The sequence below is a fragment of the Phyllobates terribilis genome, unplaced genomic scaffold, assembly GCF_046119375.1.
Source record: "Phyllobates terribilis strain yellow unplaced genomic scaffold, ASM4611937v1 Scaffold_12__6_contigs__length_324123572, whole genome shotgun sequence".
Lineage (NCBI taxonomy): Eukaryota > Metazoa > Chordata > Amphibia > Anura > Dendrobatidae > Phyllobates > Phyllobates terribilis.
In genome coordinates, this window is record NW_027362772.1 from 175899833 (window position 1) to 175971921 (window position 72089).

At 44.8% G+C, this 72089-nt stretch overlaps 1 protein-coding gene across 1 annotated transcript; it reads left to right on the top strand.

The window, feature by feature from the left end:
- The first annotated feature begins 4259 nt into the window (after window positions 1–4259).
- LOC141173183 (prostamide/prostaglandin F synthase-like) lies at window positions 4260–26489 on the top strand. The gene is made up of 7 exons (XM_073657811.1): window positions 4260–4381; window positions 9601–9805; window positions 18675–18726; window positions 20120–20183; window positions 24838–24913; window positions 25219–25337; window positions 26360–26489. The coding sequence occupies exons 1-7, from the start codon at window positions 4319–4321 to the stop codon at window positions 26384–26386; spliced, it is 606 nt and encodes a 201-aa protein (XP_073513912.1). The 5' UTR covers window positions 4260–4318; the 3' UTR covers window positions 26387–26489.
- Window positions 26490–72089: the final 45600 nt, after the last annotated feature.

Here is a 72089-nt window from a genome sequence, read left to right on the forward strand (position 1 = left end):
ATCTCTAATGATTTTTAGTCTGTCGGCGGTGAGGTGCCGAATACCTTGTGAAATGCAGTGTCCTAGAAATACTACCGTAGTCATACAAAGTTGTACTTTTTTCTTGTTAACTTTACAGCCCATGTCTGCTAGAAATATTAACAACCTTATTGTGTTGCTGGTTGCGGACTCTTGAGCAGGGGCACATAACAATAGGTCATCAACATATTGAAGAATTACAACCTCATCCGTAGGTTTGAAATTTTGAAGAACTGATCTCATAGCTTCTGAGTACAAGGTAGGTGAATGTATCATACCCTGTGGTAATCTTGTCCATGCTAATTGTCTATTCTTAAATGTAAATGCAAACAGTTTGTAACAGTCTGGGTGTAATGGTACTGAAAAAAATGCATTTGATAAGTCTATGACAGAAAATACTCGTGCTGTTGCTGGGATCTGTGATAGCAACGTGTGTGGATTTGGCACAACAGGAGTAATAGGTTCCAAAATTTTATTTATCTCTCTCAAATCATGTACCATCCGGTATCTAGCAGCTGACCCCTCAGTAGATTTCTTTTTTACGGGGTACAACGGTGTATTGGCTGGTGACTTTACTTCTATCAGTACTCCAGTTTTTAGATAATCTTTTATCTGTTCTCCTATGGCGTGTTCTTGTTGGGCACTAATAGGATACTGTCTCAATTGGGGTAGTGTCACACCTGGAACAGGAGTGACTTTTACTGGAGCTATTGGCATTAGTCCTACATCGGTGTCATGTTGTGCCCATAATTTTTCTGGTACCTCAGAAAGATCTAAAATAATTTGGGTAGGGGCAGGATCTTTCTCATCCTCTAAGGCTTGGACTTTTACAATGTTTTCTAGAGACTCTTGGTCATCAGGCACCAAAATTTGGACTCTACCATCCTCCAAAAATTGGATATTCATTTCTGTCTGCTTTAATAGGTCTGTACCTAGAAGACAAGTAGGTGCCCATTTGACAAAAAGAAATTTAGATAAAAATATTTTAGATCCTATCTTTGTTTCAAGGGGAATACTATATGGGAGTGGCCTGATTCCTCCATCATACCCTTCGGTATAGGTTACATCATCTGATAAACAATCAGCATTTGGTAAGGCGTCTTCATTGAGGACGGAGGAAGTTGCTCCGGTATCTATTAGAAAAGGGCATTGTTTTCCTGCTACTTTTACCTGAATTATTGGGCGCCTTCCAGTCAAAGTGGTTTGCATCACGTCTAGTCACTCGCTTGCTGCAGGAGCAGAAGCCTGTACTGTCTTTTCTTGTGATTCTCTTGGGACATAGGTACCATCTTCTATATCCCTGGCTTTTTTCCTGCATTCTCTAATCCAATGTCCTGGTTTCTTACAGTAGTGACATGGATTAGTTTTCTTATCCAAGTTCCCTTTGTCATAGGTCTGATTTGATCTGTTGTTTTTATTGACCAGACTATTATTTGCTGCTACTCTGATGGGTTTGGATGCTGCCTCACGCATATCCATTTCTATCCCTAATAGTTTTTGTCTGACTATCTGGGGATCATCTAGGGTTCTCCAATCAGGAGTTGCAGCCTTGAACTTTTCCCTAAGTTTTGGGTTAAGATTCTCTATAAAAGTTTTTGTCATCAGTCGAATGACTCCTTCATTGGTAAGGTCCATTCCCTCGTCTCTGTAACTGTTTTCTACCGCTAAGTAGTATTCATCTACAGGCTGTCCTGACTTCTGGGAGACAGTTCCTGAAGTCCCTCTCATTCGTTGTTTAGTTCTCATAAACTCCATAAGTCTGATCATAAAATTCTGTCCTGACAGTGCGGTATTTGGATCCTCACCATCTACTGGTTGAGGTCTATGAGGTTCTATAACTGTCATCAATTCCTGATACAACCCTGGTGTCATTTTCATTCTACATAATTCTGTCCCATCTGACCATGTTCCATTATGGGTGTGTATTATCTGCTGTATGTACGTAGCAAATCTTAGTGGGCATTGTATTGGATCTGGTGCATTCTGAAGTAGGGACATTCCCTCAGCGGGGGTCCATGGAAAATATTGTCTAGTCTGATGGTATCTAGTTACTCTACGCGGTGGATTGCCACCATCTTCTTCTCTGTATGGTCGACTGAGGATACGCACTGGTGCCAACATATCATGTGGTCGTGGTGCTCCACATCCTGCACATGTGTCTCTCCAGTCTGGATTCTGGAGTCCACAGTTTGTACATGTCCATCCACCCAGACCCCGAAAATCAGGATACAGTGTGGGTTCTGACCTGGGCTGATATGGTGGTGCCAATGGGTTCATTTGTTTACTGTTTTCTGTTTGAACAATGGGACCCTGTCTGACTGGAGTTCTCCATAATCCATTGTCTTTATTAAAAGTCCAATGGTCTGTCTCTGCTGTTTTTGATAGTTCGACCATGGCCTCTACTTGTTCCTGCCATCCTTTGTCTCTTATCACTCCTGCTTTTCTAACCCGAATGTCCTCCCATAGTTTCCTGTTAAACCTGTCATGCCTTGCTACCTGAAAAGTTTTGCAAACTTTCCCTAAATTCTTAGTTGCTTCTACACCACACCTTTCTTTCACGATTGTATAGACATCTTGTTCATCATTTGTGGTCTTAGTCTGTTTGTTGCCCATTTTTCCTGACTATTCTTACCTTAGGAGGCTTTTTGGGTTAGATAAAATATATTCTATATTCTACCTTTCCTCGTTATCTATTCTGTCCTAAGGAGCCAGTATCTGAAACGGTTTCTCTGGACCGTTTTGTCTGAAGTGTAGAGTAATTCTAACACACATATATATGGCAACAAGGGCAAGACCAACAATACATAAAATGAACCATACAGTCTCCATTATATATCGTGTCCCTGGAGTATTATCATTACTTCCATGGGCTCATTCTGTCAATCTCTTATCCGTCAAAAAGGAGGACAAAGGTTCGGGAGTTAAGCGTGAGCGAAGGTTTCCCCGAAAGGACACAACCTTATGACTCAGTTAGGCAATCTCCGTAATACTTATGTCATCTACCTTAGTGCGGCTTATGAGGCTATTCCCGACATCCACATCTCTTTCATACCATCCGTTCCATAACCTTCTCTGACCTCTCCTTCGGCAGATCCTACAGTATATACATGAATGACCCGAGCTATAGGTATCCTTCTCTACTAGTTCCTCAATCCCAACACAAGATATGCATGAAATTTACGGACTATCGCAGAGCAGATGTAAGAGAACTAACAGTGTCTCTTACCTGGCCAGGTTTGTCATCTGCTGTTCCGATGTCCCAATCTCAGCGGTTACTCGTGCCGGTCGATGAACTTGAAGGAATACGCAGACCTCGGGTCCCTGTTTCGGGCGCCAGGAATTGTTAGGATCATTCAGCCATGGAGGGTCCTTGTTGGAGTCGGGGTATCCCCGTAACAAGAAATACACAGACACGTAGTGTATAATCAAGTACTGGGAAGCCCCTGAGCGCGTCTCTCTCTATGGGTGCTGTCCCTTTATTTATACTAATAATCATATTTTTTTGTCAGACATGAGCAGTAAAATGCCTTTGTTTCACAAGCAGTGAAGTGATGATTCATAACAGTGGAATGTTGATAAGAAAGTTTCATAAACAGAAAAGTGATAATTAGTACAAGGTTGCTGAGACAGCTAAAACAAGTTACAATCTAGTTTCTGGGCGTCAGTCCAAATGTCCAGATAAGGGAAGAATAACTTCATCTGTGTCTTACATCGTAGTCTTGGGTGAAGTATAACTCCTATCATCCTCTCAACAGGTATACACACAACATTCACATATACACACATACTATAAAGCATTTACACACTATAAAGTATATACACATAGACACTTTATATAGCATACACAAGTATTCACACAACACTCACTATAAAGCATATACACACATACTATAAAGTATATACACATAGACACAACACTCATACACACAGACACTTTATAAGACATACACAAGTATACACACAACACTCACATACACACATAGAAACGACATACACAAGTATACACACAACACTCACATGTCACACACACAGTATACAAGGACTGTTCCACCACCCGCTGTAGCAGCAGTTCTGCCGGAGCCGTTATCTTGTCACGTGTCATCTTTTCAGAGCGATGTTATGAAAGATACATTGTATCGACTTATACAGCTAAGCCCCGCCCACATACCATATAAGGCTCTACAGCTCGTCCTTTCAACCCCATCCCGGCGAGGTCCTGAGCTGTGATTGGCTGAGGGGATACCGCTGCAGGACCAGTAGTAATACTACCAGGAAGCAACTCTCCAAAACACCGTACGATATGGGGGATGTGGACCTGGTGAAGCTGGGAGCTCTCCCAGTGAAGAATGCTCTGACCGGGGAGGTGAGCTGGGGTCTGGTCATAGTGATCTGGGGTCTTAATACCATTGTTTCCTTATCCTCGCTGTCTAGATCACACCCAGATCCGCAGTCTCAGCTGTGGTAATGAATTAGGGGATTTCATCACTCTCTGCAGTGCCTGGTTATATAGCAATGCTGCTGAGTGATCATTATACATGCTCTGCAGTCATTATGCACATGTCTGCACATTATATACCCTATAGACTAACTATGGGGCTCACCTGATCACCCACATACCAGAAAGTGGGTACAGTCACCCAGAAGTGAGGTACAACTGTGGGGCTGCTTTCAGATTGCTGTGGTCTCCACAATGAGGTGATGGGGCTCCATGCAGCAGTCTGCGGGGGAGTCTATTCTTACCCACCTTCAACTAAGGCCTCATTCAGACCTCCGCTTTTCACATACCTGTTCAATCCGTATTTCACGTTAACCCATTATAGTCTATGGGGCTATTCACACATCTGTAGTTTTTTTTTTCTTTTTGTGGACGGAGTGTCCATGATGAAAAGAATAAGGGACATGTTTGTTTTGGATTCAAATCAATAAATCTGTGAACATAAGGCTACGTTCCCACAATGGGTTTTTGGTGAGGTTTTTTTTTTTTTACGCTGTGTATTTTAACCCCTTTACAGCCTGGGGCGTAATAGTACGCACCACACTATCACCTCCTGTTCAGCGCTGGCTCCGGCGCTGAGCCCACACTGAACCGGGCACATGTCAGCTGATTTATACAGCTAACATGTGCCCGCAACAGCCGCGGGTGGAATCCCGATCCACTCGCGGCTGTCAACATGTTAAATGCCGCTGTCAATCTCTGACAGCGGCATTTAAGGCTGCGTGCCCACTTTGCGTTTTTCAAGCATTTTTACCGCTGAATTTCCGCAGCGAAAACGCTTAAACGCTTGGTAATACGTGCCCAATGGTCCCCAATGATGATCCACATGTGCTGTGCACATGCTGCAGAAATTTCCGCTGCTGATTATCATTGCGGAAAAAATACACAGCATGTCCATTAATTTTGTGGACACGCAGCGTAATTGCCGCCATTGACTTGCATTGAATCGCTTAATATCCGCATGACTACATATGCACATGCGGATATTAAGCTATTCAATGTGCGGATGGTACCCGGGTCTGGAGAAGAGGAGACTCCCCTTCAGACCCGGGTACCATAGTACCTGTTAAAAAAAGAATTTAAAATAAAAAATAAACATACTTACCTTATGATAGCTCCCGGTCTTTTCTCCGCTGCGTCCAGTCTCTTGTACGGCTCTCGGTGGTGGGAAAGGACCCACCATGACATAAGCGGTCACGTGACCTGTCACATGACTAAATGACACCATGAAATGTCCTTTCACACCACTTCCAGACATACAAGAGATTGGACGCAGCGGAGAAAAGACCGAGGGCCATCAGAAGGTAAGTATAATGTTTTTTCTTTTAATCTTTTTTTAACTATTACTTGGTCACACTATATAAATCCATGCCGGTTGCTAAAATCGCTTGGAAAAGCGCTTGATAACCCGCATGAAGAAATGCATGCAAAAACGCTTGACAAACGCTTCTACCTGGAGGGAAAAACACATGTAAAATCCGCATGCATTTTTCCTGCCAGGTAGATGCGGAAAAAATCTGCAGCATTTCTGCATCATGGGCACTTAGCCTAAGGCTATGTGCCCACGATGCAGAAATGAAGCAGAAAATTTCTGCAGCATTTCTGCATCTCCCTGGCAGAAAAAACGCATGCAGATTGTGCAAACGGCATGGCTTTATATAGTGTGACCGTAAAAATAAAAAAATAAAAGCTATACTTACCTCCGATGCCGCCGCGTGTGCTGTCGCGCTCCTTCCTGGTTCCTTCCTGGCTTGCCGGCATCTCGGGAGACAACCTGCGGTCACATGACCGCGACGTCATCTCAGGTCCTGGAAGGAGAAGCGCTGCAGGGGCCGCCGGACAGGTGAATATAAACATTATTTATTATTTTATTCTTTTTTCACAGGTACAATGGTACCCAGGTCTGGATGAGAGTCTCCTCTCCTCCAGAACTGGGTACCATCCGCACATTGAACCGCATATAATCCGCTTGTACAAATGTACAGACACGGATTCTATGCGTCTCAATGCAAGTCAATGGCGGCGCTTCCGCTGCGCTTCCGCAAAATTAATGAACATGCTGCGGATTTATTTGCGCTGCAGAAGCGCTGCGGAAAAATCCGCAGCATTTGCATTGACATTGCGGAATGCCATTGGGAACCATGGGGTGCGGATTACCATGCGTTTTTGATGCGTTTCCGCTGCGGAAATTCCGCAGCATAAACGCATGAAAAACACATCGTGTGCACGCAGCCTAACAGCGCCGCCCCGGAACTGCGTCACTTACCCCACCCATCGGTGACCCCGTCACGTGATCGCGGTTCACTGATGGGTGGGCATGACAACCCTGGGTCTGCAGCAGACCCCAGTGGTTGTCATGTACTGATCGCTATGAGCGCCATCTGGTGGTTGGCGCTCATAGCACAGGAGCATTTCTGCTACATAGAGGTGATCTGCTCATCACCTCTATGTAGCAGAGGCGTACGGACAATTGCTGCTTCTAGTCTCCTATGAGACTATAGAAGCAAGCAAAAAGTGTAAAAATGTTTTTAGAAATATTAAAACAATATAAAAGTTTAAATCACCCCCCTTTTGCCCCATTCAAAATAAAATACTAAAAAAAAACCCACATACACATATTTGGTATCGCAGAGTTCAGAATCGCCCGATCTATCAATATAAAAAAAAGAATTAATCCGATCTGTAAACAGTGTAACGAGAAAAAAATTCCAAACGCCAGAAATACGTTTTTTTTTAAAACATCGGATCTACCCCAAAATGTCAATAAAGCGAACTCTAAAGCGAAATCTCGATCTGCCCATGTGCCGCCTCGGCGCCATTTTATTGAAGTCCTGCACATAAGACACCAGCTCTCACTGTGCACGTGTCGCCCACACAATGATGGCGGCGCAGAATTTCAAAACTGAGTCAGGTCACTGAATAATCAGTGACCTGTACAAGAAGCAGAGGAGGCTTGGGGTGTGGGGGGAGAAGATCCTGCCCCCACGTTACGCCCTGAAGCACACAAGACGTCATTTTCTGAAAACTTCACAAGGTGAGTATTCAGCAGCCACTGAGTGGATCCCTTCATATCAGGTATCAGATTAATCAGCTTCGCTGTGCCATTATAACCCTGCCTTAATTTAAAGGGCTAAATACTGCTGACAGGTTCTCTTTAACGAGTAGGAGCAGTTTGAATTTGAGATGGTCACTTGGATCAAAAATGTATGAAAATGTAATTCTGCACATTGAAGAGAATCTTATTTTTCCTCTTATTTAAAGGAGTACTCAGAATTTTTTAATTTCTTCCATTGGTAGCTGTTAGGTGTGTATGTCCAATGAGCGCAGTAATATATTCTCAGGTTACCGTTTTCAGCAGCGCACTGATATGACCACATTTGTGTCCTTCTGAACCTCACTTTCTGCTGTATGGAATGGAGGTCACTTTTTGAATTTTCTCAATGTGTAAGGGCTAATGCAGACAACCGTATGATCTGTCCATATAAAATCCAACAAACATTGTATTACACCCAGACCAATGTTAGTCTATCGAGCTGTTCAATAATTATTTATGCATGCTCTAGTTTGATCTGATATTCACATCGCACTCAGTCATGCAATTCAGTGAGTGCGTGGGAAACATTGGACTGCACTCGGATGACATCTGAGTGCAGTCTGATTTCCGATCACTGACCGAATGGAGAACATTCAGACATTTTTTTTTTCTTCATCTTCTCCACTTGTGCTCCGATTCTCTCATCTGAGAGAATCTGAGCACACTGATCGGAGTGTGATTTGCATAATCGGCCCGATGAGAGAATCTACGGCAGTCTGCACCTGCTCTTAGCCTATGAGACACTTAACGAGACCTCATACTGAGTCTCATAGACGTAAATAGAGAAAGCATCCACCGCTCCACACAGAAGATGCAGTATGATCTGATGATTTACAGATGCGGTCACGTGGTACCGGCATGGACCAGAGTGCTGCTGAAAACAGCCAAAGATGGCGACCAGTGAGAATTATTTAAAAAAAAAAAAAAAAGCCTTACTTCTAGATTTTTAATTTTATATTTTTGAGCATGATATGCTGCTCGGTGGAGAATTATTGACTGACAGGTACTAGAACATAAATAGAATAGGGCATCACCAAGTGCAAGCGTAGGGAGCTCCACGGTGCATTGCACTGATAGTGGCCCACATTCAGAGCAACGCCAAATTTAAAGGGTGGTCCTAGAAGACCTTGGTTTGTGCAGTATTTATCTGCCTTAGCCACCCTATACAGCAGGAGGCTTACAGGTTTCCCTCCGCTTTTTGCTTTCATGTCTTGGAAGATTTTAATGACTGAAGAAGAGACTGGCTTAGAGTTTAAGTAAATGGTAATGTGTCCTGGCACCAAAGTCAGACTGGATGGCATAACAGATACGTAGAAGGGCCAACTGCCCCTAGGGATTTGTGTAACAGCTTTATTTTTAATAGGAACTCGTGTACTAACAGGTCTCCCTAAGGATAGGTTTATGCGATAGTATAAAAAATAGGTCCAAACTTTCATCCAGAAAAGTATGGTGAATTTTTTTTTTCTCTCACTTGTCAGCCTTATACAATCCGATAGATTATATATATATATATATATTTTTTTTGACTGATAACAGTTGTGTGTACGAGCCCTGAGTAGATCAAGACTGCTTGTCTAATACCCAAAGCCCTACCTAGCAGCTCGGGGGGCCTGTAGGGTAGCACTGCCCAGATATGTACCCTGCCTGAAGATTTCTGTGGCGTAGATCCCGTTCTGTGCTGCTTGTAAGTTCTGTGATCCGGAGCATGGACACCGTATCTGCCATTCGGAGGAAGAAAGGTGGTAATCCTAAAAGTTTCTTTTATTAGCTATGCATACAAACTGGTGACAGGTCACCATGCGGACATCTACCCGTTTTGTGTGCTGAGACAGTCCTTGGTCATGATGGGAGGTCATGTATGTCCAGTGTATATGTTACATGTGTATCTCAGATGCAGTGGACATAGGGGAGTCTAACCATGATGAATATACAGATGTCTGGACGCTGCTGATAGTCAGCTGTGGGGATTACATTTGGCATTTTGCACCTTCAGACAGTTGAGTTGCAGTCGCTGTGGAGAGACCACACCAGCGTCCTGTTCTTCCTGAGAAGATTCGGCTGCCAGGTTTGCCGCTGGATGGCAAAAGAAGTTTCCAAGCTGCAAAATTCGTTCGGTGACAACCAAATCCGTCTGATCGGGATTGGACCGGAGAGTTTGGGGCTGGAAGAATTTGTAGATGGTAAATTTTTCACAGGGGGTAAGTGTACATATAGGCAAGTTTGGCTTTTTACAGGCAACATGTTGGTCAAGACCCCAAGACATGGCAAGGAAGCTGATGTACTGATTTGCATTCACTGACATGGAAAATTATTGGCTGCCTGGTGATAAAGTAAGACTCCTGTAAAAATGAATACACCGTGTTGTGTCTGTCTGGCCAGACTGGACAGAGCATGATATGAAATAACCAATTGTGACTGACACCCTCCCTGTGCCATATTTCGCCCCTCAAGGTATATATTATATATTGGCTGGAGTTTTCCTTTACATTCTTCCACTATTAGTATCAATGGCATCAATCAAGCTTCTGTAATGTCAAAAAACATCTCTATGATCTTGTCTTATTAAGCTTTACATTTTAAATACAGTTATATGAAAATGTTTGGGCACCCCTATTAATCTTAAGCTTAATGTTTTATAAAAAGTGGTGTTTTTGCACCAGCTATTTCAGTTTGATATATGTAATAACTGTTGGACACAGTAATGTTTCTGCCTTGAAATGAGGTTTATTGTACTAACAGAAAATGTGCAATCTGCATTCAAACAAAATTTGACAGGTGCATAAGTATGGGCACCCTTATCATTTTCTTGTTTTAAATACTCCTACCTACTTTTTACTGACGTACTAAAGCACTTTTTTTGGTTTTGTAACCTCATTGAGATTTGAACTTTATAGCCCGATGTATGCAATCATGAGAAAAGCTACTTAAAGTGACCACTTGCAAGTTGTTCTCCTGTCTCAGAGATTTAACCTGTCAGTTTCCACTGTGAGGAACATAGTAAGGAAATGGAAGAACACAGGGACAGTTCTTGTTAAGGCCAGAAGTGGCAGGCCAAGAAAAACATCAGCAAAGCAGAGAAGAAGAATGGTGAGATCAGTCAAGGACAATCCTCAGACCACCTCCAGAGAGCTGCAGCATCAACTTGCTGCAGATGGTGTCACTGTGCATCGGTCAACTATACAACGCACTTTGCACAAGGAGAAGCTGTATGGGAGAGTGATGCGAAAGAAGCCGTTTCTGCAAGCACGCCACAAACAGAGTCGGCTGAGGTATGCAAAAGCACATTTGGAGAAGCCAATTTCTTTTTGGAGGAAGGTCCTGTGCACTCATGAAACCAAGATTGAGTTGTTTGGTCATACAAAAAGGCGTTATGCATGGCGGCAAAAAAACACAGCATTCCAAGAAAAACACTTGCTACCCACAGTAAAATTTGGTGGAGGTTCCATCATGCTTTGGGGCTGTGTGGCCAATGCCGGCAACGGGAATCTTGTTAAAGTTGAGGGACTCATGGATTCCACTCAGTATCAGCAGATTCTTAACAATAATGTTCAAGAACCAGTGATAAAGTTGAAGTTACTTAGGGGATGGATCTTTCAGCAAGACAATGATCCAAAACACCGCTCCAAATCTACTCAGGCATTCATGCAGAGGAACAATTACAATGTTCTGGAGTGGCCATCCCAGTCCCCAGACCTGAATATCATTGAACATCTGTGGGATCATTTGAAGAGGGCTGTCCATGCTCGGTGACCATCAAACTTAACTGAACTGGAATTGTTTTGTAAAGAGGAATGGTCAAAAATACCTTCATCCAGGATCCAGGAACTTATAAAAAGCTACAGGAAGCGATTAGAGGCTGTTATTTTTGCAAAAGGAGGATCTACTAAATATTAATGTCACTTTTCTGGTGAGGTGCCCATACTTATGCACCTGTCAAATTTTGTTTAAATGCAGATTGCACATTTTCTGTTAGTACAATAAACCTCATTTCAAGGCAGAAACATTACTGTGTCCAACAGTTATTACATAGTTCAAACTGAAATAGCTGTTGCAAAAACACCACTTTTTATAAAACATTAAGCTTAAGACTGATAGGGGTGCCCAACCTTTTTCATATAACTGTAGCTGCTCTTGTCTAAGAATAGGTGCTGGATTATCAGATGTTGGAGCAAAGATCTGGTTAGGAGTCACTACTGCAGATCATTTTCACAATCTTCTCATTTACAAGCCCATAACAACTTGTTTGGCAGTTAATAAAATATGTTTTTCCCCTTCTCCCATGACAGCACCACCTGAGAGAGGGTATCCGCCCACCAAGGACAGGAACCTACTGAATAAAAAGGCGGTACCTCTCCTCCGCTTCAGTTTTGGTTCCTGTCCCTTATGGGAGCCTCACCAGGTGGTACCTCACGCACCTGGATTATGGACGGTGCGGCCTGGAGGCCGTGGAAGCAGCAGATGGTCCCTGTTCCCAGCCCATCTGGCTGCTGCCCGGGTCTGCATGTGGGGAGGAGGTGCTGCTTTTTGGATTCCTCCCCGCGTGCGCCGGTGACTGCGGCCGGGTCTGCGCCTCGCAAAGCGAGCTGAGCGCGCCAGCCGGCAGGTCTTCCAGGTCTGCGCACGTGGGGGTCGCGTCGCATCCTGTGATGGAGCGCGCCGGAAGTCCGAGCTGCGCATGTGCGGGTGGGAAGCTGTCATCCCGCTGCAAGCGCGCTGGGTGCCGCTGGGCTGCGCACGCGCAGAAAGGAGCGGATCTGCAGTGTAGCGCGCCAGCTGGCTAAATTTAAAAAAAAAAAAGGGAAATTGAATTGAGCACGCTGCCGGAAGGGGAGGAGCCTAAAGGAGGTGGAGCCCTACTGCTTTTAAGGATGGGGAGCAATCAGAGATGGCGGTGTCTGCATCCCCGCCATGATGAATGAGGAGCCGCAGTCACCTGGGCAGCAGCTGTCTCCGCCACAGGAGGTACAGCAGCAGCCACATCCATCAAAGCAGCGCAAGCAGCTTAAGCAAGTGGACTGGTGGACATGTCCGGTCAACCTATCTTTGGGGGTTCCTTGGACCTTCCAGGTGTCGGATACAATTACAACAGACACAAGTGCAGAAGGTTGGGGAGCTCACCTAAGGGATCGTTCTGTACAAGGCCTCTGGTCGGACAGCGAGACAAGTCTCTCTTCCAACATGAAAGAGCTGTTGGCAGCCAGAAACGCTCTAAAAGAATTCAGTTCTGTTCTTCATGGTCCTCACATCAGGATAATGTCAGACAACAAATCAACAGTCGCCTACATCAATCATCAGGGGGGTACCAGGTCTCTCCCTCTGATGTTAGTAGCAGATCAGATCTTCAGGTTTGCCGAGAGTCGGCTGGTTACGCTCTCGGCACTGCATATAAAAGGGGAAGAGAACATAAAGGCCGATTTCTTGAGTCGTCACATCTTGAAACAAGGACAGTGGGAGTTGAATCCAGCCGTTTTTCAGCAGATTGTGGGTTGGTGGGGACAGCCCCAGATAGATCTATTTGCAAACAGACACAATCGGAAGACCGAAACCTTTTGCTCCCTGAATCCAAAAGAGGGGGCGTTTGCGGTGGACGCGCTGCAGATTCCGTGGGATTTTACTCTAGCTTATGCCTTTCCCCCTTTAGTACTGATCCCTACTATCCTGAGGAAGATCCGAGAGGAACGGGCGAGTGTTATATTGATCGCCCCGTTCTGGCCCAAGAGACCATGGTTCACTTGGATGAAGAGAATGTCCCAAGCAGATCCATGGGTTCTTCCGGACATCCCGGATCTCCTCAGGCAGGGCCCAGTCTGTCATCCCCAAAGAGCGGGCCTGCATTTGACGACCTGGATTTTGAGAGGTCGCTATTGACGCAAAGGGGGTTTTCTCCGGATCTTGTTACTACCCTTCTGGCAAGTAGAAAGCCGATAACAACTAGAATCTATGGTAGAACCTGGGCTAAGTTCTTGTCTACCTCAGGTCAGTCCGCCAAAGGGAGGATTCCTATTGAGGCCATACTAGAATTCCTCCAGAAGGGGTTAAACATGGGACTAGCCACCAGTACTCTTAAGGTACAGGTATCAGCTCTGGGGGCACTGTATAATTATGACTTGGCAGCAAATAGATGGATCATTAGATTTATTAAAGCTTGTCATAGATCCAGACCTATTCCTATTCCAAGAATGCATCCTTGAGACCTTAATTTAGTTCTGGAAGCATTAACCAAACCTCCCTTCGAGCCCTTAGAGAAGGTTTCAGAAAAAATCTTAACTTTAAAGACTGCTCTACTGGTAGCCCTGACATCAGCTCGTAGAGTGAGTGACTTACACGCACTATCCGTTAACTATCCATTCACTCAAGTATGTACGGATAGAGTAATCTTAAAACCAGACCCGGCCTATCTTCCAAAGGTAGCCTCCAAGTTCCATAGGGCACAGGTAATCACTCTCCCTTCCTTTTATCCTAATCCTAGGGATTCTGAGGAACATAAGCTTCACACCTTAGATGTTAGGAGGGTGTTAGTCCAGTATTTGGAAGTGACAAAAGCCTGGAGAAATAGTGACGCCTTATTTATATCCTTTCAGGGGGCTAGGAAAGGACTTAAGGTTACAAGAGGGACCATAGCTAGATGGGTCAGGGATACTATTACCTTAGCCTACTCTTGTAGCAATCTGCCGGTTCCAGAGAACCTGAAGGCCCATTCCACCAGAGCGGTCCCTGCTTCCTGGGCTGAGAAGGCGGATGTGCCCATCGACATCATATGTAAGGTGGCAACTTGGTCATCCCCCGCTACATTTTACAGACATTACCGTCTTGACCTTTCCTCTTCTACTGATCTGTCCTTTGGTAGAAGGGTGTTGCAAGCGGTGATCCCTCCATCTGGTATTTGATCTCTATAAATCTCTCAGGTGGTGCTGTCATCGGAGAAGGGGAAAAGATCCTAGTTACTTACCGGTAACGGGATTTTACAGAGCCCATGACAGCACCCTATTAATTCCCTCCCCTTTATCACTATGGTGTGCACTTTTTAAGGTGTTTAGTACAAATATTGAGGTGGTGGTTATGTATTAACCTGTCTTCGGAGGCCCTCTCATGCTCTGAAACAAAACTGATGCGGAGGAGAGGTACCGCTTTTTTATTCAGTAGGTTCCTGTCCTTGGTGGGCGGATACCCTCTCTCAGGTGGTGCTGTCATGGGCTCTGTAAAATCCCGTTACCGGTAAGTAACTAGGATCTTTACTGTTTACGCTGGTCTGTATCCCCCTTACTTAAAGGGGTTGTCCAGGACTAAGTTTTTAGGCTCACAGTAAAAAAAAAACAGTGACCACTACAGTGGCATATAAAAGTTTGGGCTCCCCTGGTCAAAATTACTGTTATTGTGAACAGTTAACAGTTGAGCAAGTTGAAGATGAAATTATTTATAAAAGGCCTAAAGTTCTTTCAATAAGGTTAACGCCCCCTGGAAGAAGCGTGGCGAAACGGCGCCGTCGGGGTGCAGCACCGCTTAGCGTGGGACACTGGTTTCGTTTACTTCGGCTGTAAGTAGTTCCATCTAATGGCTTATCCTTATTTATATTTGTCTCGGTGGTAATGGTCTGGTTTAACACTATCTATTATGCCCAATGGGGAATATCTGGGGACCTGGACTTACTAATGGGCACGGTCTGATAGGGATCTAGTCAAGACATGATTGCTGCGAGCATGGTCACTTTATGAGGTACCGCTCAGGCACCTATTCAAGGCTACTGACACAGTCACTTTACTGCATTGACACTTTATTGCATTGACACTTTGAGATAGCTTTGAATAACATATTGAATCTTTGATTGGAGGAAGCCTAGCCCTAGTATCACCTGTTCCATTTTGATACAATTGTATTGGATAATCTGTCATACAGCCCGTTGTGTTGTAACCCACTTGCATAAGCCCAGGTGCTGATTTATTAATCAATTTTCCTGTTTAATTTTATTCATTTTGTGTACATTTTAATTATTATTGAATAAAAATGTAGATATTTTATCGCTTATCTTGTGTCTGGACTCCTATGTACTCCTTGGTATTGCCTCTAAGGAGATTTGTGTAGTATATAGATAATTTGGGAGTGACTATGCTAATACAGTGACTTATGATTGTGGTTCTAAAGTTAAGAAGACAGATTTCCTTTCTATTTTAGGCAAAAAAAATAAAAGTTAAAAAAATATATTATATGTGTGTGTGTGTGTGTATATACATACATACAGAGGATACGGAAAGTATTCAGACCCCTTTAAATTTTTCACTTTGTTTCATTGCAGCCATTTGGTAAATCTAAAAAGTTCATTTTTTTTCTCATTAAAGTACACTCTGCACCCCATCTTGACTGAAAAAAAAGCAGAAATGCAGAAATTTTTGCAAATTTACTAAAAAAGAAAAACTGAAATATCACATGGTCATAAGTATTCAGACCCTTTGCTCAGACACTCATATTTAAGTCACATGCTGTCTATTTCCTTGTAATCCTCCTTGAGATGGTTCTACTCCTTCATTGGAGTCCAGATGTGTTTAATTAAACTGATAGGACTTGATTTGGAAAGGCACACACCTGTCTATATAAGACCTCACAGCTCACAGTGCATGTCAGACCAAATGAGAATCATAAGCTCAAAGGAACCGCCCAAGGAGCTCAGAGACAGAATTGTGGCAAGGCACAGATCTGGCCAAGGTTACAAAAGAATTACTGCATTACTCAAGGTTCCTAAGAGCACAGTGGCCTCCATAATCCTTAAATGGAAGAAGTTTGGGACTACAGAAGTCTTCCTAGACCCGGCTGTCCAGCCAAACTGAGCAATCGTGGGAGAAGAGCTATGGTGAGAGAGGTAAAGAAGAACCCCCAATATCACTGTGGCTGAGCTCCGAAGATGCAGAAGGGAGATGGGAGAAATTTCCACATAGTCAACTATTACTGCAGCCCTCCACCAGTCGGGCCTTTATGGCAGAGTGGACCGACGGAAGCCTCTCCTCAGAGAAAGACATATGAAAGCCTGCATAGTTTGCTCAAAAACACACGAAGGACTCCCAGACTATGAGAAATAAGATTCTCTGGTCTAATGAGACGAAGATAGAACTTTTAGTGATAATTTTAAGCGGTATGTGTGGAGAAAACCAGGCACTGCTCATCACCTGCCCAATACAATCCCAACAGTGAAACATGGTGGTGGCAGCATCATGCTATGAGGGTGTTTTTCAGCTGCAGGGACAGGATGACTGGTTGCAATTGAAGGAAACATGAATGCGGCCAAGTATAGAGATATCCTGGATTCAAACCTCTTCCAGAGTGCTCTGGACCTCAGACTTGGCCGAAGGTTCACCTTCCAACAAGACAATGATCCTAAGCACACAGCTAAATAACAAAGGAGTGGCTTCAGAACAACTCTGTGACCATTCTTGACTAGCCCAGCCAGAACTCTGACCTAAACCCAATTGAGCATCTCTGGAGAGACCTGAAAATGGCTGTCCACCAACGTTCATCATCCAACCTGACAGAACTGGAGAGGATCTTCAAGGAAGAATGGCAGAGGATCCCCAAATCCAGGTGTGAAAAACTTGTTGCATCATTCCCAAGAAGACTCATGGCTGTACTAGCTCAAAGGGTGCTTCTACTCAATACTGAGCAAAGGGTCTGAATACTTATGACCATGTGATATTTCAGTTTTTCTTTTTCAATAAATTTGCAAAAATTTCTACATTTCTGTTTTTTTCAGTCAAGATGGGGTGCAGAGGGTACTTTAATGAGAAAAAAATGAACTTTTTAGAATTTACCAAATGGCTGCAATGAAACAAAGAGTGAAAAATGTAAAGGGGTTTGAATGCTTTCCGTACCCAGTGTGTGTGTGTGTGTGTGTGTGTGTGTGTGTGTGTGTGTGTATATATATGTACTAGATGGTGGCCCGATTCGAACACATCGGGTATTCTAGAATATGTATGCGGCCGACCGGGCGCAATCAGCAGAGCGTTGTTTAAATTTGGCACCAAAATCGCTGATTGGTCGCAATCAGCGAGATTGGTGCCAAATTTAAACAACGCTCTGCTGATTGGCCGCGGCCGCCCGCGACCAATCAGCAGAGCGTTGTTTAAATTTGGTGCCAATCAGCGAACCGTATTACTGAGGACTGGGCAGTGGAGCCGTCCCTCCCTTCACACATGCCGTCGGGAGATCAGCGGCCCAAGCCGCTGATCTCCTGACGGTAGCCGCATGGAGGTTAGTGGCGCCGCCCGTCGGGGTACTTGTGCTGCCAGCAGCGGGGAGATGAGCGGCTAACGGCCGCCATCTTTTTCTGAAATCCTGCATCGCTGATTGGCCGCGGCCGGACCAATCAGCTACGCGGGATTTCCTGGACAGACAGACAGAGACAGACTGGATAAGACGATTATATTTATTAGATATCTCTTGCTTAACTGTACACAATAACAGTAATTTTGACCAGGGGTGCCCAAACTTTTACACGCCACTGTGCCTGCCGGCGAATCAGCTGCTCCACATCAACAGAGCAGCTTTTCTTCCAGGCTACTTTTTCGAAGGGGTGTGATTGCTGAAAAAAAAAATAGTCCTAGATAACCCCTTAAGTGCTGTAAGAATGCACACAGTAGTTTTGCCCACAGAACATAAGATACTGCATTGTTTTAAGGGGAATCTGCATAAACAGCACCTATGTCTTGCAGACTGTACGTGAAATAAAATGATCAGAAAATAAGATTTCCCACAATCCTGTGATGTTATTGTTATCCCCCTTAATAAAGGAAGGAATGGTTAATAACATATTTTATTGAGAAGTAGCTAATTATGCAATGTCATAACATGATGCATCCAAGGAGGAGCTTCAGCCTGTGGTGGGCATATGATATAAGTCGTCCTTGAATTACTCCAGGTTTTGCGCAATAGGTTTATGGCTTTTTGCACAACCCTGATTGCCATTCCCTTATCTTGTTAATGAACATCACGCCTTGTAAACTCAACAGCACTCGGCTGCCTTTTATTCTCTGTAGTTTTCCGGCTTTTGATGTTGTGTAACTACAAATCTCTGCTTTATTTCAGAATTATATCTGGATGAATCCAAGCAGAGCTACAAGGAGCTGGGATTCAAGAGGTCGGTGTCTGAAAAGTCCATAAAGTTGGGCTACGACCGATGGTTATATTAGACAACCTTGTGTCCTAGCCTAAGCAGAGGTGGGCTAATTCGTAGTTTTCGTTTAAAGGAAACTTGTCCCCAAGTTTTCCAAATATAAAGTACAGGAAAAGGGGAAATCCAGCATTCGAATCTTCGTATAAAAGTACTATTTTATTTAAAAGCACGCAGATGTGTATGGTCATATCCAATAAATTAGTCCCAAAAAAACATGAATAAGGGGGGAATTATTCACTGGTAAAAGCGATTCAAACTGAAGTTCCTAATCATTGCAGTGATGACAGCCCTTGTGACAGGTACCCTTTTAAAGCCATGTGTTTCTGTTTTATGCTATTAAAAAAAACAACAAAAAAAACGTACATACATATAAATAAATCTTTTTTTAGGGTATGTGCACATGATTCAGAAATGCTCAGGATTTTTTCCTGAGCGTTTCTGCATCTCTCTGGCAGGAAAAAACGCATGCGGATTGTACATGCGGTTTCCTGCCAGGGACATGCGGAAATGAAGCGGTCTTCACTTTCATTTCCGCATGCGGGTTGACAAGCGCTTCCCAAGCGATTTTAGCATCACTTGGAAAGTGCTTGTCAACTTCACACTATATAAATCCATGCAACCGGCATGGATTTATATAGTGTGTGATGTCAAAAAATAAAAAATAAATCTATACGTTACCCTCTGATGGCCCCCGGTGTCCTGCTTCATCGGTCCCGGCTGCCGGCAGTGAAGACTGTAGGACCTTCCGACGTCAGCGTCACGTGACCCGTCACATGACTCTGACGTCAGCGAAGGTCCTTCTTCATTCAACCGCGAAGTGCCCGGGAAGCCGGCAGGACGCAGCGCGGGCCGTCAGAAGGTGAGAATATATATATTTTTTATTTTATTCTTTTTTTTTAATGGTACCTGGGTCTGGATGAGAGTCCTCTCATCCACACCCGGGTACCATCCGCACATTAGACCGCATGAAAAGCGCATCAACATATACAGTGATGCGGATTCCATGCGGTCTAATGCAAGTCAATGGCGGCAAAAGAGCAGCGTTTCCGCAAAATTAATTGACATGCTGCGGATTTTTGACCGCAGCGTTTACGCTACGGAAAAATCCGCATCATGGGCACAGCACATGCGGATTTCCATTGGGGAACATTGCTGCCCTTCTACCATGCGTTTTTCATGCGTTTCCGCGGCGTTTACGCAACTGCAAAAACGCCGCAGAAACGCATGAAAAACGCATCGTGTGAACTCAGCCTTAAAATACCCGTGGCCACATAAACTTCTGCTAGGAGCACTATATTAGGGAATCTTTTTCTATGCAATATACTGAGGGTTCACTTATGTTTATTTCTCATTGTAGGTATAATGCTCTTTCTATAGTTCCTGCAGCTCTTGGGAAAAAGGTTCGAGATATTGTCACCAAGGTGAGAATATACTTATGCAGAAAATATATACAGTATAGACCAAAAGTTTGGAAACACCTTCTCATTTAAAGATTTTTCTGTATTTTCTTGACTATGGAAATTGTACATTCACACTGAAGGCATCAAAACGATGAATTAACACATGTGGAATTATATACTTAACAAAAAAGTGTGAAGCAACTGAAAATATGTCTTATATTCTAGGTTCTTCAAAGTAGACACCTTTTGCTTTGACTGCTTTGCACACTCTTGGCATTCTCTTGATGAGTTCAAGAGGTAGTCACCGGAAATGGTCTTCCAACAATCTTGAAGGAGTTCCCGGAGATGCTTAGCACTTGTTGGCCCTTTTGCCTTCACTCTGCGGTCCAGCTCACCCCAAACCATCTCGATTGGGTTCAGGTCTGGTGACTGTGGAGGCCAGGTCATCTGGTATAGCACCCCATCACTCTCCTTCTTGGACAAGTAGCCCTTACACAGCCTGGAGGTGTGTTTGGGGTCATTGTCCTGTTGAAAAATAAATGATGGTCCAACTAAACGCAAACCGGATGGAATAGCATGCCGCTGCAAGACGCTGTGGTAGCCATGCTGGTTCAGTATGCCTTCAATTTTGAATAAATTCCCAACAGTGTCACCAGCAAAGCACCCCCACACCATCACACCTCCTCCATGCTTCACGGTGGGAACCAGGCATGTAGTGTCTATCCATTCACCTTTTCTGCGTTGCACAAAGACACGGTGGTTTGAACCAAAGATCTCAAATTTGGAATCATCAGACCAAAGCACAGATTTCCACTGGTCTAATGTCCATTCCTTGTGTTCTTTATCCCAAACAAGTCTCTTCTGCTTGTTGCCTGTCCTTAGCAGTGGTTTCCTAGCAGCTATTTTACCGTGAAGGCCTGCTGCACAAAGTCTCCTCTTAACAGTTGTTGAAGAGATGTGTCTGCTGCTAGAACTCTGTGTGGCATTGACCTGGTCTCTAATCTGAGCTGCTGTTAACCTGAGATTTCTGATGCTGGTGACTCGGATAAACTTATCCTCAGAAGCAGAGGTGACTCTTGGTCTTCCTTTCCTGGGGCGGTCCTCGTGTGAGCCAGTTTCTTTGTAGCGCTTGATGGTTTTTGCAACTGCCCTTGGGGACACTTTCAAAGTTTTCCCAATTTTTCGCACTGACTGACCTTCATTTCTTAAAGTAATGATGGCCACTCGTTTTTCTTTACTTAGCTGCTTTTTTCTTGCCATAATACAAATTCTAACAGTCAATTCAGTAGGACTATCGGTTGTGTATCCACCTGACTTCTGCACAACACAACTGATGGTCCCAACCCCATTTATAAGGCAAGAAATCCCACTTATTAAACCTGACAGGGCACACCTGTGAAGTGAAAACCATTTCCGGTGACTACCTCTTGAAGCTCATCAAGAGAATGCCAAGAGTGTGCAAAGCAGTCATCAAAGCAAAAGGTGGCTACTTTGAAGAACCTAGAATATAAGACATATTTTCAGTTGTTTCACACTTTCTTGTTAAGTATATAATTCCTCATGTGTTAATTCATTGTATTGATGCCTTCAGTGTGAATGTACAATTTTCATAGTCATGAAAATACAGAAAAATCTTTAAATGAGAAGGTGTGTCCAAACTTTTGGTCTGTACTGTATTTGTCAAGCATTTTTGCATGCATTTCTGCATGCGGGTTATCAAGAGCTTTTCCAAGCGATTTTAGCATCACTTGGAAAGTGCTTGACAACTTGTTCACACTATATAAATCCATGCAACCGGCATGGATTTATAGTAGTGTGACCAAGTTAGTTAAAAAAAAAGAATAAAAATGGTAAAAAATTTTATACTTGCCTTTCGATGTCCTCCCAGTGTTTTCTCCCCTCTGTCCAGTGTCTTGGGTGGCTCGCGGTGTTGTGAAGGACCTGCGGTGGCGTCATTGAGTCATGTGTCAGGTCACATGACTCAATGGCATCATGGCAGGTCCTTCACAACACCGCGACCCATACAGCAGACCAGACAGAGGGGAGAAAACACCGGGAGGACATCAGAAGGTAAGTATAATCTTTATTTTTTATTTTAAATTCTTTTTTTAACAGGTTCTATGGTACCTGGGTCTGGATGAGAGTCTCCTCTCCTCCAGACCTGGGTACCATCCGCACATTGAAACGCATAATATCCGTGTGTGCAAATGTACTAACACGGATATTATACGTTTCAATGCAAGTCAATGGCAGCAATTACGCTGCTTGTCCGCAAAATTAATGGACATGCTGCGTATTTTTCCGCAATGATAATCCGCAGCGGAAATTTCCGCAGCATGTGCCCAGCACATGCGGATTATCATTGGGGACCATGGAGCACGTATTACCAAGTGTTTTTTAAGCGTTTTCACTGCGGAAATTCTGCAGCAAAAACACTTGAAAAACACATAGTGGGCACGCAGCCATAAGGTGTCCATATCCCCAAGCGCTCACATTATTAAATAGGATAAGCAATTCTGCACAAGAATTTGCTCAGGATACAGGGTGTTAGCAAAGGATTAGAAACAGATTAGATGATGTGTACACAGCGCACACTTAACAAGTAAAGCTAAACATGATTAGAGTGCAAATAGTGTACCAAGGTAGAGTGGATAATGTAACAATAATACAGGCTAATTACCATATCATTACAGTCACAGGTCAAAATGAACAGCTTCACATCCTAGGCCAACCTTGATCTTTATTTAAAAAAAATAAAAAAAGGTCCAATTGAGGAAGTTTTTCCTTCTCAAATATAACCATGAACCTTGTCATATGGAAACTGACTTGGGGCTCTTTCACACATCAGTATTTCCGGTACGTGTGCTGAGTTTCCACACGTACCGGAGACACTGGCACATGTAGACCCATTCAAATCTGTGGGTCTGTGCACATGTCAGTGTGTTTCCACAAACCATGTGTCTGTGTGCTCCACAAGCTCACATGTCCGTTTTTTGAACGACAGCACGGATAACACGGATCCATTCAAGTCAATGGGTCCGTGTAAACACGTGCCTAACACGGATGCCATCATTGTGACACGTACCGGCGCTTGGGAATCAGTGTACAGTTAGCCCTGTTCCCAAGTGCCGGGTGCTGAATTCTGTACTCTTCATGGTTTCCTGCCGGCGCTGCGGTCAGCACCAGCAGGGACAATGAGAGTAGTAGGGTCTGCTCCCGCAGTGTCCACCTGTAAAAATAAAATTAAAAATCCTTATACTCACCTGTCCTAAGTGTTCCCGTGTATGCTGTAATCCATGCAACTCATCAGTAGAGGAGACGGGCAGAATGTGCGGGTCCTGGAGCTGTGCTTAGTGAGAGACGGACATTGCTCCTGAGCTCAGCAGAGCTCTGGGGCCCGCTCACGACAGCGGCTCATTCTCCTCGGCCTCAGCGGTCGTATGGATTACAGCCAGGGACACTTAGGACAAGTGAGTATAAGGATTTTGTATTTTATTCTTATTTTTACAGGTGGACACTTCGGGAGCAGAATACTACTCTCCATTGTGTCCCTGCTGGTGCCGATCACAGTGCCTGCGGGGGACAATAATGAGGGCAGTGTTCAGCACCCTGCATTTGGGAATAGCACTAACTGTACACTGATTCCCAAGCGCCGGTACGTGTGCTCTTGATGCGGCACACGGTTGCCACACGTGTGACACACACGGACATGGATATCTCCACTACCGGAAATATACGGACAGACATGTGAAACTAGCCTTAAAGTAGTTGTCCTACAAACAAAGCAAATTTTAAGTAATAGATCTTAGAATAAAATATTTGGAATATGTTATGTAAGAGCTGTAGAAAGCATATGGCCTAATTTAAATATGTAATAACAAAGGTTAAAAGCCTTGAATAATACAGATCATAAAGTCTAATGCAAACAAGTGCCCCCCCCACTCCCAAACACAGTAAGATACCTCCACAGTGAATTCCTCCATATTATGGTGACCCCATCACAGTATGATTGCTCACACAGAGTAATGGGCCCCGCATAGCGCTCTGTACGGAGTAATGGGCCCTGCATAGCTGGCCCCACATGATCCTCTGTAGAGTAAAATAGGCCCCACATTAAACAAAAAAAAATACTCCCTTCTCCTCATTCCACTTCCCCCTGCTCCAGTCTCTGCAGTGCATCTTCTGATCCTTTGCACTGCTTGGAACAGTGGGTGCGTTGTAATGACATCATCGCGCCCGCTGCGCTGAAACGTCAGATGTAGAGGGAGAATGATGGGAGAGGGAGCGTCAGCAGAAACTCCTTCCATCATTGCTTTCAATTTTGTCGGCATCTAGGATGCTGATACAGTTGAAAGTGCGATGCCGGGCGGGTGGCCTGCCTGGCGTTGTGGGCTAAATATAGTTGCCCTGCTGACCAGAGTTTGAGATATGTGCCATAGAGTATAAATCCCTGTACATTGTGAGCCCTGGTGGGCAGGGTCCTCGCTCCTCCTGTACCAGCCTCCGGCTTGTATTGTTCAAAATTTACTGTAATTGTTTGTGCTACTGTATGTATATCCCTTTCACATGTAAAGCTCCATGGAATGAATGGCGCTATAATAATAATGAGTTTTTCTTGACAGATGATAGTGTTTACCTAAGTTAGACTTTATTTCAATTACCTTACATTTTACAGGCAAATGCAGATGGGGTGCAAGGAAGCTTCAGTGGAGATCTCCTGCAGAGTGGGGGGATGTTGATTGTCACTAAAGGTAAAAGGATTTTATATGAATTGTTCACAAATTAGAATTGTAAGACTTTATCTAAAACAACCACAAAATGGCAGGATGGAGCTTATCAGGCGAAGATAGTGAGGAAGAAGGGTAAAACCTGTCATAAACCCATAGAGCTGGGGGTCCACAGCGTGTGGCTCCCCAACTCTTATGAAACTACAGCTCAGTATGTTTTAATAGGAGATATCCATCACTGCTATTTTTTTTTATTATTTAGCTGAAATTAAACTGTTTAACTTGCTCTATCCCCCTTTTTTGTTTTTTTGTTTGTTTTTTTTTACAAGGAGGAGAAAAAGTTTTGCTTCATTTTGTACAAGATTCCCCTGGGAACCACATTTCTCTAGAAACCTTAGTGAAAACTCTGGGAATTTCTGCAAATGTGACTGAAGGACAGCGCCCTCAGGTAACTCATATGGAGCAGGACCTGTTAGTGGACTGCTCTATTCTACCTTTTTCTACTTCCCTTACTTTAAAGTGAATTTTCGCCTTTTACTTCCATATAATTTCTAGCTTCAAGATTAATTTAATCTACAAGACTATCCCTACAGCACGGGGTGCTCTGAAACAGAGCTCCAAATCTTCAACAATAGGTTGATTTGAAGTTGATGTATTAAGACTGACTTTGTGCATTAAAGTTTTTAATGAAGGGCTCGCTGGTGTACGTTGTGCCAATTCATTAAAGGGGTTATCCAGGACTATTTTTAAAAATTTTTTTAGTACAGGCCTAAGAACTAACAGGTAAGTAGTTGCGCCGATCTCTGCCGACACAGACCGCTTCTGCAGGAAATTCTACTGCTTCCGCTCTGCTCTGTTGACAGGGCGTGACTGCCAATTTCATGCTGACTGACAGCCGGCTCCCCGCTGCCTAACTGCAGGGAGCTAGGTGTCAGTCATTATGACATTGGCAGTCACACTCCATCAACTCTTAAGTGGAGCAGCTGAATCACTGGCATGAGCGGTTAGTGGCCGCTCTGAGCCGGCGCCGTGTACGAGTAGAAGAGGCAGGTAGTTTCCTCTGGTAGTAATTACCTGCCTGTTAGTTTTGAAACTCATATTAAAAAATAAAATAGTCTGGTATAACCCCTTAAAAGGTGCACGCCACTTAATGAATTTGGAGCATCTCCTCTGTGGCCTGCACCTCGCCAGGAAAGCTTCATCCAGTCTCGGTCTGGATTGGCATTTCTGGCTTAAAAATGTCAGCACTTTTTGTGAATTTGATGGGTGGGCATAGCCATGCCCAGTGCCACACCAGCTGCGGCCATTTTGGCAGAGCTACTTTAATGTGACTTCTCCTGCGTGGACTTCAAGTCATTAATTCTGTCTTAGATTCTGTATAAAATATTCATTTTGATGCGGTCTCTAGAAGAAGTGAATTATAGTGCGTGTGTAGCCATATTGACATCACCTTCTTGTTTCTCCCCACAGTGTAATGATGATGTGTGCACATACTGAATGAAGAATCCTTTCCCGTTTCTTATGGGAGTTGCATCGTGTCTCTACTTATCATATTTCTTGCACTGACTGGAATCTTCATTGCTTGAAATCCCACTTCTGACTAGAGGGGTCTCACACTATTCTAATGGGCCATAACATGAAGGGAGGGTCCCCTTTGTCACTAAAAAACGTTTTCATTGTAAACTCTAATGAAACAAACTGTAACTCCCTAATTGTATTTGTTTTTATTCATTGCTGTTTTACAAGATCTCTGCTTGCTGTTAGCAAATGGAAATCTTATTCCTTAAAGGGGAACTATCATGTTTTCTCCAGAGCAGCTCACAGCTCTGCAGTTTCTGTGCTTTCTTGTTGCTTGGGGGAGGGGTGGGTGCTCCATGTTGAGTGACAGTTCTAGCCAGGGTCTTCGTCCTGCTACAACACATTAATGCTCTGTCAGTGTTTGTTCTTCCTCTTTACTCTTATCACTATATTTGCACTTAGACATAAGGTGCATTTGAACAATTACAGTGGTGGCTAAAAGTATTGGCACCCCTGCAATTCTGTCAGATAATACTCAGTTTCTTCCTGAAAATGATTGCAATCACAAGTTCTTTGGTATTATTATCTTCATTTAATTTGTCTTCAATGAAAAAACACAAAAAGAATTGTCCTAAAGCCAAATTGGATACAATTCCACACCAAACCTAAAAAAGGGGGTGGACTAAAGTATTGGCACTGTTTGAAAAATCATGTGATGCTTCTGTAATTCGTGTAATTAACAGCACCTGTAACTTACCTGTGGAACCTAACAGGTGTTGGCAATAACTAAATCATACTTGCTGCCAGTTAACATGGATTAAAGTTGACTCAACCTCTGTCCTGTGTCCTTGTGTGTACCACATTGAGCATGGAGAAAAGAAAGAAGACCAAAGAACTGTCTGAGGACTTGAGAAACCAAATTGTGAGGAAGCATGAGCAATCTCAAGGCTACAAGTCCATCTCCAAAGACCTGAATGTTCCTGTGTCTTCTGAGCGCAGTATCATCAAGAAGTTTAAAGCCCAAGGCACTGTGGCTAACCTCCCTAGATGTGGACGGAAAAGAAAAATTGACGAGAGATTTCAACGCAAGATTGTGCGGATGGTCGATAAAGAACCTCGACTAACATCCAAACAAGTTCAAGCTGCCCTGCAGTCCGAGGGTACAACAGTGACCACCCGTACTATCCGTCGGCGTCTGAATGAAAAGGGACTGTATGGTAGGATACCCAGGAAGACCCCACTTCTTACCCCGAGACATAAAAAAGCCAGGCTGGAGTTTTCCAAAACTTACCTGAGAAAGCCTAAAACGTTTTGGAAGATTGTTCTCTGGTCAGATGAGACAAAAGTAGAGCTTTTTGGGAAAAAGCATCAACATAGAGTGTACAGGAAAAAAAAAGAGGCATTCAATGAAAAGAACACGGTCCCTACAGTCAAACATGGCGGAGGTTCCCTGATGTTTTGGGGTTGCTTTGCTGCCTCTGGCACTGCACTGCTTGACCGTGTGCATGGCATTATGAAGTCTGAAGACTACCAACAAATTTTGCAGCATAATGTAGGGCCCAGTGTGAGAAAGCTGGGTCTCCCTCAGAGGTCATGGGTCTTCCAGCAGGACAATGACCCAAAGCACACTTCCAAAAGCACTATAAAATGGTTTGAGAGAAAGCACTGGAGATTTCTAAGGTGGCCAGCAATGAGTCCAGACCTGAATCCCATAGAACACCTGTGGAGAGATCTCAAAATGGCAGTTTGGAGAAGGCACCCTTCAAATATCAGGGACCTGGAGCAGTTTGCCAAAGAAGATTGGTCTACAATTCCAGCAGAGCATTGTAAGAAACTCATTGATGGTTACCGGAAGCGGTTGTTCGCAGTTATTTTGGCTAAAGGTTGTGCAACCAAGTATTAGGCTGAGGGTGCCAATACTTTTGTCTGGCCCATTTTTGGAGTTTTGTGTGAAATGATCAATGATTTGATTTTTGCTTCATTCTCTTTTGTGGTTTTTCCTTGCAAGCAAATTAAATGAAGATAATAATACCAAAGAATTTGTAATTGCTATCATTTTCAGGAAGAAACTGAGTATTATCTGACAGAATTGCAGGGGTGCCAATTCTTTTGGCCACCACTGTACATGGCTCAAGAAAGTGAGAGCAGTGATTAAAAAAACTGCTGATTTGGGGGGATACTGGTGATTGAAATTTTGCTGGACTGATAACCCTGTCAGGTGCTGAAGGGGAGGGAGGTGAGCAGCTAACTGCTGTATAGAAATCAATGTGCTGGAGAGAGCTGGCTGGTATCTCTTGAGTTAACTCCCCTTCTGAAATTTAACTACTGCAAATACTCAGCAAGGGTCTGGTGGTTAAGCTCCTTGGAAGCCAGATGTACATTCTGTAAGATAAAAGTTCTCATTGCAGGAGAATGACGGCAGATAGAAAAGTCAATTGAAAACTTGCCATTGTTTATGCTGTCTAACTAATTTAAAGCAATTTAATAACATGAGACTACCCCTTTAATGAGTTTTCAGCCTCTGGATTTGGATAACATGATAGTAATAATTTAAGCTTTATTTACCTTAAACTGGAAAACCCCACAAACTGCTGCTGATTTTTTAGTTGTAATATGGATTCTAAAATACAGCCGTTTAATGTCTGTGTGAAGTTGGCCTTTAAAATGGTTGTCCAACCTTAGGTGCAAGTTGTAGCGTCGGCGTCCCTGCCTCTTGCTAGGCAGGGACGCTGTTCCCCTCACCTCTTCCTCCCGCTCTGCTGGCAGCGCGCGCTCCTTCCCGGCCACTGTGCTTAGGGCGCGTGCGCGCTCCCCCTCTCTTAAAGGGGCCGCGCGCACCGTCCTAAGGAGTCCCCGGCCAATGGCCGGAGGACCTCTCCATATATAAGGCACCTTCTCCATAATGGAGGTGCCCCAGCAATGTTGTTGCATAGCCTATCACTCTGCTTCAGCCCTCAGGTCCCGTTACCAGATACCTGCCAGTTACCTGCCAGTTTCCTGTTTGATACTTGCCTGATACGTGTCTATCTGCTGACATTCCTGCGGTCCGACAGTCTGCCTACCAGCCCTGCCAGTCTGTCTATGGATCCGTCTGCCCGCTCACCTGGAGCGCTCACCTGCTACCTGCTTGCTAGCCTACCTGGAGGCTCTGCCGTCACGTGCTGTGACCACCTGCCCGTCCAGAGACTCTTGCCCGCTCACCTGGGAGCGTCCACCTGCTACCTGCCTGTTAGCCTACCTGGAGGCTTAGCCATCACTTGCCATGACTACCCGCCTGTCAAGAGACTGTCCCCGTCACTTGCCGTGACCTCCTGCCCTCTTACCCAGAGACTGTCCCCGTCACTAGCCGTGATTGCCTGCCCGCCTTCCCTGGGTGTCACCCGCTTCCTTACAAGGACTGCCCCTTTGTATAGTTGCTCAGTGGTTCCACCTCCCAGACCCGTTACACAAGTCTTCAGTCACTGTGACTTGCATACATGCGGTCACATGCCAACTAGTTTGCATTGAGGGAGGCCGCGGCCAGTGTATAGAGCAAGGCCAGATGCGTATAGTCAAAATGTAGCCGGGAGTATGCAAATTGCATACTTGTGGTCCCATGACCACCAGGCACTGGCATTCACAGTGCGCGAATCGTTTGGATTCACAAGTCTGCAGTCACCTCTTCTGATGCAGGATAACTACCTCGTGTCTTGCTGCTGTGCTCAATATTGACATAGTATATGATCTGTGATCTAAAACGGTTTTCCACAAACTCACCTTCTTTAAGCTACCTACACAGCTATTTCTGCTTCAGTCAATGACTGTATTTCAACTTGCATGATGAGCGGTATCACCTGTTTGGTATAATTGGTTACTCATACACCTGACTATAATCCTAGAAAATCCCTGACTTTTTGCAAGTGTGCCTGGATGAATTGATGCTGTTTTAAAAGCAAAGGGCGGTCACACCAAATATTGACTTGATTCCGCTTTTTCTTTTGTTCATTCACTTAGTTTTTTTATGAATTAACACTGCATAATTAACACTTCTATTTTTGAATGCATTCTTATTTTGCAATATTTTTCCACTTCTGCCTAATTGTTTTGCACAGTATTATCGTATGTAATTAAAGAACATGAAATCAGTGTAAAATGACATGGACATTCATTCCTAAACTATTGTGAAGGACATAAACCACCGCACTGACAAGTCTTTATTAGTCAATGTACTTAAATTCATTATTTTTACATTTTTTATTACCACATGTGATCAGTTTTGTTATTTAGTAATTGTATAATAATTATAAATTATATTACACAGTGGTCTATTTGTCTTTTTTTACCACTTTTTTTTTAGAAGTTCTTTGCACATCTGTATTTTGCAAATGAGCCGCTAGTGAAACGGGGCTGAAACTACACTTTCATCTCCCCTCTGTCTCCACCTGCCTGTGTCATTGACTGACAGGTCACTCTTGTCTAAGTTGCCCATTTTCCCCTCCCGATGGGTCGTCTTGGTGAAGAAGACTGTCAATGTCTAGCCCTGTCTGCAAGCTAATCAGCTAATGCCAGATACTGACAGCCTTCTTCATCAGGACCGTACTGTGCATGGACTGCCCCGCTCTACTTGTAGCTCATTAGTATAGAAAATGTGAAGGGAAATCGCTTCTCTACGACAAAGTTGTGTATTGGGTCTTTACAGCTACTTTACAGTTGGAGGTGAAAACCTACTGACGACAAGTCCCCGTTGAGTTTCTTAGATTAGGTATAGAGCAGCAAGCTATGCCCATCATAGGACATTAGGTTACTACCTAAAGACCCAATACACAGTGCAGCACAGCTGGAGTCACTGATTATAGCTGAACCCTAACAGATACTAGGAATACATGTTCATCTTAAACAGCTTTTTAAGAGGTAAGGTTTCTCTGTGGAGAGCGCCACATTGTCGTAAGGAGACTTCCAGGCCATGCAATGATTCTCTTGCAATTTAAATGTGCAAATAGAGGAAAAGGACTAGAACTCTAGTGCCATCTACTCACCAGTTCTCTTGCTTTGCACTGATGAGGATCAAACACCATGAAACATGTGTCTAGTTTGGCTTCTTATCCATGTGACAATGTTAAAGGCTCAATATTGACGTTTGGGATTGGTACATCCAGTAGGTGGCACTAGAGTCCTTGTCCTCTTTCTCTCTGGAGAGGTTATTTAAACAGGTTGTCTGGCCTTAGAATGAATGCAGACTTGTAGCCTATGTTACTGTAGAATTGTGAATCCTCTCAGCGAGCGCACTGCATGGATTCTCTGGTGGTGGGTGTATGACTGCAACTATGTGATTTGCATACATGCGGTCACGTGCCGACTAGACGTGCATGACCACACTCTGACAGCATACTTGTACTAAGGATGGACAACCCCTTTAAAGCATTTTTAGAGAGACTTCAAATGTGTGAGCAGGTTTAGGAATTGTTTACATCCACTAAAAGAAGAAATACATACGCTATATGTGTGTGTGTGTGTGTGTATGTATGTGTGGAGATATATATATATATACACACACACGTGGTCAAAATTGTTGGTACCCCTCGTTGAATGAAAGAAAAACCCACAATGGTCACAGAAATAACTTGAATCTGACAAAAGTAATAATAAATTAAAAATCTATGAAAGTTAGACATTGCTTTTCAACCCTGCTTCCACAGAATTTTTAAAAAAATTAAACTCATGAAATCGGCCTGGACAGAAATGATGGTACCCCTGAAAATAATATGAAAAAAGAGACATGTTAAATCAAGTTGTGTCCACTAATTAGCATCACAGGTGTCTACAATCTTGTAATCAGTCAGTGTGCCTGTATATAGGGCTACAGATACTCACTGTGCTGTTTGGTGACACGGTGTGTACCACACTCAACATGGACCAGAGGAAGCAAAGGAAAGAGTTGTCTCAGGAGACTAGAAAGAAAATGATAGACAAGCATGTTAAAGGTAAAGGTTATAAGATCATCTACAAGCAGATTGATGTTCCTGTGACTACAGTTGCACATATTATTCAGAAATTTTATGATCCATGGGACTGTAGCTAACCTCCCTGGACGTGGCCGCAGGAGGAAAATTGATGACATATCAGAGATGGATAATACGAATGGTAATTAAAGAGCCCAGGATAACTTCTAAAGAGATTAAAGGTGAACTTCAAGCTCAAGGAACATCAGTGTCAGAGCACACCGTCCGTAGTTGTTTGATCCAAAGTGGACTTCGTGGGAGATGACCAAGGAGAACACCATTGTTGGTAAAAAAAAAATTCATAAAAAAGCCAGACTGGAATTTGCCAAACTACACGTTGACAAGCCACAAAGCTTCTGGGAGAATGTCCTATGGACAGATGAGGCAAAAATGGAAGTTTTTGGCAAGGCACATCAGCTCTATGTTCACAGACCGAAAAATGAAGCATATCAAGAAAAGAGCACTGTCCCTACTGTGAAACATGGAGGAGGCTCTGTTATGTTCTGGGGTTGCTTTCCTGCATCTGGAAAAATTTTGGAGGAAAAAAGTGCGTCTTTTATAGTCCGAAAAATATGAAATATATAATATATACATATATATACAGTACAGACCAAAAGTTTGGACACACCTTCTCATTTAAAGATTTTTCTGTGTTTTCATGACTTTGAAAATTGTACATTCACACTGAAGGCATCAAAACTATGAATTAACACATGTGGAATTATATACCTAACAAAAAAAGTGTGAAACAACTGAAAATATGTCTTATATTCTAGGTTCTTCAAAGTAGCCACCTTTTGCTTTGATGACTGCTTTCCACACTCTTGGCATTCTCTTGATGAGCTTCAAGAGGTAGTCACCGGAAATGGTTTTCACTTCACAGATGTGCCCTGTCAGGTTTAATAAGTGGGATTTCTTGCCTTATAAACGGGGTTGGGACCATCATTTGTGTTGTGCAGAAGTCAGGTGGATACACAGCTGATAGTCCTACTGAATAGACTGTTAGCTGCTTTTTTCTTGTCATAATACTAATTCTAAGTAAAGAAAAATGAGTGGCCATCATTACTTTAAGAAATGAAGCTCAGTCAGTCCGAAAAATTGGGAAAACTTTGAAAGTGTCCCCAAGTGCACTTGCAAAAACCATCAAGTGCTACAAAGAAATTGGCTCACATGAGGACCGCCCCAGGAAAGGAAGACCAAGGGTCACCTCTCCTTCTGAGGATAAGTTTATCTGAGTCACCAGCCTCAGAAATTGCAGGTTAACAGCAGCTCAGATTAGAGACCAAGTCAATGCCACACAGAGTTCTAGCAGCAGACACATCTCTTCAACAACTGTTAAGAGGAGACTTTGTGCAGCAGGCCTTCATGGTAAAATAGCTGCTAGGAATAGAGATGAGCGTTGTTCTACTCGAACTGTTCGCCAATCTCAAATTCGAGCTGTTTTGGGCGGTGTTCGAGCCGTTCGGCGAACACAAACAATTTGAGAAAAATTCGGCTGTTCGAGGTTATGTTCGATAACTGTTCATGCACCAAAATCATAACTGGATTTTTTCTCAGTAATGATGAAAATTAATGTTAATACGCAGTTTGAGTGTACAGCGGGGTGGGAGGAGGGGCAGGGGATGTATCTCTGCAGGAACAATGAAGATCTCCATTTTTTTTTCTCTTTCCCGCATTTACAGTGGGGAGGTGCAATCTGTCAGCCTATCAGCAGCGCACACACGGAGCGAAGTGCTTTTTTTCACACAAGCAAGGGCATGTGTCATTGGCAGTGTATGTCACATGTCCTTGCCCTATAAGACCAAGCCATTTTCCCCGTCGCCACCATTTTCTCACTGCTGCAGCTGCGTGTTAGACGGCACCGCTGTTGCTGTGTGCGCTATACCTTGTTAATTTCAAGCCAATTTTCGCACAAATATACAGATAGCTTGGGAGTAGGGAATAGTTGTGATTGCAGACCTTTTAAGGACTAGGTTACAGCATTTCCTACGACTTTTATCAGGGAGGTCTGTGCTCTTAAATAGATAGGTTGTGGGAGTAAAGACTAATTGTAATTGGAGTCCTTTTCAGGACTAGGTTACATGAGTTCCTATCAGTTTTTGCCAGGCAGGTCTGTGCCAGTGCTGTGCAAGTTTTTTTCACAGCATTTGGCTGAATCTAGCAAAGCTAATCCTTTTTGGCCTATTGCAGAGTGTGTTAGTCAGTGGAGTAGCCTATCTGTGTTGCAAGATATACCACCTGTCTATAGAATATCAATTTTTTTACTGCACCTAGTGAAGTAAAATCTTTTGGGCATAGCATCTTTCTATTAGTCCATCTATACTGACCTCCATCAGGTTGCAAATTAAAACAAATTTTTATCTGCATCTACAGTACCTCTGAAAAAATATTTGGGCTTCTAGCAGTGTGTGGGACTTGTTCTATTAGTCCATCTATACTGACCTCCATCAGGTTGCAAACTGAATATATTTTTTTCTGCATCTACCTCTGAAAAAATATTTGGCCTTCTAGTAGTGTGTCGGACTTTCTCTATTAGTCCATCTATACTGACCTCCATCAGGTTGCAAATTAAAACTAATTTTTGTCTGCATCTACAGTACCTCTGAAAAAATATTTGGGCTTCTAGCAGTGTGTGGGACTTGTTCTATTAGTCCATCTATACTGACCTCCATCAGGTTGCAAACTGAATATATTTTTTTCTGCATCTACCTCTGAAAAAATATTTGGCCTTCTAGTAGTGTGTCGGACTTTCTCTATTAGTCCATCTATACTGACCTCCATCAGGTTGCAAATTAAAAATAATTTTTATCTGCATCTACAGTACCTCTGAAAAAATATTTGGGCTTCTAGCTGTGTGCGGGACTTGTATTAGTCCATCTATACTGACCTCCATCAGGTTGCAAATTAAAACTAATTTTTATCTGCATCTACAGTACCTCTGAAAAAATATTTGGGCTTCTAGCAGTGTGTGGGACTTGTTCTATTAGTCCATCTATACTGACCTCCATCAGGTTGCAAACTGAATATATTTTTTTCTGCATCTACCTCTGAAAAAATATTTGGCCTTCTAGTAGTGTGTCGGACTTTCTCTATTAGTCCATCTATACTGACCTCCATCAGGTTGCAAATTAAAACTAATTTTTGTCTGCATCTACAGTACCTCTGAAAAAATAGTTGGGCTTCTAGCAGTGTGTGGGACTTGTTCTATTAGTCCATCTATACTGACCTCCATCAGGTTGCAAACTGAATATATTTTTTTCTGCATCTACCTCTGAAAAAATATTTGGCCTTCTAGTAGTGTGTCGGACTTTCTCTATTAGTCCATCTATACTGACCTCCATCAGGTTGCAAATTAAAAATAATTTTTATCTGCATCTACAGTACCTCTGAAAAAATATTTGGGCTTCTAGCTGTGTGCGGGACTTGTATTAGTCCATCTATACTGACCTCCATCAGGTTGCAAATTAAAACTAATTTTTATCTGCATCTACAGTACCTCTGAAAAAATATTTGGGCTTCTAGCAGTGTGTGGGACTTGTTCTATTAGTCCATCTATACTGACCTCCATCAGGTTGCAAACTGAATATATTTTTTTCTGCATCTACCTCTGAAAAAATATTTGGCCTTCTAGTAGTGTGTCGGACTTTCTCTATTAGTCCATCTATACTGACCTCCATCAGGTTGCAAATTAAAACTAATTTTTATCTGCATCTACAGTACCTCTGAAAAAATATTTGGGCTTCTAGCAGTGTGTGGGACTTGTATTAGTCCATCTATACTGACCTCCATCAGGTTGCAAATTGAATATATTTTTTTCTGCATCTACCTCTGAAAAAATATTGGGCTTCTAGCTGTGTGTGGGTCTTGTTCTATTAATCCATCTATACTGACCTCCATCAGGTTGCAAACTGAATATATTTTTTTCTGCATCTACCTCTGAACAAATATTTGGCCTTCTAGTAGTGTGTCGGACTTTCTCTATTAGTCCATCTATACTGACCTCCATCAGGTTGCAAATTAAAACTAATTTTTATCTGCATCTACAGTACCTCTGAAAAAATATTTTCGCTTCTAGCAGTGTGTGGGACTTGTTCTATTAGTCCATCTATACTGACCTCCATCAGGTTGCAAACTGAATATATTTTTTTCTGCATCTACCTCTGAAAAAATATTGGGCTTCTAGCTGTGTGTGGGTCTTGTTCTATTAATCCATCTATACTGACCTCCATCAGGTTGCAAACTGAATATAATTTTTTTCTGCATCTAGCTCTGAAAAAATATTTGGCCTTCTAGTAGTGTGTTGGACTTGTTCTATTAGTCCATCTATACTGACCTCCATCAGGTTGCAAACTGAATATATTTTTTTCTGCATCTACCTCTGAAAAAATATTTGGCCTTCTAGTAGTGTGTCGGACTTTCTCTATTAGTCCATCTATACTGACCTCCATCAGGTTGCAAATTAAAACTAATTTTTATCTGCATCTACAGTACCTCTGAAAAAAAATTTTGGGCTTCTAGCAGTGTGTGGGACTTGTTCTATTAGTCCATCTATACTGACCTCCATCAGGTTGCAAACTGAATATATTTTTTTCTGCATCTACCTCTGAAAAAATATTGGGCTTCTAGCTGTGTGTGGGTCTTGTTCTATTAATCCATCTATACTGACCTCCATCAGGTTGCAAACTGAATATATTTTTTTCTGCATCTACCTCTGAAAAAATATTTGGCCTTCTAGTAGTGTGTCGGACTTTCTCTATTAGTCCATCTATACTGACCTCCATCAGGTTGCAAATTAAAACTAATTTTTATCTGCATCTACAGTACCTCTGAAAAAATATTTGGGCTTCTAGCAGTGTGTGGGACTTGTTCTATTAGTCCATCTATACTGACCTCCATCAGGTTGCAAACTGAATATATTTTTTTCTGCATCTACCTCTGAAAAAATATTGGGCTTCTAGCTGTGTGTGGGTCTTGTTCTATTAATCCATCTATACTGACCTCCATCAGGTTGCAAACTGAATATATTTTTTTCTGCATCTACCTCTGAAAAAATATTTGGCCTTCTAGTAGTGTGTCGGACTTTCTCTATTAGTCCATCTATACTGACCTCCATCAGGTTGCAAACTGAATATAATTTTTTTCTGCATCTAGCTCTGAAAAAATATTTGGCCTTCTAGTAGTGTGTCGGACTTTCTCTATTAGTCCATCTATACTGACCTCCATCAGGTTGCAAATTAAAACTAATTTTTATCTGCATCTACAGTACCTCTGAAAAAATATTTGGGCTTCTAGCTGTGTGTGGGACTTGTTGTATTAGTCCATCTATACTGACCTCCATCAGGTTGCAAATTCAAAATAATTTTTTTCTGCATCTAACCCAGCCAATAGTTTTGGCCTAATATCACAGTTTGGCCACTCAGCTCTGCTCGGTTACCATCCATTGTTTTTTTGTGCAAACAACTCCAGAGTTGTGAATTAGTTAACCACCAAAATGAGTGGAAAAAGGCCTGCTGCTGGTGGAAAGGGGAATAGGCGTGTTGGGAAGGTGAAAAAAGGTTGTGTCCGTGGGGTAGGTGTTAAAGCAACAGTAACATCTGCAGAAGAAAGACCATCTTCCAGCCAAACTAAAATGTCTACTTCTTTTAGCGGACAATGTGATAAGATCCCTTTCTTACGGCCACGCCAATCGCTACAAATTCCAGATGAGGCACAAAAACAGCAGGTGCTTCAACGGATATCAAGTGCTCCTTTAAGTGGGCTCTCCTCCACATCAACTTCAACATCACAAATACTCCAGTCCTCAAAGGTGTCACCCAAATCGCACTTGCCTCCTCACAGCTCCCAAATCTCCAGCTGCCCGTCTGAGTATGAGGTAGAACAGATGGTTGAGTCTGCAGAGCTGTTTACTCATACTATAGCCTGGGAATCAGAGGTCGACTTCAGCGCTTCTGTGAATCCAGACGAGGAAATGATCTGCACTGATGCCCAGAATCTTTATGAGTCGGATCCAGGACCAGACGCAGAAGGTTCTGACCATAATGTAGACCCTCATTCCCAAACTGTAACTCCTGTTGGTGGAGACAATGAGGAAGACGATGATAAGACTCAAATACCTGATTGGAGCGACAACTTTAGTTTTTTGTCAGGGCAGGAACAGGTTGGCTCTGAGGACGACGGGTGTGATAACGCACAGGGTGATGATGATGAGGTCGGAGATCCCACTTACTGTCAACCCACAGTCAGCCAAGAGATGAGGTCAGCAGAGGAGGTGGAGGAAGATGCTAGTGACGACGAGGTCAGGTTGCGCCTTCCTGGACAGAGACGTAGTACTGGAAGCACGTCAACAACTGCATCCTCAAACACAACTCTGCCTCTCACCACAAGTCGTGGTGGCTCTTCAGGTCGCATGGGTGCTAAGCCTTGCATAGCCTGGGCATTTTTTCAGATCGATAAAGATGACCCAACTCGTGTTATCTGTAACATTTGTCAGCAAAAGCTAAGTAGAGGCCAAAAAATACATAGTTTGAGTACTTCATGCATGAACCGGCACATGGACATGAAGCATAAGTTGCAGTGGGAAGCTCAGTGTGCTACAATGCGGCCTAGCCGGCCGGGCCAACCACCGTCTGCCATATCTTGTGCATCCGCGGCCTCTTCATCCTCTGTGACTGGGGGGACAGCAGTCACACCTGTTTTGGGGCGCAGACCTGCCACCTCTTTACCCGCAACAGCCAGCGTGATTGGCAGGTCATCATTTTCTTTGGAGGTGGTAACACCAGCTGGTGTTGAGCGCTGTCCGACATCGATAGCACCACCTTTGGATCAAGGCAACCTAACATGTCCGCCTGCATCTTCCTCACAGACCGGCAGTTTGCCGGGGACTCCCTTATCAACCCCGTCTAAGCACAATAGCCAGCCCTCGGTCCCTCAGATGTGGACAAGTAAAAGACCATTTCCTCCTAGCCATGAGAAAGCTAAGAGGTTGAATTTCACCATCTGCAATCTCTTGGCTACAGAAATGCTGCCTTTCCGCCTGGTGGACACAGAGGATTTTCGAGACCTTATGTCCGTCACAGTGCCCCAGTACCAGATGCCCAGTCGGCACTACTTCTCAAAGAAAGGTGTGCCTGCGCTCCACCAGCATGTCGCACACAACATCACCGCTTCTTTGAGAAACTCTGTGTGTGACAGGGTGCATTTCACCACAGACACTTGGACGAGTAGGCATGGACAGGGGCGTTACATGTCGCTGACTGGGCACTGGGTAACTATGGTGACAGCAGGACAAGGGGCTGCTGTCCAAGTCTTGCCGTCCCCACGAATTGTGCGTCAATCCTCTTTATGTCAAAGTTCCTGTAACGGGTCTGGGAGGCGGAACTTCTGGGCTACAATACAAGGGGGCGGTCCTTGTAAGGGAGCGGGTGGCGACCAGGCAGGTAGTCACAGGAGGTGACCAGGACAGTCTCTGGGTGTACGGGCAGGAGTACACGGCAAGTGATCGGGGCAGTCTCTGGATAAAGGGTAGGTACGACCTGTGATGGCTGAACCTCCAGGTAGGCTAGCAAGGCAGATGAAGAATGTGTGCTCCCAGGTGAGCAAGCGAGAGTCTCAGGAATAGCTGGTGGTCACAGCACGTGACGGCGGAGCCTCCGGGCAGGCAAGCAGGCAGGTAGCGGAGAAGCGCTCCCAGGTGAGCGGGCAAGAGTCTGGAGTAGCTGGTGGTCACAGCACGTGACAGCGGAGCCTCCGGGCTGGCAAGCAGGCAGATAACGGAGAAGCGCTCCCAGGTGAGCGGGCAAGCTGGTCCATAGACAGACTGACCGGAGTTGTAAGGCAGACCGTCGGACCTCAGGCAAGCAGGCAGGTAGCTGAGGTGCGCTCCCAGGTGAGCGGGCAGGCTGGTCCTTAGACAGACTGACAGGAGTAGTAAGGCAGACCGTCGGACCTCAGACTAGCAGACAGGTAGCAAGTAATCAGGCAGGAATCTGACAGGTAACTGGCAGGTAACTGGCAACGGGACCTGAGGGCTGAAGCACAGGTGAGACACAGGTGCAAACAACATTGCTCGGGCACCTCCATTTTGGAGGAGGTGCCTTATATATGATGAAGTCCTCCGGCCATTGGCCGGGGACTCCTTAGGACGGCGCGCGCGGCCCCTTTAAGAGGAGGGGAGCGCGCGCGCACGCCCTAAGCACAGGGGCCGGGAAGGAGCACGCGCTGAGAGCAGAGCGGGAGGAGGACGCCGGGAAGGAGCGCGCGCTGACAGCAGAGCGGGAGAGGGACGCCGGGCACGGGGCAGAGCGGTGAGGGGAGCAGCGTCCCTGCCTAGCAGAGGGCAGGGACGCCGGCACTACAGTACCCCCCCCTTTAGGCCCCCCCTTTTTTAGGCCAGACAGAAATTTAGCTAGGATGAGAGGGGCATGGATGTTCTCCCGGGGCTCCCACGTTCTCTCCTCAGGACCAAATCCCTTCCAATCTACCAGAAAAAAGGTCTTTCCTCTTACCCTTTTGGTGGCAAGAATGTTCTCTACCTCAAACTCGTCCTCAGCAGAAACCGGAGCAGGAGGCGTACCTGTAGACTTGGAAAAAGAGTTAAGTACCACAGGTTTGAGGAGAGATACATGGAAGGAGTTAGGGATCCGTAAGTTGGCCGGGAGTTTCAATTTATAGGCCACCGGGTTGATCTGACTGGTGACCTCCAGAGGTCCGATGAACCGAGGCCCTAACTTGTAAGAAGGTATCTTGAGTCGAACATATTTAGATGAGAGCCAGACCTTATCTCCTGGACGAAATTGAGGAGGATCCAGGCGTTTTTTGTCAGCGTGTCTTTTCATCCGTTCGGACGACTGAAGGAGTGCGGATCGGGTACTCTCCCAAATGGAGGAAAATTTGCTAACGAGAGATTCCGCAGCCGGGTTGTCCACCGAGGTGGAGACAGGAAAAGGAATCCGAGGATGCTGACCAAAGACTACAAAAAACGGGGATTTGGAGGAGGATTCGCTCTCGTGATTATTGTAAGAGAACTCGGCCCAAGGTAGGAGATCCACCCAGTCAGAATGGTGGGCATTAACAAAGTGCCGTAGGTAACTGGTCAGGTTCTGATTGATCCGCTCCACTTGACCATTGGACTGTGGGTGGTAAGCGGAAGAGAAGTCCAGGGTGACGTCTAGTAGTTTACAAGTGGCTCTCCAGAAGCGTGAGGTGAACTGTACCCCACGATCCGACACGATGTGGAGGGGCAGGCCATGAAGACGGAAGATGTGACGAATAAAGTCTCTAGCTAGCTCGGGTGCAGACGGGAGGCCTGGCAGGGGAACGAAATGAGCCATCTTGGAGAAGCGGTCAGCGACCACCCAAATGACCGTACAACCGGCAGAGAGTGGGAGGTCAGTTATGAAGTCCATTGAAATATGCTGCCAGGGGGCAGCAGGTACTGGGAGCGGAAGGAGGCGACCGGCTGGCAGATGTCTCGGAACCTTGTTGCGGGCGCAGGACACACAGGCAGAAACAAAGTCTATTACATCCTTGTGCAGGGTAGGCCACCAGTAGTGCCGGGAAATAAGTTGGAGGGTCTTCTTCTGGCCAGCGTGGCCAGCCAGTTTAGACGAGTGACCCCAGTGAAGGATCTTCTCCCGATCAGGTACTGATACAAACGTCTTTCCGGGAGGGAGACGATTTAGACTCACGGGAGCCACCTGCATTACTCTGGCGGGATCGATGATGTGTTTCGGATCTTCCTCGATATCAGATACCAGAAAGGATCGAGACAAGGCGTCCGCCTTGACGTTTTTGTCAGCCGGGCGAAAATGAAGGACAAAATCAAAACGAGCAAAAAACAAGGACCACCGGGCTTGGCGCGGGTTAAGTCTCTGGGCATGCTGGAGGTAAGCCAAGTTCTTGTGGTCAGTGTAAATTATTACCGGGTGAAGAGCCCCCTCAAGCAGGTAACGCCACTCCTCCAATGCCAGTTTGATGGCCAATAACTCTCGATCTCCTATGGAATAATTGCGCTCTGAGGAGGAGAAGAGTTTAGAGAAGAAGCCGCAAGTTACCATCCTCCCGGAAGAAGATTTTTGAGTAAGCACCGCTCCAGCTCCAGAGGAGGAGGCGTCCACTTCCAGGAAGAACTGCTTGTTGCCATCCGGGCGATGCAGCACCGGGGCGGAAGAGAAGGCCTGTTTTAAGGAAAGAAAGGCTTCTTCTGCTTCGGGCGGCAACTCTTTTGGATTAGTACCCTTATGGGTGAGCGCGGAAATTGGGGCAGTCCGGGAAGAGAAGTGTGGTATGAAGAGGCGGTAGTAGTTGGCGAAGCCCAGGAACCGCTGAATGGCCTTCAACCCCTCCGGTCGGGGCCATTTCTCGATGGCAGACAGTTTCTCTGGATCCATTCGTAGGCCGGTCTGAGAAATAATGTAGCCCAAAAACGGAAGCGAGGTCTGCTCAAAGAGGCACTTCTCGTATTTAGCGAAGAGGTGATTCTGCCTGAGCCTGAGCAGGACCTGACGAACGTCCCTCCGGTGAGTCTGGAGATCCGGAGAGAAGACCAAGATGTCGTCCAGGTACACCACTACGCAGGAGTAGAGAAGGTCCCGGAAGATGTCATTGACCAACTCTTGAAAGACGGCGGGAGCGTTACAGAGACCAAAGGGCATTACCAGGTATTCATAGTGGCCGTCCCGGGTGTTGAATGCCGTCTTCCATTCATCCCCCTGACGGATACGAACCAGGTTGTACGCCCCACGGAGGTCTAGTTTGGTGAAGATTCTAGCCCCCCTCAGACGATCAAATAATTCTGGAATGAGCGGAAGGGGGTACTTATTCTTCACCGTGATCTGATTTAGGCCTCTATAGTCTATACAGGGACGGAGAGAGCCGTCCTTCTTTTTGACGAAAAAGAAACCTGCTCCCGCCGGGGAGGTAGATTTCCGGATGAATCCCCTGGCCAGATTCTCCTCTATATATTCGGACATCGACCGGGTCTCAGCAGCGGATAAAGGATAAATACGCCCACGGGGAGGAGTAGTACCGGGTAACAGGTCGATGGGACAGTCGTATGGTCTATGAGGGGGTAATGTCTCTGCCTCCTTTTTATTAAAAACATCAGCATAAGACCAATAAGGAATCGGAAGTCCAGGTAGATTAGCTGGGGTAGGAGAGGGACGGACGGGATGGACGGGAACCAGGCAGGTCTTATGACAGTCTTGTCCCCAGCGAAGGACTTCTCCGGTTTGCCAGTCAAGCACGGGTGCATGTTTCTGGAGCCAAGGCAGACCTAGCAAGAGGGCGTGAGAGAGTCCAGGCAGAACATGAAAGGAGATACTTTCAAAATGCAGCATTCCCACCTGCAGAGTAATGGATTCGGTGATGAGTTGGATGGGGCGTGGTAAGAGCCCCCCATCCACGGCAGCCACAGACAAGGGTACAGCCAGAGGTTTGGTGGGGATGCGGTATTTCTCTACCAGGGACTGTGAAATAAGATTCCCGGCTGCTCCAGAGTCCAGTTGGGCTAGTTCGAAATAACGGTTCTCCCCGTAGACGATTGAAACTGACAACAGCAGGGATGGAGAGGATTTATTCTTGTCTAGGTGGACCTCTCTGAGCGAACCTAGACACAGGCGTTTCCCGACCTCTCCGGGCAGGCACGGATCCGGTGCTCCTTACTGCCACAGTAGAAGCAGGTCCCCTCGGCACGGCGTAAGTCCTGACGGGTCTTGACCATCTTGGTCTGGTCGACCTGCATAGGCTCAGGAGGGTGTACCTGGTTAGAGACAGAAGGAGTGACGGGTTTCTGAAAAGTAGGAGCTAGACGTAGTAACCTCCTCTCAAGGGTGACCTCTCTGGCACGCTCCTGGAACCGTAGGTCAATCCGGGTGGCAAGAGTTATTAAGTCATCGAGAGTGGTAGGAATGTCCCGACCGGCAAGTTCATCTTTAATACGGCTGGACAGACCCTCCCAGAAGACGGAAACCAGAGCGTCGTTATCCCAAGCCAGCTCCGAGGCAAGGGTACGGAACCGTATGGCATATTGGCCCACGGTGAGACCTTCCTGACGGAGGCGTAGCAAAGATGATGTGGATGAGGTCTTCCGTCCGGGTTCGTCGAAGACTTTCCGGAAAGCCGTGAGAAAAGCAGGCAAGTTGGACACCAGGGGGTCTCCTCTCTCCCATAGAGGATTTAGCCAGGCCAGGGCCTCCCCGGTGAGATGGGACATGATGAATGCAATTTTGGCTCGGTCGGAGTTAAACTGGTGGGACAAAAGTTCAAAGTGCAGGGTGCACAGATTTATGAAGCCCCGAGTCTGGGCGGAGTCGCCTCCGAAGCGAGGAGGTGCAGAAAGCCGGGGTCCGGGATAGGATACCATGGTACTGGCGGAGGTTGTCGGTGGAGCAGTCAGAGTGTCCAGGAGAGTATTGACATTCCGCAGGTGACCCAGGATGGACTCCTGTTGGGACCTTTGACGGGACAGTTCATGACACAGGTCCGAGAGCGAGGGAGCTTGGGTGCCACCGGGTTCCATGGCCCGAGCAAACTGTAACGGGTCTGGGAGGCGGAACCTCTGGGCTACAATACAATGGGGCGGTCCTTGTAAGGGAGCGGGTGGCGACCAGGCAGGTAGTCACAGGAGGTGACCAGGACAGTCTCTGGGTGTACGGGCAGGAGGACACGGCAAGTGATCGGGGCAGTCTCTGGATAAAGGGTAGGTACGACCTGTGATGGCTGAACCTCCAGGTAGGCTAGCAAGGCAGATGAAGAATGTGTGCTCCCAGGTGAGCAAGCGAGAGTCTCAGGAATAGCTGGTGGTCACAGCACGTGACGGCGGAGCCTCCGGGCAGTCAAGCAGGCAGGTAGCGGAGAAGCGCTCCCAGGTGAGCGGGCAAGAGTCTGGAGTAGCTGGTGGTCACAGCACGTGACAGCGGAGCCTCCGGGCTGGCAAGCAGGCAGGTAACGGAGAAGCGCTCCCAGGTGAGCGGGCAAGCTGGTCCATAGACAGACTGACTGGAGTTGTAAGGCAGACCGTCGGACCTCAGGCAAGCAGGCAGGTAGCTGAGGTGCGCTCCCAGGTGAGCGGGCAGGCTGGTCCTTAGACAGACTGACAGGAGTAGTAAGGCAGACCGTCGGACCTCAGACTAGCAGACAGGTAGCAAGTAATCAGGCAGGAATCTGACAGGTAACTGGCAGGTAACTGGCAACGGGACCTGAGGGCTGAAGCACAGGTGAGACACAGGTGCAAACAACATTGCTCGGGCACCTCCATTTTGGAGGAGGTGCCTTATATATGATGAAGTCCTCCGGCCATTGGCCGGGGACTCCTTAGGACGGCGCGTGCGGCCCCTTTAAGAGGAGGGGAGCGCGCGCGCCCTAAGCACAGGGGCCGGGAAGGAGCGCGCGCTGAGAGCAGAGCGGGAGGAGGACGCCGGGAAGGAGCGCGCGCTGACAGCAGAGCGGGAGAGGGACGCCGGGCACGGGGCAGAGCGGTGAGGGGAGCAGCGTCCCTGCCTAGCAGAGGGCAGGGACGCCGGCACTACAGTTCCTCCACTGCTTCTGCCTCCTCAACCTCCTCTCGGTCTTCCACCTGCACCCAAAGCCTGTCTGGTTATGCCACAAGCTTTCTAACTGCGCAGAAGGGATCCTGCACACCTCCTTACTATGCTGGCAGTAGGGCTCAACGTCATCAGGCGGTTTTTACATTGAAATGTCTGGGAAATGTGAGTCACACAGCTGAGAAGTTGTGGTCAGCTCTGGAGAACCAATTTCATGAATGGTTGTCTCCACTGGACCTGAAACCAGGGAAGGCCGTGTGCGACAATGCTGAAAACCTGGGTGCGGCCCTTCGCCGGGGCAATGTCACACACGTGCCTTGTATGGCTCACGTGTTGAACCTGGTTGTCCAGCAATTTTTAGCCCACTATCCCAGACTAGATGGCCTTCTGCAGAGGGCACGGTCGCTGTGTGCTCACTTCCGCCGTTCGCATCCCGCAGCTCAGCGACTTACATCTCTACAGAAGTCGTTGGGCCTGCCACTTCACCGGCTAAAATGCGATGTGCCTACCCGGTGGAATTCAACTCTGCACATGTTGCAGCGACTGTGGCAGCACCGACAAGCCCTGGTGCAATACGTTCTGACGTATAGCCTGGGCCAACGAGATTCAGAGGTGGGGCAAATCACGCTGGAGGAGTGGTCTCAGATCAGGGACCTATGCACCCTTCTGCACAGTTTTGAAATGGCGACGAAGATGTTTAGTGCTGACGATGCCATTATCAGCATGACTATTCCGGTGATTTACATGCTGGAGCACATGTTAAACAGAATTCGGAGTCAGGTGGTGGCACAAGAGGAGGTGGAGGAAGTAGAGGAGGAGGAGTTGTATGCGGAAGGGCTAACATCTGCAAGGTCCAGAAGGTCGGCAGCACCAAGGCGGCAGGCATGTGAGGGTGGGGGAGATGGTTTTACCAGGGCGCATGGTAGCAGCCAAACTAGTGAGGAAGGTGCAGGAGCCCAGGAAGAAGTGGAGGACGAACTGATGGAAGACTCATCAGATGAGGGAGACCTTGATCACATTTCTGTTGTGCGAGGTTGGGGGGAGAGGACAGAGGAAGGAAGCATGATTGTTACCTCGCCACCAACACAACAGGGACTTGGTGCTCCTGGATGCGCAACACACATGAGTGCCTTCTTGCTGCACTACCTGCAACATGACCCTCGAATTGTGAGAATTAGAAATAATCCTGACTACTGGGTTGCCACACTGTTAGATCCCCGGTACAAAAGTAAATTTGCAGAAATTATTCCTGCCATAGAAAGGGATGCACGCATGCAGGAGTATCAGCAGAGACTGTTGCAGAATCTTACATGTGCTTTTCCACAAAATACCAGTGGTGCACGTAGTGAATCTCACAGTTCCAACTTGCCAACCGTGGGACCGTCAAGTGTTCAGCACTCAAACCGTAACAGAACCACAGTATCTGCTGGTAACATCAATTTTGCGGAATCATTTCACCACTTTTTTAGCCCATCCTTTGCAAGGCCACAGGAGACAAGAAGTCTGACACATAGTCAACGCCTAGAGACGATGGTACAGGAGTATCTCCAAGTAAACATTGAAGCCACGACTGTGTCACTGGACCCTTGCTCTTTTTGGGCTTCCAATCTGGATAAATGGCCGGAGCTAGCCACTTACGCCTTGGAGATCTTGTCATGCCCCGCAGCCAGCGTTCTGTCTGAACGTGTGTTCAGCGCTGCTGGTGGTGTGCTGACAGATAAGCGCACGCGGCTCTCCACTGATAATGTAGACAGACTCACGTTCATAAAGATGAACAAATCATGGATCCGAAACGACTTTTCTACCCCTGTGTCATCCTGGGGAGTATAAAAGCTTGATGATTGGTTAAAATCACCCTACCAAACGTTTTAAGCTTTCAAATTACTAATCATGTTTATCTGTATCTTGACTGGAAAATAATTTGGGCTTTGTAGCAGTGTGCAGCACTGATCCTATTAGGCCATCTATAATAAGCTCCACCAGATTTAAAATTAAAAATAATTTTTAGCTGCATCTAGCCCGGAAAATAATTTTGGGGCTCCGAGATGCGCAAGACACATAAGTGCCTTCTTGCTGCACTACCTGCAGCATGACCCTCATATTGTCAGAATTCGAAGTAATCATGACTACTGGGTTGCCACACTCTTAGATCCCCCAAACTTTTCGATCAACCTTTTCATTTTAATAAAGACCAAAAAAATGGTCATTTTTGAAATTATAAGCATTAGCAGGTTGTTAGAAACTGAAATCAAACAGTTTTCAACTCAAAACTTTATTCTAGGTGATGTTACATTTTCACATAGGACCCCTTGTTCGAAAGGAGCTTCTGAACTCTCTCGTCCATTGAATTTGTCAGGTTTTGGATGGTTTCTGCTTCAATTGTTTTGCATGAGGACAGAATACCCTCCCAGAGCTGTTGCTTAGATGTGAACTGCCTCCCGCCATCATAGACACTCCTTTTAATGATGCTCCAAAGGTTCTGAATGGGGTAGAGGTCAGGGGAGCATGGGGGTCACACCATAAGTTTGTCCCCTTTTATGCCCATATCAGCCAGAGATGCAGATGTTTTATGTGCAGCATGTGATGGTGCATTATCATGCAGAAAAATGATCTTGCTGTGAAATACACGGTTTTTCTTCTTGAACCATGGCAGGAAGTGCTGTTTGAGAAAATCCACATACATTATGGAGTTCATCTTTAGCGCCTTCAGGGATCCTAAAGGGGCCGACAATCTCTCTCCCCATGATTCCAGCCCAAAACATTACTCCACCTCCTCCTTGTTGGCGCTGTAGCCGTGTTTGCGTGGGGTGTCCATCAACCAGCCATACTCCACTCCATCCATCTGGACCATCGAGCGCTGCACGGCACTCATCCGTGAACAAAACAGTTTTGAAATCAGTCTTCATGTAATGTTTGGCCCACTGGAGCCGTTTCTGCTTGTGTGAAGTGGATAGAGGAGGTCGACAGGATGGCGTATGCACAGCTGCAAACCTCTGAAGGACCCTGCATCTTGTTGTTCGGGGGACGTTGGAGGCACAAGCAGCTTCAAAAACTTGTCTGCTGCTATGACAAGGCTTTTTTGCCGCTGCTCTTTCAACCTGACGTAATTGCCTGTAGGAAAGAGTCCTCAATTTGCCCTTATCAGCACGCACACGTGTGTACTGTGAATCAGCTACATACTTCTTGATTGCCAAGACACTTCATCCTGATCACCCCACAATGTTGATTGTAGTCATGCCTTGACCTAAACACTCCACAATTTGTTGCTTCTCAGCAGCCGACACATCCTTTTTCTTTCCCATTTTGGCAGAAAATGTAGGCTGCTTAATAATGTGAGAGAGCCTTCTTAAGTAGTCTTGCCTTTCATTGGACACACCTGACAAACTAATTAGCACAGGTGTCTGCAATTGCTTACAGTGATATAAAGAGCCCTGACACACATCACCATCAATGAGTTTAACTGACAAACAAACAAATTCTTCCCTTATCACTCCTAAACACTTTTTGCATAATAATTTGGAACGCGGTGTACATGTGCTTTTCCACAAAACACCAGCGGTTCACGTAGTGAATCTTACAGTTCTAACTTGCCAACCGTGGTCTGTATGGAATTGTTCAATAAAGGGCCCAAAATTAAGATAACATAGATGGGAGAGGTCTCTATGAATAGGAATTCCTAAGTATTTGATACCCTGTGAGGGCCAGGCAAAGGGAAAGTTGGACTGGATGGAATCCTATATGGATTTGGGGAGGGAGACATCGAGGGCCTCAGACTTCGCTGCATTGATTTTAAAATTTTACCATGTAACAAAGTGATCTATTTCATCCATAACAGCATGGATGGATATATGTGATTGAGTGATATATACTAGGACATCATCAGCAAATAGAGAGCACTTGTACTCGGTGCCTCCCACCTCAATCCACCTAATATTGGGGTTATGGCGAATTGATGAGAGCAGGTGCTCCGTCACTAGGATGTATAAGAGAGGGGACAGAGGACATCCCTGCCTTGTCCCATTGGTGATTGTGAAAGGTGATGAAAATGTTCTGACGCACCCCCTGGGCCTTGGGACACCCGGAGCCGGACCCTTTTTGGTGGATGCTGGCGGTTGTAGTCTTCGTGGCGGCGACCGGGTTCCGTGGCTCAGGGCGGTCAAACCAGTGGCGGAACTATTTATGTGGTTTTGATGTTTAAATGTCCGACTACGCCACCCGTGGATTGCGGTCAGAGTGAACCGCCGCTACAGGGCAGACCGCTGAGGCTGGTGTTGTGGGTGCAGCAGAGCGTAGCATAACTCCCCACGGGAGGAGTATAGCCTCAGGGCAGTGTATGCGGAGGATGGGGGTGATGGTGCAGGGCAGCAGCAGTAACGACACGGAGTCAGTGATGCAGTCCAGGGCCTTTACTCACAGTTCTTATTATCCAGACCACGTCTGCAGGTAACGGCTGCCCACGTCGTACTGTGCTCACCAGGTGAGGGGCTCAGACAACTCCCAGATAACTTTGGAGCACTTCACAGGACCCCCTTTGTGTGTCCTTTGTCTGGCCTTTCTTACCAACACTTCTGTCCGGCTGCCTCGGGCCTCCTCTTGGTAAACTTGGCGCCAGTTTCCCTGACCCTATGTGGTGCCTTCCTAGCGGGTGTAGCGAGGGGCTGCGCCACATAAAATGTCAGAGCCTCCGGTTTCTAGCTGAGGGTCGTTTCCTGCCTCCACTAGTTCGGGGACCGGTCTCCCCCTTTGGCCTGACCCCTCCACGCAGGTGGATTCGGGCGTGCGGTGGCGACTCGCCCGTCCGCACCCCTGGGATCCCTTCATTCCTCGTTCCTGGAGCCTTCTCCGCTCCTCTTCCTTCCTTCTCCCTCTTCCAGGCCTGGCCCTCTGTTACTAGGCCCGCCTCCGGAGCAGAGCTCATGCAGAGCCCCTGCTCCCTGCCACTTCTGCTCAGACTTCTCTGCACTGAACTAAGATGGTGCCCACCTTTTATACTCCCTTCTCAATGCACCCAGGAACTGCTTCCTCCCTGCTCCTGCACTACAGGGTTCCCCTTCCTCAGTGTTCCCTCCCCCCACTCCAGCCAGGGACAGGGACTGTCGTGCCCATCTCAGGGGCATATTGGTCGCCCTGCCCCACGGCAATGTGGTGTAATGCATGCAGGTGTCGGGTCCTGATCCATACTCCATCCTTACCTGAGAGTGAGATATCACACCTCTGGGTGAGGTGCAATACGTCTGTAGCAACCGAGCCCTCAGGGTGCTACAGTTCCATTTATCTTCAGCCTAGGTGACGTATTGCGATACAGGGCCGTGATTTTGGCTATAAAAGGGTCCCCTAGACCCCTACCCCAAGCTTTTTAAGAGAATCATATATGGCGTGCCAGGAGACTCTATGGAATGCTTTCTCAGCATCCAACGAGAGTATCTAATTACAAATTTTTAACTGCATCTAGCCCAGGAAATACTTTGTGCCTAGTAGCAGTGTCTGCTAGTCAGCGGATTATCCCGGCTGTTAAGCAAGCTACACCACCTGTAGTTTAGACACTTAATTTTTTCAAAGGAAATGCTTCGGGACCATTGGATACTCAGTGAAGAGCATCAGGAGGCACCCCAAGGCATAGGGGCTGGGACTGGCAGTAGGATGCCTTGCGGTGGACAGCCGAGCTCGATCCTTATAAAAGCTTTTTAACTGCAGCAGCTTTAGTGGACGCTACTGGAGCTGGAATTACGCGGCTGCTGGCATGAGACTTGCCCTCCAATAGATCCTTGTAAATGGATTTAAAGTGTATTCATTCAAATTAGAGAGACAATTTAAATTAAAAAGCTTAGAGCTGCCTCCACCACAGGGGGGCTCGCTCGACCCACCAGCGGACAGGCACCAGTATTGGGAGAGGGGGGCTGGCCATCAGGGTTCACCGCGGCTCTGGCACAAACCCGGCGACACGGAGGTGGCACGGGCAGGAGCGGACTGGCCGTGTCGGCTTCTCACTTTTTGGATTTTAGAAGGGCATGACATGCCTATATCTGTGTCTCCCCCTCCTTTTACTCCTCCACCTCTTTTATTTTCGCATGACTATATGTACTTGTCACTTTTCCATGTGTTAGTTGTGTCTTCTGAGCAGTTTGTCAGCTTTTGGACACCTTTGAAGGTGTTTTCTATGTGTTTCTATGTGTTTTTGTTTGCCTGCCATTGGTTTTAACGGTGTTCGAAGGTGTTCGACGAACAGTTCGACGAACAGTTCGCCGAACACACGGGTGTTCGACGAACCGAACCGAACTCGAACACTACGGGGGTGGCTCAACACTAGCTAGGAAACCACTGCTAAGGGCAGGCAACAAGCAGAGGAGACTTGTTTGGGCTAAAGAACACAAGGAATGGAAATTAGACCGGTGGAAATCTGTGCTTTGGTCTGATGAGTCCAAATATGAGATCTTTGGTTCCAACCACCGTGTCTTTGTGCGACGCAGAAAAGGTGAACGGATGGACTCTACCTGCCTGGTTCCCACCGTGAAGCATGGAGGAGGAGGTGTGATGGTGTGGGAGTGCTTTTCTGGTGACACTGTTGGGGATTTATTCAAAATTGAAGGCATACTGAACCAGCATGGCTACCACAGCATCTTGCAGCGGCATGCTATTCCATCCGGTTTGCGTTTAGTTGGACCACCATTTATTTTTCAACAGGACAATGACCCCAAACACACCTCCAGGCTGTGTAAGGGCTATTTGACCAAGAAGGAGAGTGATGGGATGCTAAGCCAGATGACCTGGCCTCCACAGTCACTAGACCTGAACCCAATCGAGATGGTTTGGGGTGAGCTGGACCGCAGAGTGAAGGCAAAAGGGCCAACAAGTGCTAAGCATCTCTGGGGACTCCTTCAAGATTGTTGGAAGACCATTTCCGGTGACTACCTCTTGAAGCTCATCAAGAGAATGCCAAGAGTGTACAAAGCAGTCATCAAAGCAAAAGTGGCTACTTTGAAGAACCTAGAATATAAGACATATTTTCAGTTGTTTCACACTTTTTTGTTAAGTATATAATTTCACATGTGTTAATTCATAGTTTTGATGCCTTCAGTGTGAATGTACAATTTTCATAGTCATGAAAATACAGAAAAATCTTTAAATGAGAAGGTGTGTCCAAACTTTTGGTCTGTATTGTATATACGCATGTTTTTATAGAGCTACTATATTTTTATATACCAGCTGTTGGACGTAAAAGCAACACATGCTATACTAAATATTTTATGATTCCATTTCAATGTTTCCGATTTCATTGCTCAATTGAATTTTCATAGATTCAGATTTAGATTTATTTTGATTTCATTTAATTATTTCGTCTGACATTGCATTGGAATTGAGCTGTGTTGTTTACCATAGCGTTCATTTCGTGAGTATAATTTATTCTGCGTTTGAATTGAAATATTTCGTTAGCATGTTTTTATTTATTTTTTTGTTTTTTAGTCTGTGTTTCTTCCTTTTTTAACTTTCTTTCTTCTTTTTCAGTGCAATCGATCTGCTTTAGTTCACCCAAATAATGCCTGGCAGAACATCAAACTTAGGTTGTCGTACTTGTGGAGCACAAGCAACCCGACGAGTAATTGTAAATCAAACTGAGGAAGAATGGACATCAGCGAACGAGTGAAATAAACAAAGAATGGCTCAAATACGTTACGTGCCGAGGAAGCAGCAGAGCGACATGCAGCCAGACTTGAGGATTCACGGCGATTGCGTTCTGCAGCTTCAGATCTGCTTCGTTCTCAACAGAATGAACGCGACAGGCTGAGAGTGGCTGAAAGACGTCAGCGAGAAAGAGCAGATAAGCGTCAAACACGACTCCGTGCCTCCAAAGGTGAAGATGTCCTCATTCCTCGTATTCCTATGATTCCAATGGATATGCCATTTCAATTTAAGAGATTGCAATTCCCAATTTGATTGGCGTTTATAGTCACCATCAACAAAGCTCAGGGCCAGTCTTTAGAATTGTGCGGTTTACATCTAGACACGGATTGCTTCTCACATGGACAATTATATGTTGCGTGTTCTAGAGTCGGCAAACCAGACAATCTCTATATCTACACAATTAATGGAACAACAAAAAAATATTGTATGCCCACAAGCATTGTGAAATTAAATATTTTAGAAACGTGCGTTTTCTCTTTTCTTTCTTTTCCATTTAACCAGACTGAGCCACAGCAACGCGTGGCCGGGTACAGCTGGTAAATAAATATATATTATATATATTTTATACATTTTTTTTTTGTTTCATAACTTAAAATTGAGAAATTATTTGCAAACAGATCTTGTTTTACTACATTTTATGCAGTGTCAGTTTTCCCCACTAGAGGGCGTTTCTACAAAGGAATCTACAATGCAGGAGTGTAGACACTTCAATTTCAGCAGCCATTACTGAAGTCAGCAGATAATGACATCTATCTGAAACCTCTTCAATACAACAATAATAGAAATTATCAAGCATGTTGAGATAGTAAGGTCCATAGAGAAGAAAGGGGTGTATGATGACCAGAACCTATATACTGAGAGTGCGGAAACTTGTGTATCTGTTTAGATACCCTCTAGTGCTGTATGCCCATAGAGTAGGTGGTCATACTGACTCATATAACAAGAGTTCTCACATATCTGATTGGTTATTTGAGGTCTGAAAAAGGTTGGAATTCTCCAACTGTTCTGGACCAGATTATAGGACTTTGTGGGATATTAGAAGACAGAGTAAAGGAAATTGTTACTTTGTCATAAAAATAGAACATTTAATTATCTTTTTAAAATGTATTATTACATGTTTTTTATGTTGTTTTTACACTAAAGCTGGCATGTTTTTTATAATCTAAAAACCCCTTTTATCTGACCAGCAATAATGCAGTCTTTTCTACGTTAAAAGTGAAGCCGAAGTGTGCCGAAGACACCATTATTGACTATTAATATAAAGATGCATGCTGGGCCACTAAGAGTTCTGTGAAGACAAGGAATAAGTAAGAGTATGTTGATAGTTTTAAAGTTTTTTTCTTACCAGGCTGAAAGAAAATGCCTGCATTTGCTCTATGTGACTGCAGACTGCCGAATATGACGGTGTGCAACGCTCATGCTGTCACAACTCCCCTGAATTTCTTGTGTGGGTGCGTAGGTGGCGGTTTGCACTCATCTGACTTCTCTCAATAAAGAAATGTGAGAACCATGGTGAGTCTAGTCGGCACGTGTTTGCAAATCGCACACGTATGATCACCCCGCTCCACCCCCACATGAGGAATACTATGAAATTATGACAAGATGCGGATCACGCTGTCATGATTCAGCAGTCTTCAGTCATTTCAGCCAGTACAAGCTCTTTTAAACTGCAAATGTTTCAGGAGAACTTGAAGTAGAATATCTATGTCTGTCTCTAGCTCCTCACCCTCCATAGAATTTTATGAGCACCAACTGTCCTCTTCTATCTCAGTAATGGTAACATCCACCTGAAAAAAAACTGAAGGGTAAGTGCACAAGATGTGTTTTTTTTAGGCAGGTTACCTTAGGACCCTGCCTGAAAAAGTGCTTAACAGATACTAAAAAGAATGAACATATGCACTCAATGGCACAACTGTGCATTTGTTTACACATTTTTTAGCTTATTTTTACTCTTTCAGGTTGTAAGGTCAGAATTTTCATTGTTGTAATAACCAGCAAAATAGGTGCATAAGGTATCAAAAAAGACGCTCCAGGAAGAACACCTGCATTGTCTTCTACTTGAAAAACCCAATGGATACACCAGGGTCTAAAATGCGTTGTGTACACTTCACCTTGAATGGTTTGTCCACTACTTGACATCCCTTTAATAACCGCTCCCTGTACAGCATAACATAGAAATATTGAATACTTACCTCTGATATCACCCCGGTGTCCCTCAGCAGTCAAGTCGCATAATGTCACATGGCCCCTGATTGGCTGCTTTGTTCACATTGTTTCATGTGACCGCTGAGGGACATAGAGGTGACATTGTAGGAAATGCGCTAATCTGGGAGGTAAGTATTCAGGTATTTTATTTTACGCTGCACAGTGGAGCTGGTAGTAAGAGGTTGTCCAGACTAATAGTATTAATAGATTGGTGGTCTGAAACCCGCCAACCCTACTGATCAGCTGTTTGCAGATGAACTGCACTACCTGACAGCTGTTGTCAGAGGAAATAACTCCCCAATTAACCACACTCTGTTGGGTGACTTATGCAATCACCTGAAATTTGTAAAATTGCTCCTGCTGATTTTTTTAGGAGATTCGTGTGAATCGAATCACTCATCGTTCGAAATTGCTGGTAACTGCAATAGCCATGTGCCAATATCCATGTCCCCTTCCCAGCCTATTAATATCAGCCCACACAGCTGTCTGCATAGCCTTTTCTGGTTATTAAATATAGGGGAGACGCCACATAATTTTTTTTTTGGGACCCCCTTTTCAATAACCAGTAAAGGCTATGCAGAGAGCTGTGAGCTGATATTAATAGGCTGGGAAGATCCATGGAGAAGATCTGGCCCATTCCCAGAATAACAACACCAGCTCATAGCTGTCTGCTTTTCTTACTAATATGATGACATTGATAAGAATAGTCTACATTGACTTACATTGTTTTTGGACTGTGTGTTGTCTAGCCTCACACCATTTTATTGATTCTATCCACTCAATGTTTACTGACTAATTTAAGGGATTTATGTCATTTTTCTATCCACTACAGAATATAATACAAACTTGTCTCTCACTCAAAGGGCTCTCCACAGATCTGCATCACCCTACATCTCCTCCATCATCTGTCTATCTCCCTACCTGTGCACTCCACTTCGCAACTGATCTAAGATTAACATCCTCCATAATTCAAACCTCCCAATTCCATCTCCATGACTTCTCTCATGCTGGGCTAGTTTTCTGGAATTCACTACCCAGGACCATATGACTAATACCTAGCCCACACATTTTTAAGAGTGCTTTAAAAACACATCTCTATAGACAGGCCCATCACCTCAATTCACTAAGCAAACTCTCCCCTGTTCCCTTTTTCTACATTTTCCTCAGAATCTTTGTCCACATCCTCCATGCACCCAATAGTACTTGGTAACTGTACCTACACAGATACTGGCTGATGACGGGATCATTCAGCTTTATATCATAACCCCTATTTATAATAATAATGGCTGGACTGTACATGACAAGCACTTTTTACCTATTGTGTGCCCCCCTACAATCCCTATAGATTGTAAGCTTGGGAGCAACAGGGCCCTCACTCCTCCTGTAACTGTTGAATTACGTGTTCCTTTGTGATGTATTTATTGTTTGTACATGTCCCCGCTTAGTTGTAAAGTGCTGCGAAATGTGTTGGAGCTATATACCGTAAATAAAAGTATTTACTGGGACAAGGTGCTTTTGTGCCCTCGACAGATGAAGCCGATGCCACCCCCCCACCCTCAGCCCCATGAAGAGGAATGGGTCAAAGATTAAGGTAACAGGACCCCTAATGTACCTCCCCTGCTCCCCAGATGGGTCAGGTAACAAGCTCCTGATGATCACTTCCACTAGAATTGTTACCTGTTTCACCAAAAAATACCAGAAAAAGTAAAAATAAAAAAGTGGTGTACTTTAGAGCTGAGGATCAACAGGGATTGTGTTTTCATAGATATGGAATCATTCATTGCTTGTAGACCATTTACATGATGCCAGTGAAAAATAGCAATATTCATCCCATACATCCTATATTTTAAATGTCAAACCCAAGGACGGTCATAGAAACTAATATTACTTAATTATAATTGGGGCCATTTGGTGTCAATTAAGGTGTGTAGCGTTTGCCGGATACCCCAAAGGAAGCTGAACAGACCCCATTATAAAGGGATATGTATGATGGTTTTTATTTCTGTCATGCAATAAATACAGTTTGCAACAAAACTGATGGTGGTTCTGGTGCCATGTTATAGTATAGATAGTGGTTCTGGTCTTGAATTCCTGTACTGATGGTGGTAGTGATGGTTGTTCTTGTGCTGTATTAATGTACTATCGATGGCTCTGGTGATCTATTCACATAGTGATGATGATTCTGTCACGTCTTAGCTGCCCTCTACACTGCCCCCATAGCGTTGTTAGTGATGCAATGCGCATCACTAACAAGCTGTTTTCATGAAAATTGGTGGTAATATAATGATTTTATAACATTTAATATACTTAGATCCTACCTGCGTTCTCAGTCATAGGGGCGTGCTTGTCATATTCAGTCATGGGCGGGCGCAGCATTCACTCACTGCTGGCATCGCCCACGTATTTGAATCCTGCTCCCGGCAAGCGCTGATATTGTGGGGCGCACTTGTACATGTCCGGCCGCCTGCGCAGTGAAGCTGTGTGATTACCAGCTTCACTGCGCATGCGTGGGGAATATAGCGCATGCGCGGGGAATAGAACATTATAGCGTATGTGCAGTGCAGCTGCGAACTACACAGCTTTATTACGCATGTGCTATGATGCGCTATGTTCCCCGCGCATGCGCAGTGAAGCTGGTAATCACAAGCCTCACTACGCGGGTGGCCGGACATACAAGTGCGCCTGCGCCCCACAATATCAGCGCTTGCCGGGTAAAGGGTCTGAATACTTATGACCTTGTGATATTTCCATTTTTCTTTTTTAAGAAATTTGCAAAAATTTCTACATTTCTGTTTTTTTTCAGTCAAGAGGGAGTGCAGAGTGTACATTAATGAGAAAAAAAAAATTTTTTTTTTCTTTTTAGAATTAACCAAATGGCTGCAATGAAACAAAGAGTGAAAAATTTAAAGCGGTCTGAATACTTTCCGTACCCACTGTATCTGTCCATATTGTGACCTAAATAAGTCTCCTATGGTATATGTCCTCCACACTGTCTGCCCCACTGTTTGACATGATCAGCTATACCCACCACACTGTTTGCCCCTATGAACCATGACCTATACTATGGCTGTCACCTCGCCACTGTTTTCTCTTACAGTCTCTATAGCTCTACACTTTCCCCCCACCATGCTAACTTCTCTCCATACTGTGCCCCATTTCACTCTGCCCCTCTCCATATTCATACAGTACCCCTTTTTCACACTATGTTCTCATCCTGCCCACCACATTGTCCTCTCCAAACTGTACCCCCTCCTAAAACTGCCCACCTACATTTTATGATGGTCACCACAGCAGCCAATACATAATAATATCCACAAGAGCCCCCAATGTACACTATGATGTCCATCACAGCCCCCCATGCAGTATGATGTCCACCATAGCCCCTCCATTATATAGTTTGATGGTTCCCACAGCACTCCATACAGTCTTATGCCCCCCCTAGTCATCGATACAGTATAATTGCCCTACAGATCCTTATATAAAGTATAATAAACCCCACAGCACCCCACACAGTATGATATCCACCACAGCCCTCCAATATACAGTATGTCACACACAACCATCTATAAAGTAGGGTAATCATAGCCCCCATTATAAGGTCCCCAACAGCACCCAATACAGTATGGTCATCCTCCTGTTATGTCCCCACAGCCCCTCTTGTTATGTCCCCACAGCCAGTCCCCTCTTGTAATGTCACCACAGCCAGCCCTCCTTGTAATGTTCCAATATATAGCCCTTCTTGTGTCCCCCATAGCCAGGATTTCTTGTGATGTCCTCCATAGCCAGCTCCTTATGTCCCCATAGCCATCCCCTCTTGTGATGTCCCCACAGCCCTTGTTATGTCTCCATATTCATCTCCTTAAGTCCTCATAGCCAGCCCCTCTTAGGATGCCCCCATAGCCAGCCTCTCCTGTGAGGTCCCCATAGCCAGCCCTTCTTGTAATGTCCCCACAGCCTAGCCCCTCTTGGAATGTACTCATAGCCAGCCCCTTATGTCCCCATAGTCCCCTCTTGGCATGTACCCATAGGCCCTAGGTATAACAGCCTCCATTCATTAGGAAAATAATAGAAGAAAAATAAAACAAGGTTATACTCACCAAATCCAGGCTCCCTGTACAGCGCAGCTCTGTCTCCTCTTCCATCTGGTGCCGCAGTGGGCTCTGGACTGTGCTGTGACCTCACTGCATTGGGAGATCCGACGTCTTCTGCTTGCGCCAGAGTTCCTGGCAGAGCAGTGAGCTGATTACAGCTTCTCTGCGTCTGTCCCAGGTGGAGCCAACTTCAATTGTAGCAATTGACGCTGCTCCTCTGTGTGTCCGCACCCCGGCCATCACTGGGCCGATTCCCTTTGGCCTGAGGAGGGTGACAAGCGGCTGTAGGTGTTTGGAAATGTCAGTGTTTTTTATCCTCAGGACTGCTCCCTCCTCGGGTAGGCAGGTGCCTGCCCTACATACCCCTGATCCCGGCCCTGATTAGCAGAACCTGGCTGCTACTTACCATTTTAATTTCTTTGGAAGCAGGAAGGGTGTACTTAATTTTTTGCATGTTGCTTCTGTATTTCTACCTAATTTTTGTATAATAATAATTGTATAATATATAATGACATGGTGTAATTTGTCATATGTTGTTCTTCACTGAAGTTGTATTTACTTAATTTTAAGACCTTCTAATGACCGGAATTTTTTTTATTATCTCCTGACATGTAAAACAATAGAATTTAAAGAGGGTGCACTTAGTTTTTCTCATGACTGTGTATATATAGTAAGTAAAGAATTAAATGTGCACACTGGGTTTAGAGGTCGCAATACAACAGATGTCAAATCCCACCAAGGACAACATCTGCAAGAAGTTTGAATGTTCTCCCCGTGTTTGCGCCGGTTTTCCCCAGGTTCTTCGGGTTTCCTCCCACACTCCAAAGACATACTGATAGGGAAATTAGATTTTGAGCCCCAATGGGGACAGTGATTATGTCTGTAAAGTCCTGTAGAATGTAATGGCACTATAGAAGCAAGTAAAATAAATAAATAAAATGTCACATTCATGCCATTGAATCATAATAAATCTCTTTTCTTTTGTTTGTGTTTGCCTCCCAAGATATTCTATTAAAATGTATTTTACTAGCCTTTTCTATTAGCTCTTAAGCAATTCCGCATGCAAATTACTGATTTATTTTTTTTGTCGGACATCAAAATGTTATAAATCTGATATCTTTGGCTTAGGAGTTGATGCTCTTCCAGAATCTTGGATAATTCTTCTGTTTATTTTTTTATAATCAAGAACATAGGAAAGAAAATTTGCAAATCTGTCTGACTATGTGTACAACCCACAACATTTTTGTGCTATGTAGTTACCTACAAGATAAAAAAAAAGTACATTTGCTGGGAGAAGGATACATTGCAAAGCCAACTCCAGCAGTGACTTTTAAGTATCTTCTGACATGTCATTGAGGCTGGGGACTGTAAGTCAACACCTCAACTGGTCACTAAGTAGAGAAAAGGTTCTGCTGAGTCCTTTAACACTAGACCAAGAGAAGAGAACTTCACATATTTGTAAAATGAAGTTTTGATGCTCTCTGAAAAGTGCCTTATTTGATTCCACTGTGTTGGTGGTTCCAATGGATTAAAATCTCCAAGCACTGTCAAAAGGTTCCAGAAGCTGTGAAGAGCTCTATGTCCCCTTTTCTGAAAAATGGGTAGGTTTCTGCACAAGATATAAAATATACATAGTATTTGGACAAGTATCAAGAATATATCTGAGAGGTAAGTCTAGTTTAATGTGAACCTACTTACGGTAATTATTTCGCAAATGAGGTTCAGGGACTCTATATAGATTGGTCCAGTCCATTTAGTTTGAGCTTATCACCAAGTGATCTTGAAATGAATGAAGATCATTTTGATGGTAACTGAATTTCTTTTTTAGTTTTATTATCAAGAGCATTTGTCACATCTCTGGGATGCTGCTAGTGGCCCTGATGATGAAGGAGATGTTGGGACCAGAAGGTCTGAGTGGGGCACGCTCTGCTCAGAGTCTGACTAGGGTGGGTGAGACCTGTAGTGCTGTCCAGTCTGACAATATGGTTGTGTGTGCTGCCAGCTGGAGTAATCATCTCCCGACCTTGGCCAGTTGGACAGCACCACACTCTACATAAGCTTCCAGCTTCCTACTATAAGCTGCCAGATGTAGTTCTGCGTGCCTGGTTCACACACCCTTATTTTCAGGTCACGGTTTCTAGTGGATTTTCTGTTTCTGACCTCAGTTGTTTACTGACTTCTCTTACTTGATGTTTTTGTACGTTGTCTGCTTTCTTAGTTCTGACCCACTTACCTGAAGTTTCTTGCCAGCCTGCACCACTCAACAACAGTCTACCCGTGGGACCAGCATAGGAGTCCCTCTGTAAGACTAGATGCTTATACAGGACTGGGTGTAGGCCAGAGCAACCCTTGGGATCTGGAAACCGAGTGGCTAGCGCTAAGCCTGCCTGTTAGCCAGCTTTATAGTTGGTAAGTTACTATGAACATTGCCCCCTATTATACCTATTCTCTAATGAGACTTCACTGCTACTTTGATCTTAGATGGCTATTCAAGTAAATATATATATCCGATAATATTTTTGTGGAATACATGTCATTTTTTTATGGTTGCTTTAAGACCTACTGTATATGTGACACGTGCTTGTGAAAGCCCGAGATTTAATATAAAGGAGGTGAACTAAAAGAAGAAATGATGGGGTTTATGAAAACATGCACCTGTAATGTACAAGATTGGGGGAATCATTGTATCCTAATTTACTAGACAGCATTTCAACCAATCCGGTTTTCCCAAAAAGGTCTTATGGTGGCTTCTTTTGCCTTTTTACAGCACATTTAGTTTGAATGTGTTCCCATAAGAGCCCTCTCAGTCCATCGTATTTTCCAAGAGGGATCTGGATAGCTAATATCTTGTACTACCTAAAGTTCGGGGTTCATTTTGTGGGTCCTGATACTCTCACTTTTTGCGCTTTTTATGCATGCCCAAACAGTGCTTTGTGCATCCTCTCTAAATTAGTCTAATCTATTTTTCCTATGAGGTTTATTTATTATTTTATTTTACTCACTTATATAGCGCCATTAATTCCACAGCGCTTTACAGACATGATCTTCGCTGTCCCCATTGGCGTTGACAATCTACATCCCCTATCAATATGTCTTTGGAGTGTGGGAGGAAACCGGAGAACCCGGAGAAAACCCACGTGAACACGGGGAGAACATACAAACTCCTTGCAGATGTTGTCCTTGGTGGGCTAACCACTGAGCCACTGCGCTGCCCAGAACAGTTCTGAAACTGTTTTACAGGGACAACAATGAGAGGTCTCCTTCTCACAGTTAGTCTAAAAGGTTCTTTATTTGCAGCAAGTTATTGACTTGCATCCTGGTCTTTGGTTTGGATGGGGAAAATGGCTCCTGCCGTTGTAGAAAGACAGAAATTGTATGGGATGCAAGTAGGGGTTTTAGAAATTTTTGATTACATTACATTACGATTTTAATAGTACATCAAAGATCTAGGGTTAAAGGGGTGGTCCAAAACTAATATTGATTTTCATCCTAAATGTCACTATCTATATTAATAATATAATAGTCTATCTAATATGCTTTAATTAAAAACGCCCTACCCTTCCTTCTCTAATCTAACTGCTTTATTTTAATTTTTTTTTACCTATTTCCATTTTCATGATGCTCCATTTGAAAATCCCAAGTGCATGCTGGAATACTCAAATGGGACATCATCAGTAGATAGAGGCTGCCATCAATGCCACAGCCTCCATCCCCACCTTCAAATGAAGCCTTATCAGTGATGTCCATCTCAGGGGCTGGGCTACTTTCAGCTCTAGTGAGCATGCGTCTGTTGACAATTCTGACATATGCTCCGTGCGAGCTCCTTTTTTACTGCACAATATTCCTATCACTGCACAGTGACAGTGCGCTGCCTTGCCAGCTCTAATAAGAAGTGATGAGTGGCAACAGAGCACACTGTCACTGTGCATTGTTTACGGAGAATGTGGCAAGCAGAGACCAATCCCTTGCTCTGAAACAGACTTCGCTTTCTTGGGCAGTGCTTGTCTTTGATCACCCCTAAAACTATTAAACATATTTTGTTGATATGTCTAAGGGCTCGCTCGCATGAGCGTATACATCAGATGAGTGCTATCTAATGTGTTATCAGAGAGCACTCGGACCAGTGGTATATTATGGGTAGTACAGATCTGTTATTTTGTCCTCATGCCGATTCAACATGAGAAAAAAAATCGCAGCATGCTGTGAGTGGCTCCGCAAATAGGATCACGCTCACCCATTCAAGTCTATGCGTGGATGTAAAACATCAGACTGCACTTGGATGAAATCCAGTTTACAATGGAAAAGATGGAGAAATTAAGTTCTCCAACTTCTCCGCACCTGTGATACGATTATCTCATGAGAATCGGACCAGAGTAAACTGACACTCGGCTTAAACTCTGACAGAGTTTGAACCGAGTGCCATTAGCATAATCGAGTCGATTCTCTCTCCAATGAGAGAATCTACAGTCGTGTGACCGCGCCCTTATAGTAATAATTGTATACTTATGTGACTTTTCTCTATACTATAAATAGTATATACTTATCTATACTATAACTAGGCACAAGCCCCTTTTTATGCAATGCCCTTTTTTCTTGTCTGTATTCAGTAAATTTAACTTATTTTTATGTTTGTTGATTAAATTAAGATTTTATTTTGAATTAAATGGAGTGCTGTATACCTTTTTGATTAGGTAAAATGTATGGAGAGGAGCCACAGATGTCTGGCCACCTCTCCAGTGAGTACCAAGAGTAGTTTTGGCCTGTTTCTGAAATTTGTTCCAGCTATCAGACCCCCAATATATGGCTCTTACGATATTTCTGATAAACATTTTTGTCCATATTTGTTGTACTATCTGTGCATCTAAGATTGTCATAATATATCCATAGTTGTCCCAATAATATGTCTGACTATTAGATTATATAGAGGCAAACTATAGCAAATTTTTCTTTGCAGCCAATCTACTGGCCAACAAAAATACAAGTTTCATCCAGAAAATATACTGGGGTCCATTAAAGGACTGTATGAGTTCAGGAACCCCGCAATAATGTGGGTGACTGGGCTGGGGTTAAAGGTTTCCATGCTAGTTGCAGGGAATGTAACATAGGAAGAAGATGGGAATGTAAGATATGAAGTCTGCAGCTTTGCTTGAACTGCACTTGGCATCTCCCTCTCTCCTTCCTACTCCTCTTTTCCCCATTCAGATAGCCACCAATTGCTTGGTTTTTACCATTTATAAGAAGGCTCTCCCTGCAACTCCTCCTTTCCTGCTGCCTGGGTAATCAAGCTGTTACCCATTCCTTTCTCCCTCCCTCTAAGCAGTCGGAAGTATCAGAGTCTCCTGAGGGTCGGTGGTCTGCTTGGGGTACCTACCCTCCTTGAGAGGTGTAATCAAGGCCCCCTGGTGCCATTATGCAGTGGATGACATAGCCGCAAGACTCCCGATTCAGGTTCTAGGCAGCATGGAGCCACGATACCAGGCTGTACTCCCTTTCTGTTGGAGTTTACGGCTCCATTACCATGTGGCATGATTGAACAGCAATCCCATACATTTGTGTTACATTCTCCCCTGGCAGCCATGGGTAATACGACTTCTGCCAGCTACTCTAATGAACAGTCCAAAGCTGGCCATGCCTCCAGATCAGAGAAGCCAGCTAGGTGTAGTGGGGCTGAGCAGGCCTCTTGAAGTTGAAAATGAAGATACAGCCTTATTTGATGCCCCTTAGTCGGGCCCTTTTCCCACTGGCCTACAGACTGCAAGTGTAGCAAGCCAGCCAAGTGCAATTCCAAATACCAAGGAAAGTATGAGGAAGTCGAGGAGGCAGCCAACTTTACTCTCCTCTTTAGGGACCTCCTTGCAGGGCTGTAGCAGGCCCAGCCACTGTTGAACTGTCAGGAAACATCACCACAGATCCCTTCTTGTTTCCAGGTCATCAGGCGTTAATCGGAGATCCAGAGAGTCCAGTTCTCCTGCTAGAGTTCTCACTCATCTTGCAGTGATAGCTCCTGCAGTTCCCGCAGCTCGGGCACGTTCATAAGCAGATCTAGTAAAAGGCCACAGCCTATATGTTCAGGGAGAAGCACTCGCCACAGGCGACAGTCAGGCTTGTGCTTTCTCTCTTGTGGTTCCTGCGATTCAGTCGGTTGTTGTCCTTCAGCCATTATTGTGCAGTGAGTTTGATTTTGCAGGGGCATGGGGTATGGGATGCGGGTTACAATAGTTCCAGCCCTGTTATTACAACATCATAGTGCCCTCCAGCACCCCATTTCTGCAGGTGAAAAGCCTAGTAGCATACAGCCCCCTGAGTGCACATTTGGATGAAGAAACAAAAAAGAATATATGGGATAATCATTATAATGGTATTTGGTCCTTTGGTGTCCCTGGACAAGAATACTATTGATAAAGATCACAGACTTTTGACAGATAGCCACTTTTGGCTTCCTGTCCCTGAGCCTAACACAATAGGAAACTGGATCATTGGCATCTCGGTTTTGGGTTGTGTGATGGGTCATCTTAACCCTGAACAATGTTTGGAGCTTTATATCTATTTAGATTCTATTCATAATGCTTACAAATCCCACAGAGTCAGCACCCATTGGAGATATGATGGGGAATTCCACCACCATCTTGAGCATCAGACTAACACTGGTTGGGGCGTTAAAGCCACTGATGTCTAATTATGTCTCATGATGGCACAGGAATCCTCTCCCTTGCAGCCAGCGGCCGCTGGCCTGGAACTTCCACCAAGCCAGTGGCAGTACATCGACCAGGAGCATGCTAATTATTTAACGAGGGGCACTATGAGTTTTACGCTTTTTGAAAATTCAAACATAAATGGGTGGCAACATTTATGGTATCCCTAGCCTCAGCATCCAGCCATTAAGCCACCATGGGTCAATGAAGGGAAAGATGTTGATAAACGTGGACACAATGTCATCATTGCTCGACCAGTATCCTAATAAAAGAAGTGCACTTTGGTTACAGGAGGCTTTCTCCTTATCTAAATCTCCAAATTTGTGTAATAATCTGAAGTTAGCCTGGGAGAACCTTGAGGTTTTTGTGAGAAAAACTTCATAAAGAGACTAATGTGAGGTGCATAGTTGATCCATTCATTGACCCATTCCCCCTTTTCCATAAATCTGAGGGTGTCTCCTTGAGAAAACATCTCTAAAAAATGGGAAGGGGAAGTTTTGCCCAATTTACCATTTTTCTTTAGGGATGAGAGGACCTGTGGATGTTCTGATTCATCGAACTCGGACGAACCAGAAGTAAAAGTTTGGTTTGGGATCGAACTTGACCTCGAACTTGACCCTGGACCCGAACCCAATAGAAGTCAATGGGGTTCTTTAAAATGGTCATAGTAAGGGCTAAGGGGCTGCAAAAGGAAGATAAATGTAGGTAAGAGCAGGACAATTGCCCTGCAAACAAATGTGGATAGGGGTATTACTTAAAGGGGTTCTGTCACCATAGCAATTATGGTAAAATAGGAAGTAAATGAATAACATAAAAATTTTACCAGTGCCCTCACAGAGACTGAGGCTTGCTAATGCCAGTCCAGTTAAACATGTCACCAACAAAGCATGGGGCAGAGCACGCCCACAGAAGCAGCTTACAAATTTCACCCACAGAGCATAGGGCACAGTACCTCCACAGAAACTGATAAAAAATTTCACCCACAGAGTATGGGGCAGAGTACCCCAACAGAAGCAGCTTACAATTTTTTCCCACAAAGCATGGGGCACAGTATCCCTACAAGAGCTAATAAAATATTTCACCAACAGAGCATGGTGCACAGTACTCCTACAGAAGCAGCTTACAAATTTCCCCCACAAAGCGAAGGGAAAGGAGGCACTCTGAGCCATCCGTTTCTCAAACCGTCTCTACTTGTTCTTCCCCTCAACATTATCACAGTGGTACTTGGGCCTATGAAATTACACAGAATGCAAACATTGCACAGTGCACACATGATTTTGCCCACAACATTACCATGAGGCAGAGTTACCCCTACAGAAGCAGGTTACAAATTGCACCCACAAAGCATGGGTCACAGTACCCCCACAGAAGCTGATAAAAAATTTCACCCACAGGGCATGATTTCAGATTTCTCCCACAGCTCCAAAATTTCAGATCCAGTAGCGTACATTACAATTACCGCCGATGAAAAGTATGCTCTTTGATTGAGCTGGCGGTCCATTGCAAGGCTTGCTACTGTCAGTGCCCGTTCCTTTGCCTTGGGACGTTTTCCTAATGCTGTTGCCTTAGGGTCCCGAGAGCCCGAACTGTTTTCACCTTGAAAAAAATATTGTTCAAAGCAGGCAACCATGCCTGAATACTCTAGCTAGGGATAATCGAATTGAACTCTGTTTCTATTCTCTTTTTTGTCGCAATTGCGGCCACGATTAAAGGGGTTGTCCACTTTTATAGAGCATGCACCCAATGTGTTTAACCTGTGCCAATAAGTGTTTTTGTAAATACCTTTAGTTGTATTTGTCTTTATTGCCAGTGAGCGACGCTATCGCTGGCCGCTCACAGGCATCACGTGACCCCTGGCTGCAGCCGGCTTTGACATCCGCTGATGTCACGTCAAGTTTCGGCTGCACCTGGGCGTGACTCAATGCTGCGTTTCCCGGTGAGTGATGGGCTGTGGCCGGGGTTTCCCGGTAGCGGGAGGAAGAGGCTGAGATTGCAGTAGTAGAGGGAGCAGGAGGAGGCTCAAATCTGTCTTGCTTTTTAAGATGTGTACGCCACTGCTCCTTGTGCTTAGAATTTAGATGCATCATCATGCATGTGGTTCTAAGGTTCGGTAAATTTATGCCTTGCTTTAGGGTCTGATGGCACAGCATGCAAATCACCCGTCGCTCGTCATCAGCACATTCCCTGAAGAAATGCCAAGCCAGGGAGCTCTTTGGAGTGCTAATTTCAGAGTTGCAGTGGGCAGTAGCAGCCGATGTACTGGTTACAGGCCACCCGGTGTGCTTTTGCACCCTGCTCCCTCTTTTGCTGTGCTACTTGGGCAGCATGGCCACATCCTCTTCCACCGAACTGCGCTCATCACAAGGATGACCTCTGCTCCATGTGGGGTCTAGGACCTCATCATCCCCCGCATCATCTTCTACTGACTCCTCAACCCTGCCTTCCTTTCCATTCTGCACACTGCAGAAAGACGCTGCAGTTAGCAACTGAGTTTCATCATCATCTGACATGTGCTGCAGTGGTCTACTGACCATGTACACTAGCCTTCCCACATGCTCATCCTCCAACATAACAAGTGGTTGGGCATCAGTGCACTCAGTCTCTTCCACTTCTCAGGCAGGGCCAGGTGGATAGGCCACAAAATCCCAGCCAGTGGAGTCATCAAAAAGCAGAAGAGACTGCTGCTTGACTTGCGGCTCAGACTGCTTGGCTGATTTGCAAGGGGGTGAGCACTCTTGACACACTGATAGCAACACCACAGAAGAAATGCTAGCACAGGCTTCCAGTATCCATTGTTTCAGATGCTGCACATCTCGTATCTTCACAGCATATACATTTGCCTTCAGATGACCGCAAAGATAAAAGTCTAAGGGGGTCAGATCGGGAGACCTTGGTGGCCATTCAACTGTCCCATGATGACCAATCCACTTTCCAGGAAACTGTTCATGTAGGAATGCTCGGACCTGACACCCATAATGTGGGGGTGCACCATCTTGTTGGAAAAACTCAGGGAACGTGCCATCTTCAGTGCATAAAGAGGGCAACACATCATCATGTAGCAATTTCAGATATCCAGTGGCATTGAGGTTTCTATTGATGAAGAATGGCCCCACTATATTTGTACCCCATATACCACACCTTACCATCAAGATACAAGATGTGCAGCATCTGAAACAACAGATATTGGAAGCCTGTGCTAGCATTTCTTCTGCTGTGTTGCTATCAGTGTGTCAAGAGTGGGAGAAGAGGGTAGCATTGACAATCCAATACAATGGGCAGCACTTTGAATACATTTTATAAGTGGTCATAAACTTGTAAAAAACTCATGAAAGAATAAAGTTACGTTAAAACCAAACACACCATTGTTTTTCTTAGTAAATTCTCAATAAGTTTCATGTGTCACATGACCCTCTTCCCATTGAAAAAAATAAAGTTGGATCCAAAATGGCCGATTTCAAAATGGCCGTCATGGTCACCACCCATCTGGAAAAGTTTTCTCCCTCCCATATATTAATGGGTCACAAACAAGAAGTTGAGATCACCAACCATTCCAATTTAATTTAGGTGTATCCATATAAATGGCCCACCATGTATATTAGTTTTGTCGCCCCTAAGGATAGTGGACAATGCCAACGCATGATGGAGATCTTTTTTCTATCATGTCCCTTTTTGGCATTTTCACTTCTGCTGACAAAACCGAAAACCCATGTACAACTCATTTTTAGGTTTAGAGATTGACTTGATTAAAATGGAGTTTAAATTGCCAGTGGACAAGGTGGAAGAAATGTTTGAGCTGATTGAGGGTTTCCTAGGAGTTCAAAAGTTTACACTGAAGCAATTGCAATCACTGCTAGACCTCTTTGTGTTTGCCTGTAGAGTTATGCCAATGGGCAGGATTTTTTTCACAGAGCCTGTCCTTGGCTACAATGGGCATAATGTACTCTAAGAATCATATTCGCCAAGCCAATAATGGCCATATCTGCTGCCAAGCGGCAGAAGTCTCCAGCTTGGAGGTCTCTTTATACACGGATGGATTAGGGTCAGTAGGGTTTGGGGCTTTCATCGGCAATCTGTGTTGTGTGGAATGTTGGCTGGTGACCTGACATTCTAAGGATCAATGTAAGAACCTTACCTCAATGAAGCATTTCTCCATTTTTGTGGCTTTTAAGATTTGGGATGTGCAATTATACAACAAGAAAATTTGTTTCCATACAGTCAATATGAGTTTATTGTATTAACAACCTCCTTTCTTCCTGGCCGGTTTTATCTTTGCTCAGTCAATTAGTTTTAAAGTGTCTCCAAGGTAACATTTTTTTCAGGCTAAACAGTTGCCAAGTATGGATAATACTATTGCTGATGCTCTCTCTCGTTATCATTGGCAGGAGTTTTAGACATTATTAAAGCAGCTGAGGGCATTCTGTACATTTATGGGATCTAGTGAAGACCACTCATTGCCACTCATTCAGAGTTCCCTGGATCCAGTTATGAGGAGGGGCTATGGTAAGATGTGGGAGAAATGGTGCTCTTTGGTGGGTGATCGTAATGTTAATTCATGAGATGCATATTGTTTAAAGGTAACCGTTGATTACATTTAAAAATTTCTGGGATGAAGATATGGGTGGGGGTGCCGTCAGCAGCTGTATGTCAACGTAAGCTGTATAGGGTAAATTTTCATTTTCAGATGGTGGAGATGTCAAGAAGAAATGTATCATCCAACATGGCCTTAAAGGGAACATGCCATCACTGAATGATTGTTCAAACTGGTGTTCGGTGCATCCTTAGCATGGCCAAATAGTTCAGTGCAGTTTCTCACCTACTTGTTTTCCCTCTATCTCCACCCCCTCTATTTTGATTGATAGCTCTGGCTTTATAGAGCCAGAGAAGAGCAGAGATGCATGAAAAACAAGTGGGATGGTGCACTGAACTGTTTGGCCACAACAAGGGTGCACTGAGCGCCTGTGCTTGGTTTGAACAATCATTCTGTGCTGACAGACTCCCTTTAAAAAGCTGAAAGAGGAGTTTAGTTAAGACGGATTGTAGGCAATGTACGTTCAGATCAGTTTATTTGTATTGTGTAAACATTTTGATGTTGTTATTTTCAAAAAACAAATAAAAAGATATTGTTTTAAAAAAAAGAAGGATTGCAGGCACCCAGTGTCTTACCTGGTTCACACTTTGAGTGTAATACATACTATTTGTTCTTTTAAGTGGGAAGTATCCTTATTTTAGGCTGCTTTCTGCTATGCCTTGTTCGCAGCCCTGATAGTTAGCAAGTTAGAGCCCCCTGCTCGTATTTGGATGGGGGCTTATGGAGGGTGGACATAACATTGTTTAATGATCCCTTTAGCTTACGTATTCAATGCTCCAAGATGGATTGTTTTGGTTGAAGAATTTGTGGATGGTCCTGAATGCCAGGTTAAGGCAGTCTTACCTAGCCCTATCTACTTGGGTCTTTAATTCCTTTCACATGGCAACGGTTCCTCTCTTATTCCATT

Excerpts from the sequence above, each read along its gene's own strand:
- LOC141173183 (XM_073657811.1), top strand. The coding sequence starts at position 4,319 with ATGGGGGATGTGGACCTGGTGAAGCTGGGAGCTCTCCCAGTGAAGAAT. Across the intron at positions 4,382-9,600 it reads AGAATGCTCTGACCGGGGAG|ACAGTTGAGTTGCAGTCGCT; the intron begins GTGAGCTGGGGT and ends TTGCACCTTCAG. Across the intron at positions 20,184-24,837 it reads TTCGAGATATTGTCACCAAG|GCAAATGCAGATGGGGTGCA; the intron begins GTGAGAATATAC and ends TACATTTTACAG.